This window comes from Balearica regulorum, chromosome 25 (assembly GCF_011004875.1).
Source record: "Balearica regulorum gibbericeps isolate bBalReg1 chromosome 25, bBalReg1.pri, whole genome shotgun sequence".
NCBI lineage: Eukaryota > Metazoa > Chordata > Aves > Gruiformes > Gruidae > Balearica > Balearica regulorum.
This window is the reverse complement of record NC_046208.1, coordinates 5,996,017-6,065,515: the sequence shown is the minus strand read 5'-3', so window position 1 is coordinate 6,065,515 and position 69,499 is coordinate 5,996,017. Positions and strand designations below refer to the sequence as shown.

Sequence of the window (69,499 nt, the reverse complement as noted above, 5' to 3'; positions counted from 1 at the left end):
TGATCCCATCAGATGTCCTGTGGCACCTGGTGCACATGCAAAGATGAAGCCGGTGTATTTTCCCTGGTGGGGTTTTGGTTATTTTTCAAATCCTGCTCTTTATATAACTGTCCCCCTTGTTTCAAAAAGCTGCCGGGGTTTCTCAGCCGAGCTTTCCCGCTGGCTGCTCAGTGCCATTTTGCACCGGGTTTGGGGAAACCGCCGGGTTTCGTGCGGCACAGGGGGAGCACGGGGTCGTTCATGGCAAAGCAGGTACTCGTGTTTGCATGATGAGCAACTCCATCCCCAAATTTCACTGCCAAGGTGTGAGCTCCTCTGCGAGGGAGAGGTGGATTTGTGGTGTGCTTATTGCCTACGGGCGCTTTATTCGGCACAGGGGAAGCCACAGCAGGGAGCGGGGAACGATGCGGCCCGGGAAGGGGGTGCCAGGATGGGGTCACAAAGCAGGGCAGAGCCACAGCGTCCTGCGGGATGACGGGGCTGGAACCATCTGGAAAGGTTCTTTTGCGGGAAGAGCGAGGACCAAGGGGGATGGGAGAAGGGATGCCATGACAACCTTTGGGGGTTTCCCAGGAAACCAGGGTCACCATGGCAACTGCATCACTCTGGTCCGAATTAGTGACTTCCGCTGGAAGGCGCGTTCGCCACTTTAATCTTCTTGTGATAAGCGGCTGCATCTCTCCCAAATGCATTGCAAAAAGAGAAGAAATATCCCTTTGTCTCCAGCTGGGTGGGTTTGAGGCTGCACAGCCGCGGCGAGGAGCCCGTCACGGATCCTGCATCCCCCAGTCCACGCTGGCATTGCTCCCCACGCACCGTCAGCTGCTGAAACCGTTCCATTTTGCCTTTTGCCTCCCTCCTCCCCGCACACAGACCCGCTGCATGGTCACAAACTTGACATTGGATGAAATAATGCCATAGGGTTGCAGGGGAAGGGAATTAAGAATAGAAAATGAGGGTTTCCCCCCCCCCCCCCCTTTCTATTTCAATCAGCACTGATTACACTCTATCTCTGACCAGATTAGAATTTCATAAATGATCTAACGGGGGAGAAAAATGAATCTGTGATGCGCCTGTAATGGCACACCACATGTTTCAATATTAAGCATCATTTAACAATGTGGTAACAGAGACTCTCTGCAAAATTAAATGGTTGTTTCCTCCCAACCCCCTTCCAGTACACTCTGCAACATGTTTTCCTTGCTTCCCCACCCAACCCGGGGTTGCTAATCCAACAAGTGAGCTTATGGGATGGAAGGGAAATCGGCTACACACTGCCTTTAGGGAAGGGGCGGGGGGGGGGGGGAAATTCAGGAGTAAAGCGAGATGTCCCCAAAACCAAGAAAACAAAAGCAGCCCTGCAACACATTGCAGAACAAACACCTGTTTTGGCGGTGAGTGTGTTTTGTCTTCATCTTCCTTCTCTTTACCCTTTAGCTCTCCTCTTCTTCGGAGAATTTTAAATCCTTTTTTTTTTTTTTTTTGATCTTTAGAAAGGAAGGATCTAAAAAAATAAATGTATAAAAACGAGGGCACACACAGACTGACGATGGTGCATGTTCCACACAATACCGAGTACACAGTCACTTTGCATTATTTTTGTTATTATTATTTTTTTACCGCATCCTCAGATTTTGTTGCTGTTTGTTTGGTTTTGGGTTGTTTTTTTTTTTTTAAACATCCGTAAAGATCTTTTTGATGTTCACACAGTTGGGATTGTTTGTGGTAGTGCAGTTGCCTGTCTTAAAGGCAGCCTGTTTGAATGCACTGTGGTTGATTCCCCCTTCCTCGATCACCATGTACTCGGACTTGCTGAGGGTGGAATTGCTGCGAGCCTTCCTCATCTCCTCACTGGACGAGAGATGCTGGCAGCTCCCAACGTGCATGTATTGGGCTTGCTCCTCACCTTCTGTCTCCCGGTGGTAGAAATAGTTGAAATTGGAGACTATCACAGGCACAGGGAGAGCGATGGTTAGCACCCCCGCGATGGCACAGAGAGAGCCCACAATCTTGCCCCCAATGGTGATGGGGTGCATGTCCCCGTAGCCCACTGTGGTCATGGTCACCACCGCCCACCAGAAGGCATCTGGGATGCTACTGAAACCTGAACTGGGATCATCGGCTTCTGCGAAGTAGACGGCGCTGGAGAAGAGGATGACGCCGATGAAGAGGAAGAAAATTAGCAAGCCCAGCTCCCGCATGCTGGCCTTGAGGGTCTGCCCCAGGATCTGCAGCCCCTTGGAGTGCCGGGAGAGCTTGAAGATGCGGAAGACCCTGACCAGCCGGATGACTCTGAGGATGGCTAAGGACATGGCTTGCTGGCCATTGCCTTGCCTCTCAGCCAGCTCAGTGCCCAGAGTGATGAAGTAAGGAATGATGGCCACAATGTCAATGATGTTCATGATGTTCTTGGAGAAGGTGGCCTTGCTGGGGCAGGCAAAGAAGCGGACCAGCAGCTCGAAGGAGAACCAGATGATGCACAAAGTCTCCACTACAAAGAAAGGGTCAGTGAAGGACGACACCATGGAAGCAGCCGAGGACGAGGAGTTGGTGAAGACATCAGGTGGGAGAGGGCCACCACCCGTCCCAAAGGTCCCCCCAGTTCCCTCATAGTCATGGTCATCCCTGAATTCAGGCAGGGTCTCCAGACAGAAGATGACGATAGAGATAAGGATGACCAGGACAGAGACTATGGCAATGCCTCGGGCTGGCCCAGAGCTCTCGGGGTACTCAAAGAGAAGCCACACTTGGCGCTGAAACTCCTTGTCAGGAAGCGGCCGCTGCTCCTCCCGAATGAAACCCTCATCCTCCCGAAACTTCTCCATGGCCTCCTCCCCCAGCTGGTAGAAGCGGATCTCCTCGGAGAAGATATCGATGGGGACATTGACGGGTCGCCGGATGCGCCCACCCGACTGGTAGTAGTAGAGGATGGCGTCAAAGCTGGGACGGTTACGGTCGAAAAAATACTCGTTGCGGAGGGGATCAAAGTAGCGCATCCTCTTGCGCGGGTCCCCCAGCAGCGTCTCCGGGAACTGCGCCAGCGTCTTCAGCTGGGTCTCGAACCGCAGCCCCGAGATGTTGATCACTACCCGCTCACAGCACTCGTGCTCCCCACCGCCCGCGGGCTGGCCGGCGGGGACAGCAGCCGGAGTCGGGGGGTGATCATAGCGGTCCCCCCCTAGCAAAGGATGGGGATGCTGTGGCTCTTCCAGCAAAGGGTCTCCGCCGCCCCCCACCACAGTCATGCTGCCTTCCTCCCCTTCTTCACCCTCTTCCTCCTCTTGCTCAGGGGCCGGCTGAGGGGCGGCGGGGGGCAGCTGCTCGGTGTAGCCCAGGTTGTGGTGGCTGCTGCTCGAGTCGCCCTGTGGATGCCGGCTGGTGGAGGAGGCAGCCGGAGAGTAGAGCAAGCTCCGGCGCTCGTCCATAAAGGTGTGGGGCGGAGGGGAAGGGGGGGGGGGGAAGATCGGAGAGGCGGCAGCCGAAGCCTCTTCTTCCTCTTCGTTCTTCCTCTTCTTCCTCCTCTTCCTCCTCCTCCGGGCGGAGAGGGAGAAACAGCCGCCAACTCCTCCAGCGGCCGCCGCTGCTCTGAAGAGCTGAGGCTCTTCTCAAAAAATCCGCCCCCAGCGCTGGCACCGCCTCGCTCAGTCACCGCTCCCGGAGACACCCACCAGCACCCCCGGCCCTGCCCCGCGGCCCCCAGCCAGCTGCGGGCACCCCCCGCCCCCGCCTCTGCCCCCTGCCCGGGGGGAGGCCCGATCCGTGCCCCCACCCAGCGACACAGCGAGGGGCTTCGGTCCCCTCCTCGGAAGCATCCTTTGATGCTCGGCGGGTTGCAAGCAGGGAGAGGTTTTTTCCTGGCAGAACCGTTGCCTTAGAAAGAGTTTTTCTGCCCTTCTCCCGGGAAGGAGAAATGTAATTTTTATTATTAATTTTGGGGTTTGCCAGTTTGTTTCAAGTCACCGTTTCATGCCGTGGCGGGGCTGTGGGCAATGGGAAGCAGACAGCAGCAGCCGGAGCCACCAACAGTTGTTTTGAATCAGCGTTTCGGCTGAAGTGCTGGGGATTTTTTTTTTTCTGTATAGGAGAAAGAGCGCGTGTGTGTGCACACATATGTGCATGCACATGTGTGTTTGCACATGTGTGTGTGCATGTGTTTCCCCACGGCAAAATAAACAGAGAAGAGAAGCTGAGCCAGCCCTCGACCAAGGCAGTTTCAGTCTGAAACCAAATCTGCATTTCAGATTTTCCTGCAAGAAAGCCAAAAGGCTTCAAATTAATTTTTTCTCCCTTCAATTGATCTTCTTATGCAAATAGTTCAATTTTGGTCAAAAGGGATTTTTTTTTAAGGTGAAAGCCTCCTCTGCTGGACTTCAGCGCTGGAAAACACTCCATCCCCAGGACATGTGCACCAGGGACATCTCTGATCTCTGCACCCGGCTGTGCCCATCTCCTCCCAGCCTCCCCATGGGTCCCCATTTTTCCAACCACTCCCCGACAGCAAAAGCGCTTTAATCGCCAGCCACGTGCCAAGCGCGGTTTAGGCAATTCAGGGAGTTCCCAGCTTGGGAAAAAGCCCGACCACGAGGGTCGGGGAGAGGCGAGAAGGGTGACCCTGCTGCCATTCCCATGCCAGCCGGGTGGTCCCACCACGATGGAGGTTAAAACCCCTCCCCCAGCCACACTGTAGCTCATCACTGTGGTTATTTTTAATCAGCACAGGCTCCAGAAGGTAGGGAAAAAACCAGATGAAAAGATCAAAATTATTTATATTTTAAATTAGAAAGAAGCTGTACAAAATATACAAACCTGAGGGTGGGGTGGGGGCAGAACAACAATAAATATTGGTGTAAGAGCTGACTCCAGACTGTAAATGGAAGATTACCACTGGACGAGGACTGAGCGAGCTGAGCCCCCCTTCCTCTTTGCTGACGGACAGAAAAAACCCCTCTGCCACCAGAAATCAGGGGGGTTTCCTGGGGGAATGAGCCTCAGTGGTGTCCTGTGGATGAAAAGGAGGATCTGACTGTGGTCCAAACCCAACATTAGGTGAGACATTAGGGGAGCTGCCCGCTCTGCCTCCGTCTCCCAGTGCTGGCATGGCCAACACTGGGATTTTCACACCAGCAGTAAGGCAGCAGCTCATCGTGGCCATTGGAAGACGTTCACCAGTGGTCACACACAGGGACACTCATCTCCAGGCCGTGTCACCTTGCCCCAGACCAGACAGGTGTCCTTTGTTGCCACCTCTGTCCTTGGCTTTAAGCCCCGCTTTTGAGTCCCATTTTGCTTGAGGCTGCAGATCTCCTGGGATGAGAGAGTTGGGGCAATGGGTGCCCTGTCATGTTCCCCCCATCATTCCTACAGCAATTAATAATAGTGCTAATCAGCAACATGCTCCCAACAAGAGCATCCACTCCTCCTTTCCAACACACAGCATCTCCCAAACCCCAGATAAAGCAGGTGGCAAAGCCCTGGAGCATCATTAACTCTAGAGCTGCCCATGTTGCTTGTAGGTTGAGAAAAATTCCTGGAAACAACTGTTGACACCCAAATTTGAGACTCTATTTTCCGCAGGTTTCATGAGCATGAAATAACCATCATCTGCTCACTACATACATGTGTGAGGCATTTTAAGATTTGTCTGGCTCATCTCTTTCCTCTGCTAGGATTTCTGCCAATAAATCACTGTCGTCTGGTCTAAGCCAAACAAACAAGGCTGCTTTAAACCATAAACATTTATTGATGACAAAAGGCTTGAGGCAGCGAGGGATAACTTCCATAATTGCAACAGTTTACTCTGGATCTCAGTCAGGGGCAAACTCTGCGGAAATTATTGAGAGAGCCACAGACCTTGGGGATGCTGCAAGGAAAAGTCCTTCCCTTAAAACCGGGAGAAGGATTAAGCTGTTACCCCCCATCAGCTGCAGCACAGCAGCAGACATTAACCCCTGAGCTCTGGGCAGCTTTGGTCCAGCATCACGCTGGCTCAAAGGATTTTGCTGGGGGCTACATCCCGGTGGCCCCAGGCACTGAGTGGCCTCCTGGCCCTGTTTACTCCTCCGCTGCTTCCACGTAATCCTATCAAAGCCAATTAAGCTGTGCCAGACGAGCAGCGTCGCTGCAGGCAGAGAGCGGCTGGGGGAGGGGGGGGGGCAGATCATCTCCTCCCCAGCAAAGTCCTCTCAGCTTCTTCTTTCTCGTGGGGTCCCCAGCCAAGGTTTGGTTCAGCATCGGGGATGCAGCAATAGCATCAGCTCCTGCTTGGCATCAGCCACCACCAGCCCCACGCGTGTTCCCCAGAGGGGTTTGTGTACAGGCACTGCACCAAGCCCAAAATTCGTCAAGCACCAACAGAGGTGGCCTACGTCACGTCCCAAAACGAGGAGGTCTGGGCACAAGGGCAGAGGCAGGGGAATAAAAACCCAGGGGAAGGGATATCTCTGCGATGTTCAACCCTGCCAGCGCTTTCCTGCAAGCTGGGAGCTCGCTGTGTGAGGTGCAGCATCAGATCTGCTCCTCAAGGCTGTGGCTTTTCTGTCTAATGCAAGATGTCCAAGTCCTCCCTCTGTGAGTTTCTCTCTGCTTTTTTCATCCAGCTCTTCTGCTGCATCTGGTCTCCACAAATTTAATTTTATTCCTAACAGCCATTTAAGAAATCCCCCCGTGCAATGATCTACAGGCTGACCTGTAACATCAGACACAGTTTCTACAAAGCAGCAGAGCAAGCATCACTCTTTTCCTTCTTTAATGGTCTTCTCGGGGCAGACTGCCAAGCAGAGGGGACACACAGCTTCCCCTCTCCCACAGCCAGACCCAGACTACAAGGGGAACCCCTCTAGCATCCCTCCCCAGGGTGTGCAGGGGGATGTGGGCTGCACAGAACACCTCAGGACCTTCACCCCGACCCTCAGCTATTCCCAGGCACGGGGCTGCCTTAGCTGCCTACACACACTTGGAAATTTTGCTGCCTCCTTCCTGAACCCCATCGCCTCTCAAGCAGCCTTCTGGGATTGTCCTTCCCCTATCGAAATCCTCCTCGTCCCCCGTTAGCACCAGGCAGCCGGGCAGAGCGGGACAGCATCCAGTCCTGCTGCTGCAGCGAGCGGGATATCACTGGGGTCTCACCCGCTCTCCCCTCCCTCACATTTGAATGGGAACCCTGCCTCCATTGATAAATCCGGGACAAATCTGCTATTCTTTATTTCAGAGGATCAGAAATGTTTCAGGGCAAACGCTGTTATGATAATACCTTAATGCACTGTAAATGTATTGTCTCTCCTCCCACAGTGGGGAACGTGCAAAGCCCCAACTGCTACATCAAGGCAGCGCGGCATTAACTCGCTGACGAGGTTTCTCGTGTCATCTCAGAAACGTGAGCTCTGCCTCTGCCACTCAGAGCCGTAATCTGGACAAACGTTACAGATAACGGCTCGAGGTTGTCACTTGGGTCACTAATCATCGCCTGAAACCTCTGCGGGCAGGACTGCAGAGGACCGTTAGCATCAGAAGGACAGTTCAGCATCAACCCAGCTTTTCAAGATTATCGTGGACCAATACATACATTATGCAGCTAAAACATATATTATACAGCTAAAACAGGTGAATAGATGCTCTAACCCTGCTCTGCTTGGCTTGCTTCAGCCAGGTTCGGCTGCTTGCCCTCCCTGTAACCTTCAATTCACTCTTTCCCACCAGATTATCCCTGATTTAATTGTGATTATTTGCTCGGCAATTGGGGAATAAGTCGTGCAACGCGACCTCCAGCTCCAGACTGACGAGTCCTGCCATCCTCACCTTCTCCCTTGTGGAGACATGAGGTGGGAGCATCCCCGCAGTCCCCGAGGTTCACACCCTTCCAGGAGAGCCGTGCCATTATCCCAACGTACACTGCAATGGGGTCACCGACCCCATTCCCAGAAATCAGGCATCCCAACTCATCTCCTCATCCAGCCACAAAGGCATGCGATGAGGGTTACTCCTCTGGGCTAACAGCTGGGGTAAGAGCAATTCTCTGCCGATGCCGCCCAGGGAGGCAGCAGGAGGGATGGGAACTGCATCTCCATTTCCCGGAATGAATTCAGTGCTCTGACTCTGGAGCACATGGTCCCTATTCCTGTCCCCATCTTAGTCAGACTGCAGGTGGAACTCAGTTGTAGAGTGAATCCTTCGATCTCTCTGTGCCTCAGTTTCTCATCTGTACATTAAGAGAATATTTCTCGCCTCCCACCTAGAGTCTATTTAAATCCTACACCAGAAGCTTTTTGCTGCACTCATAGTTGCAGAAAATGAGAAAGATACTGATATTTGGAAGAGGGAGAAAAATTCAATGCTGCCTGAACACGGCGGCTTGCTTAGCACTCAGCTCAGGTAAAGAGTATCACTGTGAGCTCCGTAGGGATAACCGGTGCCGCTCTTTAACAGGGTATTTAACACCAAGCACAACAGGACCCCGAACACCCCGGGATCCTCTCTGCCTGCTGTCATCCAGCAGCTACCGAAAGCAGCGTGTCTAGAGAAGTCATTTCTGTTAATAGATGGGGGGAAGTGAAAATTGAACTGCTAACCCAAAATAACTGAACACAGATGGGAGCTGTTTTTCATAGTTTTTCCCATGATGCTGTGGATTTAGCAATAGTATTACTGGGCCAGCAAAGAACAAGGTTTGGTGGCTGAAAACGATCAGCCACGTTGCTCTGCATTGCTCAGTTATTTCACACAGTGACTCTGTCAGCTTTACTGGAGGTGCCGGAGCTAAATCCCATCCAATGCTTCGGGGATCGAAGGGGTTACAACTCCGGATATAGTCAGACCTATTCTAATATTCTAAAAATGTGATTAACTGGGTGGGATTATGGTGGCCAAACAATGTTAATGCAAATTCCACCATAATGGGGATCGTGTTCCAAGGCCTTCACAATGACAGCAAAAATGATACCCAGCCACTTCTTACGCAGCTCCTGTTGCACACCAGTATTTGGTCCTTAAGATATAAGATTACATTGACAAAGCAATTTAACCACGAATCCAGGGAGACAACAGGGCAACGTTACCGTGTTTTCATTACGAAGGTAACAATGTCCGCAGGAGTGGAAGACGACCTGCATTTCAGCGCCAGGGAGGAGGAAAGCCAGGGTGCTCCTCGGGGACTCGAGGAGATGCCGGGAGAGCTTCGGTGCCGAGTCAGACGCAGCCTCCGCGTAAAGACATGGAAGCTCCAATTTCTGTCAGCAAAGAGCATCATGTGGGCAAGAGGTGACGGCTCGCCCCTTGAATAATTTGTTCCAGGGATGTCGCTTCTGTTCGGGGTTGGTGACAGTCACCCAGCGAGGCGGCACGAGGCAAGGCGCAGTCTTCGCAGCCTCCTGAAGCCGAGCGAACTGCGATGCCGTCCCACGGCAGCAAAAACTCTCGATAGCAGCCCCTACAACCAAACCCAGCAACCACGCTCTGTCTAAATGAATGTGGTCGGAGCAGATTGCCCTAAAATACAGGATCAGTCTCTTCACAAGATTATTTTAAGTTGAATTTTCAGAGGATGCTCAAGATATGCAGGGTGAATTGGTGCCTAACTCCCTTCGGCTGCACAAACAACTCTCGTTTAAAGTAATATGATTTTGCTTTGAATAAAAATACTGGAGAATCTATGTCACCACTGTCCACAAAGCATCTCTTGTATGGGCTCAAATATTTATTTTCAGAACATGCCCTCTTCAACTTTCTCCCACTCTTTAGCCAGTTACATTCAGAAAAATAAATTGCCTCACAGACATGAAGTGATTTTTCCCGTGTAGGGTAGCTGGGATGGAGCCTGCCTCAGCCCCCCTTTGTCCCAGCACCAGGCACTGGGGCAATTACATCAGCGGGAGCTGGGCGAGGAGATTTATCAAGGGCAGTGAGCTGTCTCACCCAAGCACAGGATCCCTGTGACAGTCGCTGTGCTGCCTGGAAAGCAGGCAAGGACTTTCAAACTGTGTTTTGTCTCTTGGACTTCTCCGCCTTTCCCCAATCCTCCCAATTTACCATGACTTTTCATTTGCTAGTTCAGTGAACATCGTGTTAGAGAGGAGAGAGATGAAATCTGAGCTTGCAGGAGTTTGATCGACAGAGCCCGGGAGCAAATAACGAGGGAGGATGCATTGCCATCACGTTGTGCTCAAGTGGGACACGACTGCCATCGACCACACATCTCTGGCATTGCTGGGGAAGAGCCATCATTTAGCAAATTTGGTGTCAGGAAGGAGCATGAGGAATGCAAGCATCAATACATTCAGCTCTTGGAGAACCAGGCTTGACCCCCACAGCATCCCAGTCCCCTAACGGGGAGCAGGACTGGGGGAGCCTGACCCAGCTCTGGGTGCCCACAGCCCCCATGAGACTATGGTAACCCAAAAAACCAAAGCGAGGAAGCTCTCTGGTTTCCACCGAAATCACATGACAGATTTTGCCGGAGATGAAACTGCTGGTGGTTAAAATGGGGAACACGACGGGTAGGGGAGAGCCAAGAAAGAACACAAAAACCCTTTCGCAGCTCATCGCTTTATGCCTTCTAACAAACACAGGAGCAAACTCACTTTGGTATAATTATTCTGAAGCCATCAAACTTCCATTAGAGTTTGATAAAGTTGTGGAAAGAAACAGGGCAATGGCTGCCCGGCTGCAGTGAGACCCACCTTACAAAGCTCCAGCCTGCCGATCCTCCAGCGACACAGTCCTCAGGCTTTCAGTATCAAAGGAAACAGCTAAATAGAAAATTAAAACTTACACAGATCACCAGGCAAAACACATTACTGCAGCCCTGGCTTCCTGGCTTAAGTTAATTAGTCAACGCTTGTACAGTGCTTTGAAACAAACAAAACAAAAAAAATAAAAACAAAAACCTGCATTAAGTGCTAATATTGTCATCAGTCGTTTTCCAGCTGGCAATCCAGGGGAAATTCTCTCTCGCCCCAAGGTTCTTCTGTCCGTCCTCCCCATCTTCACCGTGAGTTTAGCCCTCGATCACCAGTGCTGGGAACTGGTTTGTCACAAAAAGCCCTCCCTCAGCTGTAACTTTATCATCTGGGGGCTATTTTCTGCAGGGGAGACGCGTGCGCCCAGAGCCTGCCGTTTTCAAACACAGGCAGCAAGTTTGTTTGCATTTAGCTGTAACATCTGGATGCTCGTAGATCTGCAAAGCCTGCAGGCAAAGGCTTCATTTCTAGCTGGGAAACCCAAACCAGCAAAAATTTAGAGCAAAGGAATTTGTGCTGCATCACGGGGAGGTTGCAGGAGAGTTCAAAGACCTGAGCTCTGCAGCTCAACCCTGTGATTTATTTTTAAGCAGCTTTCTTGCTTTTTAGCTACAGCACTTCTTCTCTGGGATCCCCCTTCTTGCGCAGCCCATTTCCGAGAAACCTTGAAACCCAGCTCAGAAATCCCCTCCTATCATGGGGGAGGAAAACAGGGTGCAGGGGAGCAGATGAGTCATTTTTTTTGTTTTTTGACGCCCTCTCGTTGGAGCCAAGGGGTGGGATGCTGGGCGATGGGTGCCACAGGCCTGCCAGGACATCACCCACGGGTGCCACAGGGGGCAGGTTCCTTTTGCTGATCTACGACCTTTTTGGCAAAAGCTAGTAATAACGAACAAGATCTGCTAAAAATTAACAGTAGATTCTCCCAAATGACTTTTCTTACGCAACATCCAAAGCAAAAGTAAAAGCCACCACATCCCTCTTTTCCATTTCTCTAAGCCCAAAATGACAAGATAACCAATTTGGTGATGTTTTCTTGGGAGGGGGCTGGCTTTTTTTTGTTTTTTTCTTTGATATATTAGGAAAAACAGGTCCTCGCTCAGCTTGGGGACACCAGGAAGGCTGATCCGCTCCGTCACCTGTGACAGTAACCCCAGCAACAGCTCGGCTGCCGGCAGAGGCAGGAGAGGATGCTGACTCACTGCCTGCTTCATTTTCGCAGCTCACCCTTCATAAAAAGCATTGCTGGAAGTGGCTTGCTATTCCTTTCCTCTAATCCTCCCTCCCCTTAAAAAAAAATAATTAAGAAACCTCAATTATAAATGAAGACATGAGAAAAAGTAGCAGTGAATTATGAAGGAAAAGTTTCATTCCAGGAAGGAATTCATTTCAGTTCAAAAGGCAGTGCCCACCATTAATTCCCTGAAGTCATTACAAACAGAAATGACTCCCGAGATGGAAGGGTTTGCTGCAAATATAAATCATGGAATTATAACAGCCTGGAAACAGCAAGAAAGGGGAGAAAACTTGAGAAGACCTTCTTAAAAGAAGAATTCTTCCCAAAATGACTCTTCTCTCCTTTCCTTTGACCTTATTTCTTTGTCTGCTGCTTGCTTTCTTTTTTTAATGCAAATCTTGTGCTTTCTCTGCTGTTTTGTTCCCCTTCTTCTCTTGGGGAAGCACAAAATGAGATCCAGAACAGCCAAGAGAGAGAAAACCAGTTGACGTTGCCTTTTCTCACAGTTATTCCTCCTGGTAAAGTCATTTTGGCCAGAGAGCGATGGGAAGACAGTGCAGGCACAGCAGGGAGATGCTGGTGGGGGCTGGACCCAAGGGCGGATTCCAGCATCCCAGGGAGGGAGGGAGCAGGGAGGGAGCCGAGATGTCACGGGGGTCCTTTGCCTCCTTGGGAACAAAGCTCTCTGATACCCCCCACCCCACCCCACCCCCCAAACAGTGAATTTGGTGATGCTTTTTTAATTGCCAGGGTTTATTTCTGCTTTTGATTCATCCATTTGGTCCATCACAAGGAGTATGTCCAGGTACCCCCGACACACTGTAAAGCCACCTGGGTGGGCTTGCTGGACGTGGTAACATCTGGGCTGGGTTCTCTCTCCTGCCAACCCCAACTCCTGTCAGCCAGCAGTGATTGAAAACCCTTGCCTTTCCTCAAAGGGCGAGTTTCCAGCCCTTGTGCAGAGCAGAGCCAGCAAAACCCCAGCACAAGATGATGATGATGATGATAATAATAATAATCTTCCAAAAACCTCATGATCAAAAAGCCTGATGATTTCAGGGAGGGGGAAGAGCAGAGGATGAGATCTGACTCTTGGCTGGGAAGCACAGGAGGGTGGCAGAGCCTGTTAGAGAAAAATCAACCCAGAAGATCCCTCCTTGCTCAACAGTTATCATAAGCCAGAATTCAACAGGGAAATCCTGCTAAATCCTCTAATTTCTGCAACACATACAACCATGTTCGGCACCGCAGGAATCCAACGATGCCAGAGCACAGGGCACGTGGATCTTGCAGGTCTGGGGATACGGTAGGATATTGAAGAAGCTTTGCCAGCCATAGAGATCCTACACCACCCACCCCACCCCCCATACACCTTTCTTCCCAATTCACCCACGTGACATTCAGGTGACAACCAGCACTGATAGATAAGCCTCCCTAGGAGCCCCTATACCATAAGGCCAGGTCCCTCTGTGCCCAGCAAGCAACCTTTGTGCCGAGGAGATGCTGCAGGCAAGTCCAGCCTCCTCCTCCTGCTCCTGGCATGGGAAACGGGTGAAAAAACGTGGGTTTTACCCCATGCCCTCTGCAGCAGAGTTTCAGGCTGTACCTGCCTGTGTCTATTGTCTGCCGCCTGCCTTACATGGGAGCTTTTAATAGCTCCATTAGGGCAGCAAAGACGGTGCGAGGCATCTCTGCAAAGCTGAATTGGAAATGCTGTTTAATGAGGATGATTCACGGTAGCTCCCAGCCCCAGTGTCAGCCATGGCACTGCAGAAGGGGTGCTGCCTTGCACTGACATTTCATCACGAGGGAAGCTTGGAAGAAAAGCTTACGGCTGCCAGTATCTCCTGGCTTTTTGCAGCATGGAGAAGAGACTGGGGTTTGAACCTGAGGCCCATCTCTGCTTGTCTGAATTTCCAAAGCAAAAAGGTGAAAGGGTTTTTTGAGCTCCAAAGTTTGTAGGAATGCCCCAAAATGTGATGTGAGCAATACCACAACCACCTCCTCCACCAGCCTGACTCAAGGACAGGGATAAAGCTGCAGAGCAGGGACAGAAGGAGGTCCTGGACCTCTATTTTGGAGGCTGTTTCACCATTTAAAGATACCTGAACCACAAATTAGGGTCAGGGAAAAGCCAGGAGGCTCGACCCAGTGCCCACATCTGGGTCTGGTGTAGCCCATCATTCATTAGTCCATTAAACAGATAACTTTGGGACTATTTCCCAAGGTGATGCACAAAATTTTGGGGAAAAAGGACTAAACCCCACATCCCCTCATCCCCATCACTGAGGTTCTGCAATGCCCTCAGGTAACGGTGCCTCAGTCTCCCCATCTGTAAAATGGGTTGCAGGTATCAACCTTCCTTTGTGGAATGCCCTGAAATCTAGGGAAGACGTGATTAGGGAGGTGATTAAAATTATTTACAACACCATAATGGAATGTTAGAGCCTATCATGGTTGTGGCTGGATTTCTAACATTTGTTAGAAAGAGATAAAAGCTTTTTTTGCTGGTTGGTCTGAAGGCTTTCAGGCTGTCTTTGACGTGCTGTGGCTAATAGCCCCATCATTTGATTAATTTTCATTTCTGCCGTCGGTCTTTAAGAGCTGCCACACAGACTTTGTGAATGGATTGGAAGAGACGGAGCAGCGATCCCCCCTGAAAGCTGCTCCAATTCGCATTAATACAAATCCCTGCAGGGTGAACTCCCAGCCCCACGCTCGTGTGCAAGGAAGCTGAAAATAGCAACGTTTATAATAATAATAATAAATAAAAGGGCGGGTGCTAGAAACCATGAAGTGCCTCCAACGGAATTTGTGTGTGTGTGTATGTGTGCGGGAAGGTCCCAAAATGCAAGTGACAGCAATAATTGAGGCTTTTGTCAGAGTGTGAGTGTTAAGAATAATTGAATCGCTGCCTTGTTACATACGGACAGATTTAGACCCTCATTATGCATTTGGCAAGTACTTAGCATAACAAATCAATTTAAAACGGCACATGAGACTCAAGTTATTCATAATGAAACTCCAAATCAAGATTACAAGGCAAGACTAAGCCTCCCCAGCTCAAATTAATGGGATGGAGAGGCAGCCCATGATGAAGATGAGCTGGGGGTGCGGAACAGGCTGGAGGAAGCCTCAAAGCCTCTGCCCCCACCTCCCACGTGGCCTTGGGTCAGGCTTTTAAGTCTCCTGGGGGCTCTGGACCCTCGTACCAAAATTGCACACGTGGTATTTCTGTTTCAGAGAGTATTTCATGTCTGGCTCCGTTCACAAACAAGAGAGGCAAGGTCTGGTCTGGGGTCGCTGCGGGGTGTCCCTGGCTGTGTCACATCTTTGTCTCTCTTGCTACTCAAGAAACAGCCCCACATCTAAGTAGTTTCTGAACTTCCCCCTGCAAAAGCCCCTTGCCCCCCATAGCATATGAGCTTATTGCAGGTCTGTCGTCCCTCTCTGCTGAGCCACAATACTTCCCTGCCTCCCAAAAATCACAGAGCTTAAAACAGTGAGATGGGGGAAGGGGCATCAGACGAGTCGCGTGCGTGAGATGGGGTACCCAAGACAGGACCATGGTTGAAATGAAGCACGTAAATCCAGACAGGCTTCACGCACATCCCTACACAGGGGAACGCAACAAATCCAGCACAGGATGGCAAAACTTAGCAAAAAGGGCCCAGCTGCTGTCCGAGAGGCATGGAGCAAGGCAGAACCTGGCATAAGCTGCGCTCAAGTCCAGCTTTACGCGCCCAAGGCAGCAGAGGAATGTAACAGCACATTCTCACCGCAGCTGTCTGCTAAGGCTTTACCTCTGTGCATTTTAGGAATTATGCATCTGGGATTAAAAATGCCTCCCACCCCTTCATATTTAAATATAGGTTTTCAGGCTAACAGAAAAAAAAAAAAAAGGCAGAGACAAGGCTTTGCTCAACTAGAGCTGAATAATTAGGGATGACTAATACGACGTACTGTGGGAAAGCGCAGGAGAGACTCTTGCCAGGATGCAGACCCTGGCTGATAAAGCCTACTACATCCACAGGACAGGTCATCTGGGGTTTCTGGGATACTGCTGTTTCACGTTTACAGCCTCCCTGTCTTCCAAGTCTCCAAACAGGCTGTTTTGGTCTAACATCATGAGTAAAAAAATGAGTCTACAGGGAGTTTACAGCCGACGAAAAGCACCCAAGCACCCTGAGTCTGTGGCGCAGGGGCTGATGCTTGGCAGCAGGAGGAAGATGCTCCTGCAGAATCCCTTTGCTCCCCAGTTAACCTCTATTCCTCCTCCCAAAAAAAAAGATTAGGAGGGGATTTTTTCATGGGTAATTCTAAATCTCTGCTCTTGGGCTCAGCTTGACATCTCATCCCAGCTTCTGGCTTAACAGCGTAGGTCTGCTATAGGTATTTTCCAACCTTGCTGCTCCATGCAGTAGTTCCTGGTCATAGGGTGCCAAAAAGAAGTTACGAGGCTCCTGAAAGGCAGATGCAATCCTTAATCTATGTATTATAATGTAAATCATACTATGAAAAATATTTGGGATCCTCTGATATTCCCAATGCTGCTGAAGTTGCTAACCAGTGCCACACATATAGGTATTAGGTACATGCAGTAGCAGCCCCAATGTGGGGGTTTTTTTTGGAGATCTCAGAAAAAGCATGGAGGGGTGTGTGTGTGTATGCACATTTAATGAAAGAGATTTAAGAGAACAGCATCATATCTAGTATCACAGTGGAATAATTTTCACTGAAAGGTATCTCTGGAAGGACGCTGTGCAGATGCACAGGAATCCTTAAAGCAGTCAAGCATCGTACAAAAAATACTCATGGAGATTTGTTGTAAGTTGTGACAAATCAAGATGCTACCTGTTGCATTAAGTTTCCCTAGACTTTTTTTTTTTTAATTAATGCTTAAGTTATACAACTCAAGAGAAGATGAGAGTTCATTCCCCAAAATGTGTTCACAATAATGCTACCTAAAATACTTCATATTCTGATTTCATTCAAGTTTGCCCATCCTTATAAATTTATTTGGAAAACCACAATTCCCAGGAAATCCCCAGAAAAGGTGGGGAAGAAAAAAAATCAAAGGGGGAAATCATGGGGAACAGAAAATTTGGTTCACATCCAGTTCTAAGGGATGTACTGCTAACACAGAGTCCGTCTCCAGCGAAAACATGGGACTCAGAGCATCTCTAGAGAGATTAGAGAGTTTGGATAGAAAATGGTGAACTTGGTTACCTAAGCCAGCAAAGGAGCATGTGTGTGCATGCACGCATGTGTTCACAGGTAACTGGGACATGAGGAAGTGTGGATGGTGCATTTGATTAGAAATCAATGTGCTCCAGTGACAGTTCTTCATTAATAAATTGCAAGGCGCATCCAGGGCGGACTGCTTTCCCTGGCTGGCTCCTCCACAGCCACGCAGAGCTTCTTCCATGGTCACGATGCTGACCCTGGTTGAAAACCGAGCTCGGATAGTGCAGGATTGGTGCATCTTCTGTGGTTCCAGCGACTCACCCTATGTCACCCAGAACGAGAGCAGGTTTATAGGTTGTCACATAACCTCCTCCTGCTGTTCTGTGCCCTATGTAGGACACACAGCCCCCAGGGAGGCTCCAGCGCTGATACAGCGTTCTTGATTTACCGAGGTTTGTGCTGCAACATGTTCATTGACAGATGGATTATCTGGCCCAAATCCTGCACTCGGGGATACCCAACGCATCTCTTGATGGTTTCATTAAACCTCCTGATCCTGCTGAGCCACACAGGTGGTTTGACCCTGCGGTCTGTGTGCAGCCACTGGCACAGCCTCCCCCGTGTCCCTGGCACACAGGGCACAGCACGGGGATGGTGGGACAGGGTGGGACGCAGCCACCCACGGTGGGGATGTCCTTCTCAGTGTGACAAGGAGCATCTGCCCACCCCAGCCACTGGGAAAGGCAGAAGGAAAAGGATGGATTGGGTTTGGGTTTTTTTAAGTTAAGGGATGGGCTGGTCAAGACTGATTTCAATTCCTGCGCATTGTACTGAGCACTTACTCTAAATCCTCCCAAAATCCCAGATCTTGAGAGAAGCCAGGTCCCAGTTTCATGTATGATTATAAACCCTTTCCTAAGGAGAACCTACTCTTCCATCCTCCCATCATCCACACAAATCGATGTCCTCTTCCTTGCTGGGGAAAGGACCTGACCTCATTTCCAGCTGTGCCCCCTCCAGAGCAATGGGGGAAGATGACACAGTTTGGAGATCCAGCTGTGGCGTACAGCGTACGAGCTGGTGCCTTGGGCTTCCCTAGAGCATCCTGCAAGAGTCATACTAAACTAGGAGGGGTGAAAGTTTCAGCACCTACCACCTGCTGCAACAAGCTCTCCTAAAAAGCTGACTTGCTACTAAAGCACCCAAAAAGAGCTTCATGCTACTAAAAATTCTTGTTCCTGGTAAACGACTGCTCCGAAATTCCAATAGCTGACGTTTAGCCATTTATTGGGAAACGTCCCCCAAACTGTCCCCCCCAAAGCATGGACTACATCCATTCTTATTTGACAAAGAGTTTAAGAAAATGATCTGGGCTTCCCCACATCTGGTTTGATGTTAGTACGAAACACAGATTTAAAGGCCAGAAGGAAGGCTTTTCATTGTGTCTTTCTCCCCGTTTAAAATAAAACAACTTCTTGCCCTGTAATTCCCACATCCAGCCTGGTTTGCAGCAGAGCTGGAGGAGGTCTTTAACGTTACACCTCATCTCACTACAAAATTTCCACTACTTTTTCCATTCCCTCTTTATTCCATAGCTCAGTTTATTTAACTACATCCTACAGACACTCCCATGAAGAGCCCCTTCACTTCTGCATAAGATAGTCTTTGAACTGCAAATCTTGAGGTCTGAGCTCAACACATGATGGAAATGGAGCCACTGTTTGAAAGGAGAGAAGAGGAAGAGCGTCTCTCTGCCAAGTATTTTAGTGCTTGAGCCTACCGGATACAGACACACAGCTTAGCCCAGCTTCGTATTAATTCTTTTTGAGACTCAGTGTTTGAATGAAAAATGCAATTTTGCTTAGGAAGAAAACTTTATCTCCGCAAGACAGCCGAGGGAGAGACTGTGCCATGGCTGTCGGCACCGTCCTGGAGCAAACGCAGCAATTGATCTCGGCCATTTGAGATTGAGGAGTTTGTTTCTTATCCTGTTTTAACACCAGCTGGGTCCAGGTGGCGGAAAGACAGAACAAATGCAGTCGGCCAAAGCTGTTGATTTAATTTCTATTTGTCTCCTTCAATTTTGTTCAATGCTGAACCTATTACTTTTGATACATCCCATGAAGATGGTGCGCTGCTCTTCTCGGGAAGTGCTTCTGTGCATTATCCAAGCAAAGCAAGCTCAGCAGTGACCAAATCCTTTCTGGTTCTTGCATTAATCCCCACTCTCTCCATTTTACCTAATAATCTCTGTGTTGCTCTATTTATACTGCTCTGCTGACCTCCAGGTCTACAGACTCTCCTGCACTCCCCGTCTAGGAAAGCCAGGGATTAGGCTTGTGAATTTTTCAGGCATATACCCAGGTGATGTGTTAAAAATCCTGGCTTCAGATTCACAGTCTCATCTGTCCCTATTTTTATTTCTTTTCCTGTTTTTGGAGACTGAAAATTGTGTGAGCTGTGGGGTTTGGGGGACAAAACTGCCCCAGCAGCTCCCAGCCCCATCTGCAAAGGTGGGCTCCGAGGAGTGATGCGAGGGACAAAGAGCTGAGGATCCTCTGGGTGGACTTTTCACTCCTCACCTCAGACCGACCCAGCCATAAATACACGCAGATAAAATAAGAGGAAAAAAAGACTGTTTTTAGCCATCACTGGGTGGATGGGAAGGTTCACTTCTGAGGCTTGAAGACCGACCTTTGCAGGTCCAGAGACTGGAGCTCAACCAAGCATATGGAGTTCATCCAGAAAACCTGCTGCCCTTGGTTATTAGCGCTGCTTTAATACAGATGCTACAAGACTCGACTCTGCCTCACTAGTCGGGAAGTCTGTCCTCGGGGAGGCTGTGAAGGCATACAGACACCCAGCGCGGTCCCTTCACCTGCACATTTCTACACCTCTACACACACATGCACAATCCTTATCTCCTCCGAGGCAACATGCAGAGCCCCAACGCAATGTCAACTTCTGCTCATGTGCCTGGGGGTGTGCGTGTGTGTGACAAGCATGGAGATGTTTTCCAGAGAGCAGAAAACCTCACAGATTTCCCCGAGTCTTCCCCCAGATGCCTTCAACTCCCAACCAGCCTCTCTGACAGAGCTGTGTGCATTAAAATCAGATGCAAATCTCCCCGCTGCAGAAATATCTGACTGATATAGGAACCTTTGTTCCTTCCCAGGCATAATTGCAATTTGAGGACTGCTCTCCTCTTAGAGAAACATCTATTTAACTTCTGCATTATCTAGAGGTGGTTAAACTCCCTCTGTCCATCTGCAGCAGCTGATAGGGAAACACTGAAGGCAGCTGATACCATCTTTCACTTCTCATCGGTAACCCCACAGCTAGCCTGCTGCCAGCCGGCTTATTTTCCATTGTGCAAGGCACCAGCTGCATCCTTCCGGGTCCTAACAGCCCACTTTTATATCTATTCACAGCCTGTTGTTTCTATCATCAACATCATTAACGACAAGATTTGGGACAAAGTGTTTTGCACCTTGGTTTTTTTGTTCATTTTATAGTCGCAGCTGGGAGAAGGAGGTTTGTTTTTAGCTTTGCAAAGGAAGCTGATAGGAGAATGACAAGCCTTTGTTCTTCCTAGGGCGCTCGGAGAATTGGCACTTCCAGAATTCAAGTCCTTAGGAGGCCATTCAGACTTAAGGCTGTTAAGAAAATTGATCATAAATTCCATTAAGCAAGTCAAGACGAACTGAAGCTGGCACCAGTGATTGCCAGCCCTGCCTGCCTCGAACCAAGACTCCCAAAAGCCTGAGAAATCCAGGCACCAGCTTTGAGAAAAACCCTTTCTGCAAAGTTCAGCTGAATAGCCCAGACCCAGAAAGCCAGGGCCAGGCCTTAGATTTGGCCCCCGCATCCATGACATGTCTACGACAGTCACGCAGTCTCACGCACTCTGGCTGTGGCAGAGCCTCCACCCAAACCCATTAACAAAACATCTTGCAAACTCTCTAGCAAGAGCTGGAAAATGAAAGGCAGCAAACAAGCAAACCCACCATCACATCCTCAGTAGCGAGTCTGGCACTGGGATGAAGATGGGCCACTGAACAGCACAAACTGACCACAGCAGATGCCCCAAGCTCCTGCCATGGACCCCGCTGCAAGGAGAGGTTGTCCCTCCTTGCCACAGGTCCTGGCTGACCATGAGTTGTGCTCGTAACTCCATAACAGAGCTTGGAAAGCACTGCATCACTGCCACCATCCAACATGCATCCCTAGCACCTTAAGGAGACATCTCTGGGCCTTTCATTGGTCCTGCGTGCAATGGGACAATCTCTTCTTCCATGGGCTGGCACTGGTAACCCCCACCACAGGAGTGTATCCACCCAATAACCAAAAGGTCTCTGCCAGGCTCTGCTGCCCACAGTGTCAGGTCCTGCCTGCACAGCTACCAAAAGACCACTTTTGTGCCAAAAAGCTACAGCTGAAAGTGCTAACCTTGTGTGAGAGATAGGAAACTGAGGCACAAGGTTTCCTCCAGCAGACTCATCTCAGAAACCACGAGCAGATCTCTCACCTCAGCATCCCTGCCACTAAACCACAGGCACCTCCTGGCCCAGCAAGGCGCACCCTTACAGCTTCTGGGAAAGCTGAACAGCAGCTTATTTTTGTTTCCTTTGCATAAGGGCATCTGAATTCTCCCCATTTCCATCACAGAGGCTGCAGCAGGATCTATTCCCACCCCAAGTGCCTGGCCGACATCAGCTCACCAGGTGAGATGTGATGGGGGATGTGTGATGCACCAGCACACCTCTATTTTAAGGTGCTGCTGTGCGACTGCTGGAGAGGTGTTTTTCTTTTTCCAAATCTTCAGCGCTGTGAACATAGTGTCAGGGAGAAGGTGGAGATGGTCACCCCATCAGAGTGCAGTCACACGTTTAGCTGTGCAATGGGAACAATGCTCACATTTTCAACCTGAGTCATCACAGACACATGGAGAAAGCACCTTCCCTTCCCTTCCCTTCCGAGGAGGACAGCTTAGGATGGGAGAGAATCGATTGCCCAGTACCATGCAGACCTTCATCACCTCTTGGTGTCACCAGTGCCTGATGACAGCACCTTCAACCACTTCTCTCTGGCCACCTGGAGACCATCCCAAACCACTCGCTAGGCGAGAGCAGATGGCAGTGCCCAGCTCAGAACCGACTGCTCCATCCCTTATTCCAGCGGCTCTGTTTTTCTTTCTACCCACCCTGCCAACTCACACACCCAGGCAGGCAGCTGAACTCACGGTGGGGAGAGGTATGTGCCCCACCAGCCCTGCCGTGAGAAGACACATTGTGCTGAGCTCCCTCCTGGCCGGGAGTTATTTGTCTTCTGGTGTTTGGGAGGGTTATTAATACAGCAGCAAAACTAACCAGACAATAAACCCACAGTGTTAGAGCAGCAGCACATGTTGTTTCAAGAAACGTAAAAATCCTGTCAACAGAGACTTCAGCCCAGCGGTGGCTAACCCTGTTCTGTTAAGCATGGTTGTGTTTATTTTTAATAATAATTCTTCTATTAAATCTGCAGTGATTGGGGGTTGAGGAAACAGGAAGGTTAAAAAAGGGGACACTGAACCAGGAAACCCGGGCAGGGACTTCTGCTGTTTTCCTTATCCTGATCAAAATAATCCTAAAAACAAGAAAAGACTTGTCTTCCCGGCAGTCCGTCCTTTCATTTGCAGGGAGGGATCTACAAACCCTTTGGCAGACCCGGTACAGCAAAGGAGAAAGCCCTGCATGCTGACCTGCCTCTGGTAACTAAGTAAACCCACATTTATGGGATTAGCTCAGCTAATCCCTGGTAAATGCAGTTTTGTTGCACTGTGTTTGGATTCAGAAAACAACCGAGCATAAAAACCAGGACAAAAAACAGAGGTGCGGATATTCAGATCCTGACACAGAGAGGCTGGGAGGGCAGGTGATGGTAAACACTAAAATCCAGCAATCAACTAAAAATTGAGCCTAGGGGAGAATTTACGGTAGATGAAGGTATTTGAGGGAAGGTTCCAGGGCTGCTGCCTTTACACTTGGCTATGCATTTAATGCTCAACTCTGTGACACCCTCATAGAGCAAGAATAATGGGCCTTAGGGCTTCATTTTAGCTTGGACTGGACCCAAAACCCACCAGAAATACATTCAGACAGAGCTGTTGCACATAACGAGGTGCTTCCCCACCTCTTCCTGGCAAACTTCGATCGGGAAACCCAGCAATACTCAGCGCTGCTGCTAGTGAGAATGAATTTAATAACTTGGTTGATGGACCAGACGCCCCGGGGATGTCTCCAGTCCCCCTCTACATGTTCCAACACCTCCTGCTCTCTGCCATACTGCAACCTGTGCTTCCCCCGTAAGGAAACCCACAGCAAGGGGTGCTCCTTCCCCATCTCAACACCAAGGATCTCAAAATGGAAAGAGCGTGATGCCATCCAGCGCGTCTGTGGCCACACGAAGAATGCAAATGCAAATCCCTTCTGCAGGCACAGCTGGACACGTTTCAAACCCCACGAGACCTCACCCCAGACAGTGCTTTCCTTTCAGGCCCGCAGTAACTGATTTTCTTGCTTTAACGTGACTTGACATGAGGGTTTTTTTTCCCCAGGTACACTGTCTGTCTTTTCCTCTCTCTTTCTGGTTTCTTGATGGCTGCAAAGCTGTCAGCCTCATCCTGCTGCGTGGCAGGGGCTGGCCCAGCTGCTTGGAGAGGGCAGAGCTCTGCAATACCAGGGCAGACGGGGGATTTTCACTGGAGGGAAAGCTACAAGATGCTATTTTCTTCCCTTTAGTTGCAAAAAGGGGGTTAGCTCTTGCTCCCTTCTTTCCCACAGGGACAGCTTTTCATGAGGACTATGTATTTCCACAACACCTTGCACAAGGACACCACGAATCACAGCTAGGTCCCAAAAAAATCCAGATCCTAGAGATTTTAATGCAAAATAAGGTCCTGAATAGCTGGAGAGACCCTGTGATACTCCACTGCTGCAACTGCGGAGGTGCAGGGCTACACACAACAACCCAGGACTCATGATCTGTATAGCTTGAGATTTACTTTGAAGACAAAAATCTCTCCCAGCTCCCATCCCCTTTGCCACGTCCCTTCTCAGCAGCAACAGCCTGGCGAGCCCAGACTCAGCGTGCCAGATGGTGGACCTTCAGGCAAGCAAGCACGGTTGGATTTAATGTGCTGAACAATCCCATAGAAATCCTGGGCCCAGATCCTACATCTGCTCTGGTAGCCCAACAGCGCCTGCAGCCAACCTCCGCGGGGTTCCCTGCGTGTAGGGAATCCTGGCACGACATCAATACTCAGGGTGGCGAGAGAAAACAGGGCGTGGACAGGGAAATCAAGCTATTTCCATGAAAGCACCTTGGAGACGTACTGTCGTGGCCTAGGAGCTGATTTAAGCGACATGTGGGGCCACCAGCCAACGTCAAGACCATAAAACAGGGCTGGGTTGTTGCTCTGCTCTAGCAGAGGCTGCGTATCGGTGCTGCATATCAGATAAGGCTGAATTAGCCCTGTGCTCTGCACCCCGCTTTATGGCAGTGTGCTGCAGACCCCCTCAAACCACACCTGCAGTGCCAGCAGCCAGCAATCACCCAAGCCAGCACCACCACCTGCATTTTCATGCTCTATGTCTATGTTTTCTAGTCCACTGCAGCAGGGCAGAAAAGTCCCAGGAACTCCAGGTCTGGTGTCCTTCCAGCGTGCTGGAACACCCGTCGTGAAGGGAGGGCGATGGAGTTGCTGTGGATGCCAAGTGTGGCAGGATCCTTGGTGCAAGCTATCTTTAGAAGGAACACATGCTATGCTCAATTCCTTCTGCTCTATTTCCTACATGAAACCCTTCACAGTGCACGCTCGCAGGGGCGCAGAGGGAGGGGGGGTTCTCTGTGTCCCACAGCTAGTACTAACAAGACCAGTCAATGAGCACCACGCAGGTGGTGTTTAAGCTACGATACCGTAATGCATCTCCTCCTGCTGAGGACTTTGTTGTCACTTTACTGTGAGCCACGGGAACACGTCGCTCCAGTGGGGCATGGAACAGAGCCGCCTTCTGCAGAGCCACCCTCACCACCCATGGCCAGCTCCAGGGCAGGAAGGCTGGTGTAAGCCCTGGTGCAAGGAGTATAAGGATCCATCCTTAAACTCACAGTCCAGCATCCAGATTCATCCAAGTCCAAGAGCTGGTGACTTCCATCCTTTTATACACACACAAATGTCAACCTTTTAGTAACTGCTATACAAGCGTGCCCTATGAAAGTCTACAGGGCCAGTAGGTCTCTGCATAAAAGAACCAACCAGTACATCATATTGTCTGCTTGGAGTGGAAGCTGTTAAGTGAGGTCTTTCCCGCGAGTTTTTCTATCCTTAGTAGAGATGAATTTCAACACCCTTGGGCTGGGGTCCAACCTCTGTTTCCTGGTGGAATGTTTTCACTGCTAGACTCTGCTGTAAATGGGACAAAATTGTATTGCCTGCCTTGCAGAGTCTGCAGAAAAAGTGCTGATGGTTTTTGTGGGATTTGGGCGTGATCTCAGCCTTCCACCTCATGGTCCTCCTGAGGCTTAGTCATACCGTGCCCTGGTTTGCAAACCTGAGAGGTCAATGCCAAGGGAGAAGCTCTGAGCTCAGACCAGCTGAGGCAGCTTCACCATTTCCCCTGGATTTCAGGGGCTTCCATGCTTTATGGGAATCTGTCCCCAAAACCCATGTTAGGAGTAAATGGCAAGCATTTGCACCACCTGGGAAGGGGGTCAGGAGAAAGAAATTCCCCTCTGGGGGACAAATTAAACCCTAGTGCAGCCCTGAAGGAGAAACAAGAGTGAAGAGACACCCAGATTGTCCCTGCCTGCACTCTCCTGTCCCTGAAAGTCTTCTCAGTCTGCCCTCACCTCTGGGGGTTACAATCTAGGCAAACCACGTGAAGTAGAAAGAAAAATGTCTGGCAAGGAGTTGGAGGCTGCTCTTCTGGGCTGCCAAACATCATCAGAGCTGCCTGCGGGCAAAGCGGGGCTCTGCCATCTCCGTGCACACAGCCACCCACCGGCCCCACCGTGGCTCCAGGGCAGGAGAAAAACATCCTGCCAGCCAAGGTTAGCAGACACTGCCTGATACACTTGGCTCCTGATAGACCCAAGGTAGGATTTTTAACAAGACCATTGTCTCTATTAAAAAAACAAACAAACAAACCCAAAACAACCCAAAACCTAAATAGAGAGATGGGTCATTTATTGTCTTCAGTGAATGTAAGCACAATCAATACCACACTGGTGCGTGATTTATCAGAGGGGTGACAAGGCTGTCACCTGTAATAACCGTGCCCACTGTGTGCTGACAGTCACCCATGGCGGAGGCCGGTGTGCAGCCCCCTCTCAGGCAGGGCTGGCGGACACAAGGCTGGCTGGCAAGACAGCTCGCATGACTTCTGGGCCATTGCATCAGCAGAGGGGATGCAATCACAGGAGCTTATTGCAGGGAGAAAGCTGCTCGGTAGAGTTTAAATTCCTCTTTTGCAAGACGTTGCTCATTGCGAGATGCCAACTCCTGTTTATTTTGCAGGGGTTAAGAGAGAGGGAATGTGGGAATCTTGCAAGTGAATCCAAACTGCCCCAATCTGGGAGGGAGCAGCATCCATCCTCAGTTCTGGCAAAGGGAATTTGCCTCCTCTGCTCCCCAAAGTCATGCACATAGAAGGGATGCGAGGGGCTTAGTGGTTCTCCAGCTCTCTGGGCATCTGGAGCACAAGTCCCACACACCCCATTTCTCACTGAACCCAGGAGGGATGGGGAAAAGCACAAGGGTCCTAGCAGATATTTCTTTCTCCTTTCTAAGAGGAACAAGAACAAAAAAGCCCCAGCAGTCTCCTGCAGCAAGCAGCCCAGCAGATCGTCTGGCCAGGCAAGCAATTAACACATTGTCAAGGAAGCAGGAGAACAGCCCTAATGACTGCAACACAGAGCAGCCTCCGGCTTCTTCCCTTTTGTTTTGGAGCCAAAGGAAAACAGAGGAAGGAGTCGCTCACCTTGTTGGTCAAAGGTCCAATTTGACTTGATCACATCAACACAAAGCAGCCTGATGCACCCTGATCGCCAAGCTGAAACGGAGGTAAGCTGACTACGGCCAGGCGGGCAGGGGCTGGAGGCATGATGAGGAGCTCTCCTCTGCCTCTGCCAGGGGACGTTAGAAAAGGCCACTCTTGTCCCAAAATGTTCAGCTATGCCTCCAGCCAAGCAGGGTTGTCCTGATATTTCTCGCAGCTTCCTCCACCCACCATCAGAACTCCAAAGGGAAAAAAACAAAGTCTGGAGGTAGGAGAGGGCTCATTTCTCAAGGCATTTCTACCAAAAATGACTTAGGGAGTTCTGGTTTCAAATCTCTACTGGCACTGAGGAAACAGGACAGCAGACCTGAACCTCTGACTGAACCTCTTCTTGTAGCAGGCATCTCAACCCACTCTCTTGCTGGCTTTAATGCCACGATCCTGCTCCATCTGGTACAGAAACCCAGGCTGGGAATGAGGTTTCAAACTGTGATTTTCAATCTCTGCAGGAATATAGACATTTTGGACAACCTCACAGGGTGTGAGCACCATTCACAGGCAGCATTGTAACCGTAGGATAGGGGCCGTGAAATAGAAACTATAGAATCAGGTTGAGATAATTAGTTTGTAACCAAGGTAATAGGTAATGAAGCTAGCTAACCATGGCAAGTGGCAAGGTGACCGTGGCAAGATACAATGCTGCTATGTTCCTTGTACAGTCCCTACCCAACCGGACAATAGGCCCGGGAATATCAATCTTATGAAGTAAGGACAGGTGCAGATGTACCTGCACAACAAGGATACTGCGCATGCCTGCATGAAGGGGGTCACCCAGCGAACACGAGTGCAAGACCACTGACAACCACCAGAGACCCCTGAGGACCACCCACTCAAATCACTGAGCATGCATGATGGGGAGGAGAATATGGAAATGAATCCTAGAAATGATTATCATAGAATCACCTTTTCTCGGGAAAATAATGAATATGTATGTTTTGATCCTACATAACCTGTGTGTTGGTGATCACCTGGCATGCACGTTGGGTGGAGCTATCCCCCGTGCATCCAGCGCTGCAATAAAGAATGCCTGCCTTTTAACACTACATTGGTGTTACGAGGTTTATTCCCGGATTTCAGTGACAGCATCAGGAGCAGGATGGGGGGGAATGCTCACACCAGACTGGGTGCTCTGACCCTTTGCACATCGGCAATAAAAGCAAAAGAATTACAGAGCCACAGAGGGAAGAGTTAAGCCCCTGAGACAGGGGAGGTCACAACTCAAGGCTGGCTTTTTAGATGGCACAGCAGCAAGTTTGGCTCCTTCTGCCCAGGAACACACTTGAACTCAGCTGAAACAAGAAATTAACAGGGGGAAGGGGGGTGCTTGATTAAATATTCATATGAAAAAGCATTACTTTCCCTCATAAATAACAAAAATATGTTCCTCCTCAATTAATATGCATCACTACTAACTTCTCTAACCAAGCCAAGCTCTGTCGCAGGAACTGAACACCAATGCTTTCTGTCAGCAACACAGAGCAGCATTCTGAGAATATTTTTCGGTCATTTTTTTCCTGATTTTCCTCCCGAGGTGGTAGTTCCCTGAACAGCACAAGCTAAGGACCCATAGCCACAATATGAGAAAGAGCATCATGCTGGAAATACAGGAGCAATCAGGCTGCACCAGGTGGTGCTACCCATCCCTGGTGGGGTGGGTTTTTTCCTTAACTAGGAGTATAAGCAATCCCTCTTGCTGGCCTATATTTGGACTAGGATACTTAAAGATGTCAAAAGAGGAAGACATGGAAATCCCCCTGCAGGAAGAGGCTGTTATCAGAAAAGATAAAGGTTGCAGGGGGCCACACATACCCCATATTGTCCACTTTGCCAGCAGACACACACACACACCCCCCCCCCAACAGATGATTAGCAGATGATGATGATGATGCTAAGGTCCAAACACAGACACAGCATAAACCACCTCAAGGCAGAGCTGAGCTCCACTTTGCACCACTCGAGACCCTCACAGAGGGGGTTTGGGATGTGCCCAGGGCAGTTGTGGGCCCATATCCAAACACAGATGGATTATGTAGATTATGGTTCAGCTGAGACTCTGCTTCACGTCTCACTACAAGTCCTTCAGACAGGTCTTTGACCAGTTGCTTGTGTCTTCCACATTAGCTACACTCTCTCCCAGAGTCCTTTCTGATTGCCTGGATCTGTCCTTTCACAAAAGACCAGTACACTGCACTTGCTGTCTCGAGCAGCTCTCTGCCCCCACCACACAACGCAGCCAGCCGACACCACCGTCTCTCGCCTCCCTAGCTGCCGTATGTCACTGCCTGACTTCAATCACTGTCATCTGCAGCTTGTGCTAACAGGGCAGGCTGTGAACCGTGGCAGCAGGACGCAGACACGTGTGAGCACTAAGCTAGCCCTCCTGCAGGGACAGTCACCTCCAGGCAGCTGAAAAGGTAGCTCCTTCCAGAGCATCAGCAAAATTCAGCAGAGCTGGGCTGTCAAAGTCTTTAAGCCCTGAAGATCACAGCTGCTCCACAGAGGCACACTGATGTCTCCTGAAACCACCCTGAAACCTCCATGGGTGCACCTCACAGGGAAAGCTGCAGCATCTGTCCTGCTGGTCACAAATTCATAGAAACCCAGACTGGTTCAGGTGGGAAAGGACCTCAAAGCCCATCTAGTCCCAACCCCCTGCCATGGGCAGGGACACCCTCCACTAGCCCAGGTTGCCCAAAGCCCCATCCAACCTGGTCTTGAACACTGCCAGGGATAGGGGCATCTATGGCTTCTCTGGGCAACCTGTGCCAGGGCCTCAGCACCCTCACAGGGAAGGATTTCTTACTCAGATCTCATCTAAATCTACTCTCCTTCAGCTTCAGGCCATTCCCCTTGTCCTGTCACTAGGGGTACCCCAACTCTCAGCCTGTCTCCATAGCAGAGGTGCTCCAGCCCTTGGATCATCTCCACGGCCTCCCCTGGACTCGCTCCAACAGCTCCATGTCCTTCTTGTCCCGGGGACCCCAGAGCTGGACGCAGCACTGCAGGGGGGTCTCACCAGAGCAGAGGGGGAGAAACCCCTCCCTCAACCTGCTGCTCACGCTACTGGTGATGCAGCCCAGGACATGGTTGGCACTTTCTGGGCTGTGAGCGTGCATTGCTGGGTCATGTTGAGCTTCTCATCCACCAACACCCCAAGTCCTTCTCCTCAGGGCTTAGGATTGTCCCAACCCATGTGCAGGACCTTGTACTTGGCTTTGTTGAACTCCATGCAGTTTGCATGGTCCCTCTGGAAGGCATCCCTTCCCTCCAGCATGTTGTCGGCAACTTGCTGAGGGTGCACTGGATTCTATCATCCGTGTAACCAACAAAGACATTAAACATCACCTGTTACTTTGGACAGACATGGAGCTGGCTGGCTGTGCCCAAAAGAACATCACCATGGGTCACCACTCTCCACTTCCACAGCTGCTCTGCCCACCATCTCCAGAACCCCCAAACCAGTTGAGAAATGTGATTTTAATCCTGCCCCCCCATGTCCAATGGCAGCCAAGAGGCAGAAAGCCAAACACCCGCACTAGTAGTCCTTCCAAAGGGGAAATTTGGGGTCTTTTTAGTCAAAAAGCAGATGACAGACCCCATGCAGCCTGAAGTCTACGAGCAACTTCTGAAACTGCCATGCTGGTACCATCCTCCTCCTCTCTCAACTCCTGCCCCAGAGAGAAGAGCCACAAAGAGGGAGCAGAGAGGAGTGCAGGAGCCAGACCAGCTCACAGCAGCTTTGCAGATGAATATTTGAGTGAGTTTCCCCATTTAATCCCTCAAAATCAGGCTTGCATAGACTTCTGCCTCACTCTTTGGCTAATTCCTACTGACAGTTCACACTACACCGTGCTTACACCACCACAGTGCCAGAGATCATACAAATAAACAAAAAATAGTGCCTGGTTTAAAACTTCCTTACACAGGTCCCATTTAGGAGGGCCTGGAATTGATGGGTCCCAAATTTTCTTTCACTGGGCTGGCCAAAACCTTGTATCTGCTTGAGAGAGCATGTGATGTTACACTGTAGGAGAGCCAAGAGCAATACTTCTAATTCTGCATTAACAAACATGACTCACCCATTTATTTTCACTGGTATGTTCATGGTTATTTTAAGCCTTGTCTAAAGAATGCCAGCTACTGTATAATAACTGGAATGAAAGATGGCAGTGTTTTTATTTTGCTTTACAACTAAAGATTTATTTTTAGTACCTTTAAATAAAAAACCAAACTGAAAAGTGAAACTGGCCTGTAAATGATTTTAAACACTTGGCACTGATTTCCTAAAGCAGATCCACGTAAGCAAGTCCCACCTCCAGGCCAGAGTCACCACCAGGGAATATTGGTGGTGCAGGTGCTCCCCAGGAGTCAGCCTGGCTGCCAGAACATCCCAGGCAAATCCCACCTCACAAATGAGGGTTTAAGAGATAAGACTTGGCTTTGCAGGACCTTTAGTTCAAGCCCAGGTCCAAACAGCCCTGCTGCATTTCCCCAGCCTCTTCCCAGCACTTAAGCAGGGTAAGATTAATTCTTGGCCTGCTGGATCCATCCTTGCTCTGCTCCCCATCATGCTAGTTTGCAATTTGGAGCACTCCCCACACAGGGGTTGCCCTGCGCAGTTACACCATAAGCTCGTTTCAGACAGTCATCTGCTCCCACGGTGAGCGGGTGGGTGTTGTCTGGAGGTTACAGGCAGCGGGGAAGATGGAAGTCAGGACTCCTGGGCTCCATTCCTACAGACAAACCAATGGAGGGGAGTGAGAATACCCAGAGACTCAGGTTGTCCTCTCTGCTTCAGAAGCCGGGGAAAAGGAAAACAACATGCAACACCCAGCCCAGCCATGGAGAAATTGGTTATGAGCAGTCAGAGCCCAAGGTTCAATGAGCTTGTTAGGAAAAGAGGAGTAAAAAATCAGTACTCCCAGCTTCCTTCTCCTTGCCAAGGTTCAAAGATGCTCGTTTGACCCCCAGCACTGGGAGAAGGGCTGCCTGGGGCTCAGCTGAAGCCTGCAGAGAAAGACAAGCTGGGACTCCTGGCTGCTTCTCCCTGTGATGCCAGACCCACAGCATGTCACAAAACACCCCGGACACCCTGACAAGAGCTGGAGAAGCAGGGGTTAGGCACCTGTTCACATGGGTGATGACCTTAGTTTTGCACAAAATCCTCTAACAGCTTCCTCAATGCTGGCAGACATGGAGCTCCCAAGGGCCAAGGCTGGTTGCTTTGACCTGGCCACAGCACGGGTTTCCCTCAGCCAGATCTAAGCAAAGCAAAGAGCAGCCACCCCGAGAGCCGCTGCGCACACTCGAGGCAACGGGTGTCCCCAGACACTCCACCACGTACTTCGGTGGTGGTGGGTGGTTTGGATGCACGGGGAGGGTAACATACATCTCCCTCCATCACACCAATTTCCAGGCTACTGCATTGGTGTAAACCACAATCCCTGTTTGGGACACAGAGGGATGAGGGTAGCTGTGACTCTACTCCTACAAAATGCACAACTGTTCATACAGGGTGCTCACGGCAGCAACTCTTCTCTTGTTTTTGCTCTCTGCTCCATGTTTACCCCAGCCCTCCTGACAAATCCACAATACGCTTCTGCCTCCGAGCAGACCAGAGCATCCCTAAGAATTTTCCATCAGAAAGTCAGTCAGGCTCCCAGAGCCACATGCCTTTCTGCAGCCGTTTTCTGCCCTCTTGTGAAGCTCTGCAGAAATCCACAGCTGGAGCTCTGCAAACCCACGTTCCCAAGCCAGCTTGTTTCCCATGCAGAGACGTGAACAGATGATGACTGTCCCCAACTTGCATCACCAAAGATTTCCTGAGCGTGAATGAAGGGCTCCCCATCACCTCTCCCCAAAAAAGAGCACTGCTACAAGTTCTGGAACACCTCGCACTGGGCTCAACCCTATTTTGTCCTGCAATCGATCACTTTGTAAAGTCCTGAGCCAGGAGATTCCCCCTTGCACTGCTGGCCTTGGCTGAGACCAAGCTCTCGCTCTCTCCATCCAGCCTAGCCCCAGGATCCTGTGGGAGTAAAGGCTGATCAACCTATTGATTATAAAAAAACCTGAGCATGTCTATGTGCCCTTCCTACCACCAGCTCCCCAGGTGCACCAGCCAGCATGTTAAAGGGGTCATCCCTCCCCTTTCCAGGACCTTATTTTGGGTATTGCCTCCACGAGACACCAGGATTTGGTGGTTTATCCCGGGGTATACGGCTGGGAAAGGGCAGGGGTGCAGTGTGGAGCTTGGCATGTTCCTGCCTGCTGAAGACAAAACAGTTATTTGCCCAGAAGGAACAGGAACTTTGGCTGTAACCCAGCATGGGCCCTACCAGCACGACCCAAATTTCCACTTCAATCTCTCCCATCAGCTGCATGGAGGGACAGAAGGGACATGACTCATCCAGAAACCGAGACAGACCAGGGACAGAAGGGGAGGTGCGCTGCCTTGCTGTGCATTGCCCTCCAAGCACACCCCCCTCCCCTCCACCCGAAACCCCGCCGCCCCGCCATCTGATCAACAAGTTCAGAGAAAATTGTACATCTTGCACCAACCCAGCCCAGCCAGGTGGGTCCTTCCATAAATCCATAGCTGAACTCCCCCCTGTGCCTACAACCTGCAGCACTCCCCCTTTACAACAGGGAAACTGAGGCACAAAAAAGGGCTGTGACTTGAAAATACCGAGTCCTGTTAGAGCCCAGAGGACTCACCCACATGCCCTGGCTACAAAAGCCACCCCAAGTCAAACTCCGCACAGCAATCGGCATTCTCCTCCCTCCCAAAAGTGTCAGAAACAGATGCCACAGGCTCCCTGAGGTCCCTTTCATCTTCCAAAGTTATTTAATGTTCTCATATTGATTGTTACTGGTCCCACCAATTACTCAACTTTGGCATGATGACGCAATACAAAATACATGCTGCGTAGCCTGGCGGCTTTTAAATGCCATGGACATAAGGAGAACAAACTCCATTTGGTCTCCTCCAGTCATTTGTCACAGCCGTTGCAGGACTGTTCCTTAAAATACAGAGCTTTATTCTGGATTGTGTGATTGCATCCGACAGGATGACACCACCGCACCAAGCCTTTTCCCTTCCAAAAGCCTTTATTTTCATCACTTGGGCTCTAAACTACGCAGGTGCTGCCAGGGAGCTGCTTGTATCAACGCCGGCCCCATCCCAAAAGCTGACAATCAGCACGATACAATGCGTCCAGAGCCACAGGCCAGATGGCACGGCCACCCCGCTCTGCTCCCAGACAAACACTCAGCGACTCGCAGCCCAACCCGCTCTGACAAGTAAAACAGGAGGAAGGTCAAACCATCTGTTTGCCGAGAGCTTGGTGCCATGTTTAAGTACAAAGCACTTAAAGACTGGAAAGCTGATCTTAAACTTCTCTATAATTGCTTTAGTCTTTCTTCTACCAACTCTCTGGGAGCTTGCAATCACTTTGAATGCTAAAGCTGAACAAGAACAGAGCTGGGAAAGCTCCAAACACCTACAAGGAGCAGCAGGACAGTTCTCCTTCTCAAACTGATGCTCCCTCAGTGAAGCATCGTGCCGCCAGACCTGACTGTATGCTCAGAACAGGAAAAAGACTGTTATTTTTCATTGTTTAAGTTTCTGAAGCCCTTATTGCTAAAATATTTTTAATTCTCCCTACAGTTTCCATCTCTTCCCAGTGCAAAGCAGCTGGTGCCTTTCATCGCAAGCAGCTGCATTTCAGGAGGCTGCAACTATTGCCAAGAGTTTGGGGGAGCCCTGAGACACACAGGCCCATCTACTCAGGCTTATTAATTCCTCCTGCAAACAAAAAGACTTTTTTTTTTGTTTAAACCTAGTACTCCTACACACCTAAACCATACCTTGAGCTCCTTGGTTCAGTCTCCTGGCTGATGTTGCTTTGAATAGGAGAGCTGGACTACATGACCTTCTGAGCTCTCTCAGCCTCTATTTTTGGGCTGTTATTTCTAACTCTAAATAGGAAAAACCCTAAGAAGCTGTTTCAGGCCCATTAATCTGCTCATTTGCCTTCAAGGAAAGCAGCTATAATACACAGACAGGAGCTACATGCAGAGATGGGTCAGGGGAGGCTTCCTTCACCCCACCCCCCACTCCCCTTGGTGCCCCTGGGACCCTCCAAGACCTGGCAAACATCCCTAGCCTACAGACCTAGATTCCATCCCACCTACAATATCAATATACACAGAGCAGCCTAAGAACAAGATCTAACCTGCAAAAAAAAAAGGAGGGAGGAAGACGAGGCCCACCCACACCACAACCTAGCCCCACTCCAACTCACCACCTCAGTGAGGAGCAGCGGCTCCCGCCCGGCCTTTCATAGCCGCGCGGGGGGGCGGGGCCTCCTGCCCTCACTCTTGCCCTTCTCCAACATGGCGGGCCCCCCCAAGGCCGGCCTTGCGCATGCGCGCGTCGGGAGCCTTTAAAAATGCAAGGGGAAGGCATGTTGGCGTTTGGCTTGGTTTTGTTTTTTGCCGTGAGTGGATTTAATTCTTTTTGTGGGATGCCATGGAGCTGGAAGAGAAAGGAGAAAGGTGTAGTGGGGTGGCGGTTGTATGACGTTAGCACGGCGGGAGCGAGGCTGGGAGGAATGGAGGGCGGCCCCGGCCCAGCCGCTGCTCGCCAGGGTCGGGGGGTGCCCGGCTCTTGGGGCAGGGCCTGCCCTCGCACCGGGGCTTCTGTTAGCAGTACCGAGGCACGGTCGTCACCCCTCCATTGGGCTATGCCGCCCGGCCGTGCCCTGAGGACCCCTTCAACGGCCTCGGCCCTTCTGCGGGGTTTCACCGCTCAGTCCGCCCTGGGCTGGCGGCTCTGAGGTGCACTCAGGGTGGAAGGCCCAGGGACGCGGCTGCCTCTTTGCTGACTGTGCCTGAGGCAAGTGGCCGAGCAACAGGCTGGGCCACTTGTCACCAATGCCCGCTCCCAAATCGGGGCAGAGTTTGGTTCTCCTGATTTTTTTTGCTTTTTAAATGGCTGCCATTATTAGTAGAAAATGCTAAATGCCCCAGAAAAGCTAAGGAGGGTTTTCCACAAGTTGTGGTTTTTATCTTTAGAGCCTGAGAATCTCCTTTTTGTTAAACTGCCCATGTCAGGTGGTCAGAGGCTGCCTCAGGGCCTGTAGGTTTCTGCATCCTTGTGCTGGTGAGGGTCTTAAAATGTTTGAGTAGCAAAGTCTGCCTTTTCCTTGGGGTTTTCTCATTCCAGAATGTGTTTTGTGGCTGCTGACTTGTGTCCTGGGAGGCACCAGCAAGCCTACAGCCAAGAGCACTGAAAAACCTCAGCGGTGTGGGTATGACTGCAGGGGACGAACACACTGGAACGGTTGAGTGTCACTCTGGCAGCTCTTCCCAGCTCTTCTCCCCTGCCTAAAAAGAGGGGATGATGCCACTTTGCTCTGATATCATGTAACATCTACTGCTAAGGTAGTTTATTAGTGTAACAGGGTGATCTTACTAATTTCCTCAGACTGGAGATGATCTGCTTCAAATGTCTCCTTGTCCTTAAAGCCCCATGTGCACAGGGAAGGATCCACAGCAGAGACTCAGCCTTGCTGCAGCAGTCTGTTTGTGAGCACCCTGTGCTGCAGCCTTTGCCTGCAGCCGTAGGACACCTGTGAAGTCAGTGTTTTCATCACCCTTAGGACAGTTCCTCTGGCTGTTGTAGACAGTGATGTCGTGTCATGTGCCTGAATGAGATACTTGTCACATGAGCAGGGGAAGGGTTTTCTAATGTTAAATATAGTATAGACTGGAGGTTTGTGTGCCACATTCCTGTTATAAGGCGGGGGGGGGAATGTATGTTGGGGCACTTCTGGGAGCTGCCAAAGTCACAGAAGTACCAATGTTAAGGCAAGGTTCTAGTATGGATCATTAATACCTTTTTTTTTTCCTTTCCTACTTACAATAAAGGTTGTTAGTGAAATCGTTGGCAAAAAATATTGTTCATGTTGTCAACTCTGGTAAAATCAGTGTTTTGGAAGGAGGGCAGGCAGATGGGACCATGGTCTCTGGAACCAGCCTCAGCCTTTTCTGGTGAGGAGTGATTTGTTTCCAGGTCAATGCTATGTGCTGATATAACACTTGAGCTGCACGGGGTGAGCACAGCGTGCGTTGCCAAGCTGGGAGAAACAGCATTTCCCTCGGTGTGGGCAAGTTCAGACCCCTGTCAGAGCCACACCTTTGTTCATGCTCCTGTTTCAGTGCACTAAGCTGGGGAGGTGCCAAGGAAACTCCTTGATTAATCACTTTACAGATGGTTTAGACACAAATAAACAAAAAAAACCCCAAACCAACCAACCAAACCCATTCAGCTTCTATGAAGGTAAGAGAGACATAAATTGATTTTTGCCAGGATTAGACTCTTACATGATGAGAAGATTCGAACCCAAAATAAAACTGTTATCTTGACTTTCTACAGTGATTTCTTTCTTCCCCCCCAGTCCTTTACTTTTCTCCCACTGTAGCTGTAGGGAATGCCCAGTTTCCCTGTTTTGGATGCTGCAGCATCACAGGTTGCTTCTGATTATTCTGAGAAGCAGCAAGGCAGTGGAGGCTAGGCTTGTATGTGGGGACAGGACACAGGCTGTAGGCAAGGCTGATGAATCCTTTGGTGGTGGGACGGTAAATGTGAAGCCAAAACCAGAACTTGCACCATTTTGTTCCAGGATGTAAGAGAGGATACAGCCTGGGCTAAACCCTGTGGACCCTGAGAGAGAACAACAAGGGGTGGTCTGTCTCTATTCTGGAAATCTCGCAGGAGCTTTGCTTTTCTGTCAAGCCACGAACCCTCTCCAGCTCAACATCTTACAGTCAGTAACTTTTTTCAAGTGCCTTTTGCATCAGTAGCTTCAGGGTTCAAAATCCTTCCTGGTACTGCACAGGGTTTGTCCCTGCCAGGGATTTGCCAAGTGTCATGGCACTTTTAGATCGGTGTTGGGCACTGATACAAGTATAGCTGGATTAGGAAATTTTGGAAGGTGACTCAGCACACAGCTTGGATGAGCTCAGCCCCTCCTGCCCTCTGCCTCTTGCCCTGTACATCCTGCCTAGCTAAAAGCTTCCTCCTCCAGGGTGATGCATTTAGAGTAGCCAGACACCGCTGTCTAAGGGAAAATGATTTTGTGTTACACGTGGCTGAGTGAAAAAACATTGGAGACGTGGCTTTTCCTTTTTTTTTCTCAGTTGCACGAGATGCTATTTCTGGACATCCAGTGGTCTGCATGGGAAGCAATGCACCTACTGCTCACAGCTAGTTAAATTCCACAAATCACAGCAGTACCAGCTCATCCACCGCACATTTAATGTATTTGTTGAGGTATGTGCTAGTGCTTGAAGTCTGACAAACTGCACATCCAGTTCAAAGCGGTGAGGTGATTCATTGTCCCACAGAAATGTGCAGAAATTAATTCCTCAAAGTCTTTCTCTTGAAATGACTTGCACATGAGAAACTGTACGTGGCTTAGGAACACCACTGGATTCCCAGAACAGTGCAGCCCTGAGGTCACGGTTTTGTCATTGCAGAAGATCTGTGAAAGAAACGTTTTGGTCTGGCATCAGCTCAACGCTAAAATATGCCACCTTGGGAAGTCAAGATAACCCCTCGGCATCTGTCAGCCTGTTCCCTGCTGTGTTCTGACTAGGCTGCTGGGTTGGCTTCTGGCTCATTTTAATGCCACAGGAGGAAAATCTTGGTTTGGGTATTGCCCTGTATTGTCAGTCATTTTGTGAATGCACATGGATTCCTTTGTTTATTTGGCTACCTGAAGTGGTGCTTCAGACTGGCCCACCCTGGATGGCCAGTTTGCTCAAGGCCAAGCTTGGCTTTGTCCCCAAAGCTGCAGTGAAGAAATGAGACAAATAAGCAGGGTTCCCCTGCTAGGAGCTGTTTCTGACCCGGTGACAGAGATACGACACGTGCCAAACAGCACGAGGGTTTTTGGCCTGGTAAACCAGATCTAAACCTCAGGGCATGATGCAGGGATGCACGCGATCTGTGTCCCATCCTGGTGCAGGGCAGAGAGGGGCCAAGAAACAGCGACTGCATTTTCACAGCAGGGTTTCTCAGTTACCCTTTATGCCATCTGGGTCACTCTTCCTCAGATCACCTGGATTTCTTCTACATTACAAGCCCCATTGGTGGGGTCTGGGTACCTCTCACTGACACAAAGCCCACCCAGGGCTGTGTCAACAGGTTTGCAATTTATTTTTTTTCCACTCCTTGCTCCTTTTGAAAGACACCAGGGACAGTCTGAGGGTTAGACAGACAGGGAGAGATGGCAGTACCTGCTGGTGTGGAGTAAGCAGGTGGAGACTTGGCTTCTCTTTGTTTTCCACTATAAACACTATTTACTTCTTGGTGCTGCAAGATTGGGTAAGAAGTTAAAACAAATGGATTTAGAAACTATCTCAATAATGCAGGGATGCGATTAAGAATAAAACATAGTCTGTGTGGCCTTCTCCATGGTTTTGGTTTGCAATTTGAGTAATACAGTTATCCGGCTGTGTTTGGAAAGCAGTGTAGTAATGTACCACATTTCTTGCTCCCTGCCCACGCTGCTGTGTTAGGGGAGGAGGGCTCGAACCCAAGGCTTGAAGCAGTGGGAATGTTGTTGCTTCTGCAAGGCAGGCTTTATTTTTTTTGCCCTTGTCCTGGAGGTGGGCATCAAAGTTTTTCTTCAAGAGCTTCCTTTGCATAGCTTACCAGTGGGTCTCAAATACCACATCCTTCTTGCATCTGAAAAACAGCACAGGGCAGCTTCTGGAATTGACTCTTCTCATTGCAGTTAATCCTTAGGGGTTCCTCACACCTTTTGGGGTACATGGAAAATTATTTCCAGTGCATTTGTTCTCTTCAGTAGGCATGGAATGTATTTATTCCTCTCTTCCTGAGTCTTCAGTTTTCCTTTGCAGTTCAGCAGTGGGATCTGCAATGCTCAGGCAAGGTGTGTGCAAGGAGCTTAGTGGCTTGGCTCCTGGGTGAAGCTGGGTGGTGACATGCACTACTCCCACATGGAATTGCACCTGCATTAACACTGTGCCGATGGTGCTTGGACAGCAAGAGTTTGGGATTTAGGGGAGACTGCAGCCCTTTTAGCACCAGCATGTCCAGTACAGCTGCTATGTAATCATCAGGGTTGCTTTGCAGGCCTCTTGCATAGATCAGGGCTATATCCAGCCACAAAACTCACCCAGCACTGCCTCACCCCACAGCAAGAGGGAGAGAAACATCTCCTAGGTGGTTTTGAAAGCCTTTTTACGTGAAAGCATTGGGTAGATTTCCAGGTATCTCAGAGAAATATGTCCAAGCTCTTACTGTTTGTGTCAGACAGCTGTTTCTGCTCTTGCCCAGCTTTCAGTGCTGCTTTTCCCTATAGCAGTTTCCCAATGTCTCACCTAGCTGCAAGGCTAAGAAGGCTTTGTATTTCTAGATGCATAATCAATAGATCACTGTGTTTGGCAGACTTTCCCCCCATCTTTACTTCTTTATCGACCTGTTCCTCTACAGAAACCTCAGGAGGCAGATTAAGCCATGAGTTGTTACCTGGACTCTGTATTTTTACCCTTTTGTAAGCAAACTCAAATCCTGAAATTGTGAAACCAGGAGAACAACTTGGGTTGTGATTTCTTTAATAATCCAGTCACCTTCTCCACTCCCTGGGATGAGGTTTGGTAACCTGTTACAAATGGGGCAAGACAGTTTTGAGCAGCATCTTGCAAGACTCTTGTATACCAAGGAATATTTGCTGTTTCTTACCTCCCAAGAGGCTGGAAACTTGGGCTGGAACCTCAGGGTGCCACTAAAGCAATCCACCAGCTTGGGAAAGCAGCTTTTCTCTCTGGAGGGCTCTGCTGACCACCCCTGGGCTGCTTCCCCAACACATCAGCATCACATGTAGCCCTCCACATCGCCTGGAGCTTCAGCAGCTAAGTGCACACCTTAGGAACATATTGCAGTGTAGTCATTTTATTTTAATAAGTGGCCTTAGGTATTAAGACATCATGTCATCCACTTCTGCCCACTGCTGTTGTTTCATTGGATGTTTGGCTTAGAGATTTATGTCAAACAGATAAAAGACAGCAAGAGCATGGACAGAAACAGAAGCAAGCTGGGAACAGCTACAGCTAAGTATTGGCTGGCTGTAGAAAAAACCTCTGAACCTGTCCTGGGCAGCTGCTTTCTTGTGGCTTGAGTGCTTGGTGTTAGCAGAGGTGATGAAGATAAATGGAAATGAGGGAAGACCTTTCTCTATACTGTTCAGAGGGTGCAGTTTCTTGCTATCATATGAAGCTGGAGTGCTAGCTGCTTTGCGGGAATTGTCGCCTGACATACTGAAATCTGCATCCAAGATCTATGGGGCATCTTCAGGATCAGTTGTAGCTACAGTTGCACTGTGTGAGTGTGATATAGGTAAGGGCTATGCTCTTTCATTTATTCTGTGTCTAAGAGATCAAATGTCTGGAAGTTTTGGTGTTGCAAAAGATCACTTTTTTAGCAGTTATCCTTAATCAGAGATTGATTCCTCAGAATTTTACTTCGTTGACTTCTTTAACAGTGGAAAACACTGGTAAATTAACCAGCACAGAGAAAATAGGCTATATATAGTTATTAAATAAGTCATTGCATCTTATTAATTTGAATAATGGTAAGCATATCTTTCATAAGAAATGGAAGTGCCCTCCCTAAGAAGGCATTTGGGGTTGTTGGTAGATTCCCAAAACACAGAGGGGAAAGAAAATACTGAATATGGAGAAGATCAGCATTGCTGTTGCATGAAGTAAAGAGAGAGTTGTAGTCACAGAGCTGAGAAATACATTAGGGAGCAGATGCAGAACCAACAGCAGGAAATGGTATGCAAAGGCTTCCTGTCAATTTTCTCCCACATCTCAAAGACTTTTAAAGATGTCTTATGGAGGAAATGGGAAAATAAATCAAAATACTTCTGCTTCCTGCAGTATTGAAGGTCCTTGGAAAAACTGGATACATGCATGAGAGCTTCAGCTCTAATGAAAATAATGGTTCTTTATGAGCGTTTACGAGGTGGAAGTGCAGCCTAGAAAGTACGTAAATAATAATATAAGGGATGTGGAATGATTGTTTTGCTTTGCTTTAGATGACATGAAGCTGTCCTTCTTCAATGCTCTGAAAACCTCTTTCTGGGGGCATCTTCCTGGAGGAAAAGTCCTTAGAATCTTAAAGAATGTATTAAACAAACACCTGCCTGAGAACGCCCATCAGCTGGTATCTGGAAAGCTGCACGTTATCCTCACCCGTCTGCATGACTGGAGAAGCGTGGTGGTTTCAGAGTTTGCCTCGAGGGAGGACCTCATTCAGGTGAGAGCAGCCACTGCCACCCTGTGAGGGAAGGAGCTGCGTGAGCTTTACTGCCTCTCCGTGCAGCCACGCAGCAGTCCGTGCCGTGATTTCTATCCTTGCTACCCTCTGAACCCAGACAGGGTCACAAGCTAAAAATAATAAAAAACCCAGCCCTTTTGGTTGCTGGCTGAGTTATCTACAGGGCCTGAGTATGCAGGGAGAAAAATGAGGCATTTCACAGATTACTACTACTCCAACGCTGGCCACGGATATCAGACACGGTCTGGTCCACAGTAGCGAGTGGTGCCCAATAAACCAGCTGTGGGTCCCCATTTTGGCATTTTCCTTTGCTGGAGATATTCAAAACCCACCTGGATGCAGTCATGTGCAACCTGCTCTAAGTGATCCTGCTCTAGCAGGGGGGTTGGACTCAATGATCTCCAGAGGTCCCTTCCAACCCCGACCAGTCTGGGATTCTGTGATTCACAGATGAGCCACCATTCCCAAAGGCAACAGGTTTTTGTGGTTCTCTGCTCACCTCCGTGCTTTACATCTCATCCACAGGCCTTGGTCTGCAGCTGCTTTATCCCTCTGTATTTTGGACTTTTACCTCCTATGTACTGTGGGGTGGTGAGTAACCTTGTGGTCTGGAAACCCTGTCCCAGGTCAGGTCAAGGGTCCATCTAGCCTTTGTCCTTTCTCCAGTGGTGGCACTAAACATGTTTATACCTGTGTTTGCCACCAAATTTGCTTGGTGCTGTGATCACACAGTGTCTGCAGAGGGAAGAACTGAACCTGGGTGCCCCACAATCTGACCTCACTGCAGACAGAACTGACCTTCTCACCAAAGCATCCACCCTCAGCCTGTCCATGGGGTTAGCTCAACTCCTTTCTGCTGCACTTTCCCCTGGTTTCATTAAAGAATAATTTTTTAGCTGGAAGGGAAGGGGTGGTGGGTGTAGACCTGGAGCAAATGGGGCTGTGGTCAGGGCTGTTCCCTGGAAGGGAACCTCTGTAGCCCCAGTACCTCAGTCTGGTTTGGGGCTGGATGGGGAAGAAACCCCAAATAAATGCACGTGTGACATAGCATTCTTCTCTCTGAAAAGAGGAAGACTCAGGGTTCCTTGTTTTCTCTCCTAGCGTTACATTGATGGGGAACTCAGCATGTGGCAGGCCAACTTCGTGTCCCGGACCACGATCACCGTGTCTGCTTTCGCTGGCGAATATGACATCTGTCCCAAAGATGGCCCTGCTGCCTTCTTCACTTTCCAACTCTCTGATTGTATTCTACAGATATCAAAAAGAAACATCCATCGCTTGCAGTATATTTTTCAGCTTCCCACACATCAAGTGAGCTGCTTCTACAGGTACCCAGAGCCATGAGGCCCCTATAGCTGGCCCATCTGCCCTGACTGCCACCTCCCCCCTGCAGGTTCTGGACCAGTTTTATACCCATGGCTACCAGGACACAGTCTCCTTCTTAAAAAGACTGAGTAAGTGATTGGGAGTAAGGAGCAGGTAGGTCAGGTGCTTCCTCCTACGATGTTGGTTTGCTGACAGAAGGTAAGAGATGCTGTGAGTGCGTCTAGAATGACCAGGGTAGAGAGATCCCTACAGCCTTGGAACTGCCAGGATTACTTGAGTCCCATCCTCTCTATGGCCTCTCCTGAAGCTCCCTGTTCACCCCTTCCCCTCTGATGGTGTTAGGTCCCTTCTTCTCTGCCACACTGGGCATGGTAGAGCTTTCCAGAGAATGCAGGTCCCCAGGACCTAGACGGTGGTGTTAGGCTGATAACACACTGATGCGCAAAGCGGCAATGTTTGGTGATCCCTGCCCCAGAAACCCAGATTAGCCATGGACTGTGGTCATCAGTCCCCCTGTTTTCCAGTCAACCCTGGTCATGCCTCACATTGCTGGAGACCTGGTAGCTGAGCAACAAGCAGAGAGAGCTGGATTCTCTTCCCACCAGGTGAATTTGGTATAAATTACCTTGATGAGGACTTTATGCTTCCATTGACCAATGAATCATGTCAGAAGGGTGAAGGGACCCTGCACTGGAAGCTAGAAACAAGAGTATTTCGCTTCAGAGCCACAGACCCTGAGGATGTCACCAAAGAGAATCCAGAGAGCAGCTGGGCAGCTGATGAAGTGGAAGAGGAAGCCTCACACCACCTTCTCCACCATCAGAAAGGTAGAGGCACTTCCTTTACTCCAACAGTTTTCATTAGCTAAGTGACACTTGCCCAGGGCTCTCACTATCAAAAGAGGCTGGCTGGGTTTTTGCAGTCTCGAATAGGTGAGAACATCAGGGACGGGAGAGAGTTCCCTCTTGGGTCAGTGGTTATGAGCGAAGCCTCACGCTGAACTTGTTTTGGGTGAGGTTTGAGGACTTAGGCTGTGGCTTCTCTTTGGAGAAACAGCTCTTTCTATGAAGAAAGCCATTTACTCACCTTGCAAGGTGGTAACAGGTTCTGCCCACACATCATTTCATTAAGGGTGAGGGAAGGAGCAGTGTCTTGCTGTTACAGCTGGGTTTGCTGAGCCCATCAAATCAAAATTTCTACTTAATTACTCTGGTGTGCAGCCATGTGTAAATACTTAAGTGCAAGAAAAGCTTATTAGAGCTGCAGGTAAACCTCTACCTGTATAGTTTTTAAGCAACATAAGGCAGGTTAAATCCAAACTTCTAGTTTTCTGCAATCCTATGCAAAATAATGTCCTCTCCAATTTCAGTTTTGACATGGAAAACCAGGGAACCTGCAGCATTTCAGATTCTAGTTTGTCTTATTGTTACTAGTGGAATACGAAGAAGTATGTGCTGCAGTGCAACATTTCTTTCAATTTTATTATTTATTTTCTTTTTCTTTCTGAGTCTTTCAACATTTCAGAATTTGTCAGCTTAGGAAAAATTACACCGCTTTTCCAACATGATGATGGTTTAAAATGTTGCCACATAAATAAATGGTGAAAAAAAGACCCGAACATTGTTCTGCTGTATCTACGAGGATACACCAAATGAGGAATATAAAGGGAAAGGAACAGGACTGTTACCATTCCAGATCTAAAAATAAAAGCTTGGAAAACATAAAATAAAAACAAAGAAAACATTTCCATTGAAAATAAAACAATGCTACCTATGGGAAGAGGCCCACTGTAGAAATGCAGGACACAAAGTTAGGCTGTACAGTTTGTTTTCATGCTTGTTTTTTTTAAAGGCTCGATCAGTCTGAACTATGTGGAGCTTTTGAAAGCAACATAGTAGGAACCAGGTTTCTTTGGAGATTGGGCAGGCTCTGGGCTATCAGGAGTCTCGTGGTCTCTGGTTTGCAGCTGGGCTGCAACATTTTTCACCAACCTAAGGTCACCTGTGGAAGGACTCAATACCCATTTGTTAGGCCAGAGAGCAACCAAGAGGTAAGTCAGGGCTCTCAGTCTCTAGGGGAGAAGTACGTCAGAATTTTCAGGTGTGGGAAGGAAAAGCCCTGATGATCTAGGCCAGGAAAAGGCTATTTTAATGTTTATCTGCACAATACTGTAATATGATTGGTTTTACCAAATAAGCAAGGGTATAAACCTGCACACAGCTTGCACCCATTTTCCCAAATAAGTCAGAGTATCTCCAAAGAACACACCAGCAAGGCTCAGGCTGGATTACCAGATTAACCACAAGCGTTTGCATTTTTATCCATGTGCCCACCAGGACAACTGAACAATGAGTTGCACCCTCCTTAATATCTAGACTAGAAGCAGAACCTGGCATAAAGCATCTGCAGCCAACAGGCCAGAGGCACAGGCAGGACTGGATACACTTGGTTTTGTTTGACTCGGTTGCGTGGCTCAGGCCCCAGGACTCCCCTTCTCACTAAATCTGCAGTGGGAGAGAAAGCTCTTGCTGACTTGGGTTGTCTCCAGACTCTCATCCCATCCACCTCAAGCTTCATGTCTCTGAGTTCGATGCAGACCAGGACAAGCAACAAGACAGTGGTATGGGGCCAGTATTTAAGGATATCAAAACCTGCTTATCCCATTACGCTGCAGAAAACAGCAGGGAGGGAAGCAGCCCTGGTCAGGTATTTGGATGCAGTTTGTCTCACAAGAACTGCCAGAAGTGTCTGTCAGATTGACCAATGTGGTTTTACTCCCTTTAGGATAATGCCAGCCACAGAAGAACATTTTTGACCCCGCTGTTCCCTTTGGCCTCAGTTCATCTTTTAAAGAGAGAAAGAGCCACTTGCAACCCAGGCTGCAGACAGGCACTGAGCTGCACTGAAGAGCACGCTGTGGCAGCAATGTCACCAGCACAGGCAGGGCCACAGCACTCCCTCTATCCCCCCAAAGACCCTAGGTGGTTCCTGTGACCCACCTTTAAAGCAGGCATTTCAGCTGAAGACAGTTTCTGTTGCAGCTGGTCTGAACTGGGTGCAGCCAGGTTTCCCAGCTTGCTTCCCTAGAGGTGAAACAAGCTCAAAGGGGTAATTCAAAGAGATGCCAAATTTTGCCTCTGGCAAAGCCTCCTTTTGCCATTAGCTCCCAGCTCATGCAGAGGAGACAGCATCACATGTGCTTGCTTGAAAAGGTGGGGAATTAATAGAGCAAAAGACAGCTGATTTGAATGATGAGTCATTAAATACTTCTATCTTGCACATCTCTGCAGGTTTGGAGCAGGAGGGCTCTATGCTGTGACAGTTTTGGTTTGGGTGTTCTTGTAGGCTGTTTTTTTCTAAAGTTCTCAAAGTTTTACTAACTTTTTATGATCAAGCACTATGCCATGTAGTGCTCCTGTTTGTGGCTGAGATTTGCAGACAAATTTAGTGGATTTGGATGTCCAATTCCTATATGAGAATTTTCTTTTGGGGATTTTAATTGCCATTTGAATAAGGATAGTGAAACTGCCTGAGACTGACTCAAATGGCTCTATCCTGCCTGGAGGTGGTGGTGCTTGCTAGGAGGACCAGGACCCTGGTAGAAGAGCTGTTGCAGAGCCTGGGAGGGAAAGCAGAAGTGCACTATGAGCAAAAGCAAATGACGAGTGGACTGTCCCCGCTCCTGCCCAGGGAGCGGTGGGTGTCTCTGTGCCCTCTCTACTTTGATCTGTGGCAGGAACATAGTCACAGTTCACGAGCAGGTTTTGAGCAGCCCAGCTTTGGCTGCAGGGGTTGAGATGTAAATCCATCCAGGATGGAAGGAAGACAGGAGGAAGTTTTGATGGATCCGATGCAAATAAGCATCCAGGTTTCTTTTAGGTAGCTCATTGCAGAGAAAATATTTCCAGGTCATTGATTTCAACCAGAGATAGAACATAAATATTTGTCTTTCACTGAGCATTCATAGTTAACTTTGAATCTGTTTACATCACTGCAGCCTTCAGCTGTTCCTCACATTCATGCCTGCAATCTCCAGGGCACTTGGGATGTAACTTCCCACTGTATCATTTCCCTTTGTGCAATTAAACAAGCTGTTTATTCAAATAAACAGCCTGTGCCGTTGTGATCTGTTTGTTGCCCATTGGGAACCAACAAACAGGGGAGACTCAGTTGGGGTAGAGCCAATCCATCAGCCTCTGATGTGCAAAATGTATTTGGGATGATTAAGAGCGCTGCCAATTCTACATACAGACCAGCAACGTGAGGTGTGTTTGCCCGGACCGTACACTGTTTGTAGCAGCGAGTTACAGAAAATTGCATGAAAAGAACTAATATATTTGTGAAATGTCAGCTCTCTCAGTGCAATAGGAGATGCAGTCTGCAAGACTGTGGTTCTTTGAAGTAGGAGGAGGTTAATCTTTAAGTTTTTCTATCCTTCTCCACAGCTGCAAATTCTGAGGGTTCCAAATGTGTGCCTACCTCCATGGGCAGGAGAAGCAAGCCTCCGAGGGTGTATGAAGCTGAAGAATAGGTAATTGGTAAAATAACTTCAGGAAACTGGATAAAATCAGTTCCTGCCCAGCGTGATGCTCCCTAAGGCTTTTCCCTCTCCCTGTTTTCTGTTTGATGAATCTCTCTGAAAGTTTTTGAGTGGGAGGCAAACACTCAAAATGTGACATTTCCTGGCAAATGCCTGCCCTTTAATCTGCATTAAATCAGGGGGAGGGATGCTGCTGGTGATCAGCAAGTGCAGTGGCTGGGGAAACTGGCGGCTGGGCTGTACATGCATGCGAGTAAACATGGTCCATCTCCCCTGTGCATATTCGGCCATCATGTTAAAGCAGGTCAGGCCTGGGCAGGGAGGCTGAGGCAGCAGCACTGGAAACAAAATCAGCCGGTTTCCCCAAGTGAAAAAAAAACCAAAAAAACCAAAAAAACACTCCCAAAAAACTCCATAAAATACCAGCAGCCATGCCGCTGTGTGAATTGAGCTACGGTGACACCCACCACTTCCTGGGGCAGCAGAACCGTGTGGCATCAGAGACCCCCAGGGCACATCCAGGATGGTTACCTAAGGGAACAAGCTGGCAGTTAGTTGAGTCAGGGTGATGAACAGGGACAAGTAGCCCCAGGGACGTTTGATGATACTGATGGGCTTTTTCATGGCTCGGGGGTTGTGTAGCTGCCTGCAGTATGACATCATTCTGTGCGAGTCTCTTCGCCAGCTGCACACGAAATAACTTGCAAGCAGGTTTTAGGGAGGTATGGCTTAAAAACTATCTGTGTGACAAGTTAAATGCCTTGAATCCTTGAGAGTTTAGTGCCAAAACACCTCTCAGGATCTTGGTGAACATGCCTGATGTCCTGCTGGGACAGAGCCCAGCACGTAAGTGCTCTGGAAGAAGAGTATGTTGCCATAGAGAAGTGGCACTAACCTAGTTCATAGCTTCTTTCAGGTGTCACTAAATAAATAATATAATGGGGACAAAAATTAGCTACTCTTAATGTGAGGTATCCCAGATTTGGAATTTTTAGCCGTGGTCAGCGTCAGTGAGGTCCCCCGGGGTTTCCCTGCTCTGCACCCTGCCCTCCCTCTGCCGAGGGTTTGCATCCCCTGAGCACCTCACCTGCTCACCACAGCTCTCTTAGGCAAACCAGGCACCATGGTTTGGAGGAGCTTCTGGAACCATTTTGTCACGGTGCTCATACCTTCCAGCAGCCCCCACAGCTTCTTCAGCCTGCAAAACCAAAATAAACAGGCAGATTTTAATGACCGGTAAATGCAACAATAGGCAGAAGGTGCTAATGGTAAATGCACACTGTAATACTCTTTTCCATAACCAGTAGATGTGCATCAGCTTGCCCTGGTCCATGGAAAAGGAGAGACTTGCCACTAGCCCGCACTGCCCAGTGTGTTCCCTGTGGAGCTGCCGTTGGAAGGATGCGACAGCCCATTGCACACCCCACACTGGGCTTGAAGGGATGCCTGCATGCCTTGCGCTAATCTTGCACCGTGTCCCTTCAGCTGTCTTGCCACTGCTGAAGGCACAGCCCCTGGTTTCTGTATCACTCTCAGCTTCGATGCCTCTGTTGAGATGTTCTTACCCCTTTCTGACAAAAGCTGGCAGCCTGTACGGCTGCAACAGGACCTTTGACAGTGGATCCTGCAGTCCAGTCATCTGCTCCTTCCTCCAGAGAGCCAAGCCTGTGCCCATGAATGACAACACAGAAGTAAATAAAGACTAGTAACCAGAAATAACCCAATAAATGCAATAATTCCTCTTGTCCAGCAACTTTTGCTGCAGCTCAGCCTGTAGGTACTGAAGCCCAGGCCAGAATCCAGCTTGAGCCGCTCTTACAAAGCCTCTTTGTGAATGGCTACTGCAGAGCTAGAAATATTTGCTATAATAACTAACTCAATAATGCCTTAAATATAATACTGCAATATAATACTTAAATATAAGACTGCAGCAGCCACCCCCAAAACCCAAGATCAGTCCCCCAATCCTCTACCTGGCAGGAAGCAAGGAGCCAGACCCTGTGGTACTCTTTTGAATAGGCCGGTGAATGTCCTCTTGGGTTGTGCAAAGTCGTTCTTCCCGCACATGCTGGCGAAGCGGAAATTGCCGTCGAAGTAGTTAAAGCCAAAAGCATCTGTGAGGCACAAAAAGAAAGGGCTGATATTGGGCCCATTGCATTGGCCATGCAATGCCGATGGGCAGTGGGTCACACTGCTGGGCTGCCCTTCAGGTCTTGGGGTAACACTTACTGTTCCTGTACAAGAAAAGGGCAGTGTCCTGGTACCCTTGGGAGAAAATGTCATTCAAGACCTGCAAGGAGAAATGCTTGAGGTCACTAAAGAGCTCTCCATCCAGGCACCAACAAGATCTGTCCAAGGCTGTTTGACTGTGGAGGGTTGGGATGGCCCATTTGGGAAGGCAGCAAGCACAGTCTGTTTTCCAACCACCCTTTGGTGGTCCTTTGCAGGTTGTCAAACCAGGGTGGACGCCATCCCCAGCTGTCCACCCATCAGCAGTGTCCACCAAAAAAATGCACTGCCCTTGAAATCTGATTCATTAACGATGGAGATTGAGCTGAACCTTAAAGCTTGGGATGGCAGGTCCAGCATTAATTTGTTTTAACCAAAACAAAGCTGGGAAGAAGACCTGGTGGGCTTACCAAGGTGCTAGGTGGAAAGAGAGCATAACTAATCCTGCAGAGGTTTTCTATTGAGATCTGGATGCTGCCATTGAAGATCTGGAAACAGAAGAAGATAGCAGGACAATCCCGTGGACAGATATCGAGCTCTCCAGTGAATGGGGACACAGTGATCACGGCTTCCTCCAAGCTGGAAACGGGCTGCAGGCCAGTGAATCCTCCATCAATGTATCGCTGAGAGGGAAGAGCAGAGGGAGGGTTTGCTTTGAGAATTGCTACGGCGTGCAAGGGCAGGGTCACCAAGAGGAAAGCAAGCAGCTGCAAAGGCAGTACCTCCTGCCTTGAGCCAGTCCCAGATAGTCCTCCCTTCCCACTTTCTCTTTATCCTTTGCCAGCTCCTTCTGCTGCCCTGCCCGTGGCACCCAGCCAGCTCCTCAACCATGTTCTGTAATCCACAGCAGTTATTAAAATAGAATTATTTTAATTCACAAAGCTTTGTAAAATTGTTTTGGCAGTCCTTAGCCAAACATCACTGAATTTACAGAGTCGTATGGATTTCAAGTCCTGAGCTCAAGCAGTAGGGCTCCTGCATTTAATAATTGCCTGCAAATCCCTGGAGGATTACTCACTGGGCAAGGAAAATGTTGTTCACTGTATTCCAAAAGGAATCTGAATTTACCACCCACCTTAGTGGGATTTGAGGTTGCAAGAACTGCAGCTCATCAAATTAAATGCTCGTGAAATAACAGTGCAGAGGAGCCTCATGCAGCAACGGCGCCAAGCTCTGCGTCCTGCAAACTTTGTGGGCAAGCCCTGCAGTCCTGGGTAAGCTGGAGATCTGACCTGACAGCCAGGTGCAGACATCTGAGGACTAAATAGGCTCAATCAGTGCAGACCAACAAGAGTCAAGGCAGGATCCTAGCTCTGTTCCAGCTGCAAATCTGGTATCGTGGCTTTGTGAGCTTTGACACACAAGCAGGTCATGATGCATGAGCTCTGTGGTCCGTCTGCCCATGCTTCACCACCACACTGCCCTGCTCCTCCTTCACTGAGGGTTAGCAACAAGCCAGCCCAAATTTCTTGACTTCACTGCAGTGTTTCACAGAGTATGAATATGCACACGGTTGGGGGAGGATCCTCCCACAAACTTGATGTTTCAGCCATGCAAGTCTGCACCTGAGCTCATGGAGACATCTGCACTGCAGACAGATACTGCCCAGGATAACTGGATTGTGTGTCAAAGTCCCGAGTGTGGGCGTCCTCTCATCTTACTTTGGAGATCTGCAAGGCAAGATCTAGTCATCCAGGCTCTGTCCATAGGAGAGGGCTCTCCAGATGGCAATTCCACCCAGCTATCATCTTAGGATGTGATGAAGAACAAGCTAAAAGGCTTTATCATCCTCCATTAACTAAAGAAGAGCCTAACATATATATCACTCTCTACTCAAGGGAATGTGAATTTCAAACCCAAGAACATACTGCTGGGAGCATATGTTTTATTGGAAATAACACTCACCACACCTCGGTAGGATGGAGGGATGAATCCACAGTAGATAGGAAGAAAGCAGCTGCAGAGCAGAGCCTGGGGGAGGAGATGGATTGCAGAAGTAAATGTTCCTGTCAAAGTTCTCCTGGACAAAAGCTGTTGACTGGGTGCCTGTGAATTCAGGCTTGACAAATTGTATGGAGCCAGGATGTCGGTACCACCTGGACTTTGCACTTGACTGTGTCGAGAAGAAAGGTTTCAAGAAGGGCAAAACATCTCATTTCATTAAAGTTGAAACACTTCTCTTGAGAAGGACATAGCACTTCATTTTTTATTTTTATAGCTGCCAGCAATATAAGTGTTGTATATCTATATATCACTGTCCAAACATTGCCCTTTGATGGTGGCAAGGTGAAGCTTTGGGGTCATTTTTTGTATTTGCAGGTTTTTGGACAAAACCAAGACATCCTCGCAATGCATTTTCATTCTGTTGAGATTTATCAATGGTAAAGCCATTGCTGAATTGCTTGCAACTATTTTCCACCAATCTCATCAGCTGGGAATGAGCATCCTGGGCTCCTGGGTTGACCTGGGGCAGGCACCGCGGGGTGAACTCCTACATCTCCATGGACTTGCCATCCTCTACTGTCTCCCTGCGACAAGCAAACCCACAACCTGATGGTCAGCTTTGTTAGGGTTTTACCCTGCGATTCTTTCCCCAGCAGCTAATTTACTGGTTAATCAGCTGCTTGTTGTTTGGCAGCACAGACGCTTTGTCCAGCTCCCAGGAAAGTGCTGAGGCAACGAGGAAAATTACTGCCAATGGGACTTGGCCGAGGAGAGACCTGTCCAGAAAGCTGAGGTCATGTTAGCATTAACACAGCTCTTTGCAAAGAGTCATTAGCACTTATTAGAGCTGGCCAACATGCCAGCATCAGCTTTTTGAGGCTGAAAACAAAACCTCTGCTTTTTTAGCATGATTTATTCCCAGCTGGCTCTGGACCTAACAACATCTTCCTGCTTCCATCCAAGCCTGATGGAGCTCACTGTGGTGGGACCACAACTCTGGCAGGGCTTCCTGACACTGTCCCCATCTTGGGTAGAAAACAGTGCTGTTGAAGTGATCAACACTTAGGTACCTCCACCCCAAGCAGTAGGCAGAGATCTTCCTACGGCATCAGAGGAAGGTGCCTTTACCTGGATGAGCTCCTCCTTTGAGTTGAACTCAGAGGCCATGACGTTCTGGCCATCCATCACCCGTGTCAGCGAGATGTGCAGCCGCCCTGAAGCCAGCTGGTAGGAGTCCTCTGGTAGCATCCGCTGCAAAACAGTCTTGATATTGGCCAGCAAGCTGCACTTGGGAGAGAGAGGGCCCAGGATGGTTTTCCTGACTTCTTTTGCCATGGCAAAGAAAAATTCCTTTAGGTCATCTGACAGAGCAGTGAGGAGGAAAGATAGAAAGTCAATATCCTTGCTTCCCTAACCATTATATTTTTAATCCTATTTTAACACTCCTCACAAATAAAGCGTCTTGCAGCCCCTGTGCATGACCCCAGGATGATACTGCTGCTACAATGGGGGACATTGTGGCAGGACAGAAAGGGGGAGATCACCCCCATGATGTCCTCAAAGGACAACGTATTGCTGAGCGCAACCCCACTAGTAAAATCGTCGTCTGCACCGGAGATGGGTGCTGAAGAAGTGCCTGGCCAGGGATTCGGGAAAGGCTCCAAAGAGCCCCAGGAAGGGGATGCAGGTGCAGACACGGAGTTGTCGGTGCCAATGTGACTTGCACAACACGTTCCTGCCTTCCACCTCCGATTTTGCACATGGGCAGCCCCAGGCTTCATGGAGGGGCTGGGACTGCTTAGGGCTTTCCTGCAAGCCAGGCACCCTGGCTCCATTGTGCTGGGACTCCCGGTTCATCTGGGCTCCCCTGGTGACCTCCCAGCCGGTGTTAATAGTCATTACATGCATCTGCACGTCTCAGAAGCTGGATCAAAGGAGCCGAGCTGCAGAGCCCCGGCCAAGGGCTCATGAGACACCGGATTTTAAAGGTTGCGCGGTGATGGGGGAGAAAAGGGATGCAGCAAACCCCACGGTTACCCTGATCTCAGGGAGGGAGCTTGGTCCCTTTGCTGAAATGAGCTCGCTTGGGAGAATAATGCGCCTTGGGAGGTTAAACTCTTGTAGCAAAAAGCTTGTTCTGCTCCCCAATGCTGCAAAGAGCTGTCCTCATGCCCAGGTGGGCTCCCAGCGACCCTACAGCAGCACGAAGCCACAGGCTTGCATTAGCACCATGGTCTTTTAGGGAAAAAGGTTTTGGGGCTGTCCCGTGAGATTGCTTTAAATGCACGGACACACAGATGGATTAGATGGAGTGTCTCAAAGGCAAATGGAGCAACACAGGTATTAAGAGGGGTTATAAATGTTTGAGCGGATATTCAGGCCATGTGGCGTGATGATTAGTGCTTGGCGGGTTCACGCAGGGTCCTTGAGGATGCCAAAAGAGATGGAGACACCCCAGGCAGGTGATGCACCCGCGGGCAGCTGTCAGGTTGCTGTGTGTCCTGGAAGTGGGGGAAAACTGGGAAAACTGCCCACGAGCTTCTGGGTAGAAGGGAGAGCTGACCCCAGCTTTGGGGCTTTGGCTCTGGACGGGGCTTTGACTCTGGGCAAGCAAGGGATGACCCTGGCATGCAATGCTGTGGCTGTCCCTGCCTGCACCAGCGTGGTGGTGACAAGCCTATGCCCAGGAGGTGACCTGTGGGGTAGCAGAGGACAGCCTGGCTCAGAGAGCCAGGTCAGGGCAGGGGCTGGGTACACGACTGCAGCCACCCCATGGGACACCCCACCAGGAGCCAAACACACTTCTATCCCTCTTTTTGCCCCAGTCCTCCCTAATGGGAGTTTGACAGAGTTTGTACCACATTCATTTTCCTTATTAGAAATCCAACCAGAATCATTACTGCCCAAAAGGTCTTTTCTTCCCCCGGGGAAGATGTTTTGGGCGCAAGATCATCTCAGCACCTCTAAGTGGATGGTGCCTAAGCACCCCTGGTGAAGCAGACCCACATTTCAGTGCTGATGCCCACAGCAAGAACAGTTACCAAACTGATTTATATCTGCTGGACAGCCCCAGCTCCATCCAGCATGAGGAATCAGAGAGGAAAGTTTTGGGGCCCTTGCTGATTTGTAGAGGAGTTCATCCCCATGTGGGCAGAAAGATTCCATTCTGCTTTGTCTAAACATATTTGCCAAAGTTTTGAATTATTTTTAGCTCCAGCAGAGTGGCTCTAGCATCCACCAGAGGTTTGGACCCTAAAACCCCCGCTCCTCCTAAATGTCCCCAGTGCTTGAAGTGGGGTTGGATCAGCCTTCAAAGACTTAAGTCTTGTGTACACTTGTTTACACATGGACACTAATTGGAAATATGGGAGGATGTGATTATTAAAAGTGGATTAACTGCTCTGAATTAATTCTACACATAGATGATCTTATTGCTAGTGGGGCCCATTTCCACATTGTCTAAAGAGGTTCAGAGGTGTTCCGCTACCTGGAAATGGGAATCGCATCACATCTTCCCTTATGCTGGGAAAGTTGAGTGGGATAACCCAAAGCAACATGCAGACAGGGCTGTCAGTGCTATAGATACCTATGTGACTGCCACTCATGTCCCTTGGTAGCTACAGATGCCAAGGGACCGGATCCATAGGGGACAAGGGGGTTTACTTGGGCATATCCGCCCACCATGGCCGCATTGACTTGCTTTGGGATGCATCTCAGCATCAGACCTTGTAGCAGAAGAGAAGGAGATCTGCTCCTTCAGCAGGAGCAGGGAAATGAGCCAATAAAATACAGGTACGCCCAGATTTACCCATGCAGTATCTACCTTACCATCTGAGATGATAACATTCAGACAGCTATAACCAGCTTTTTCAGCTTACACTATCCAAAATTGTTCCCGGGTGGCTGCCGAAAGTGGCAACATCTGCAGATTTCTTCTGTGCCTTGTGAGTGATACGAGTTACACCAGTATCACATCCCCACTGGTGCTTTAAGGCATCAGCTCCTCTATTTCTATTTTGAAATTAAAAAAAAAAAAATCTGTGGTAAGGAAATCTAGACAATAATTGTCTTACCAAGGCTGATGCCACACACCACGGCAGCGGCGATGATCGAACCAGCAGATGACCCGTAGACCTTACATGCAGACTTGAGGAGTTCAGGAGCCAGCTCCAGGAGGGACTGCACTACCCCAACCTGGTACAGGGCGAGAAAGCCACTGCCCGAAAAGGAGAGTGAGAAAGGGGTGCTCGAACCCCGGAGATCCTCCTCAGCCATCTCGAGATCAAATGGGCGTATCTGGCACGGTGTCTCAGGTTGTCCTTTTTCACCAAGTGAACCTCAAGCTCTTGTCTCCTCTGCTTTCTCCAGGCTCATCTCTGGCAGCAGTGGAGTCCAGAAGATGGATTTTCTGCCTTCTTTTATGACAGCTCCCCGAGGTGTTTAGATTCACAAGCTATTTTAATTGCTGCCCATGCTAAAAACAGATTTTTTCCCCTGATCAAAACAGCTCTTGTAATCCTCAACCACAGCCAGCTCAGATGCTCAGGGCTGAATCAAGGCTCCTCTTTTATACCAAGCGAAGTGCCCCGGAAGCCCTCACAGTGATGGTCCCTGCTTTACCATGCCGTCACTCTTGGAAACGTCCATGCAAAATTTCCTCTTTGCTTCATGCTTTCTTCATCAAGGGTGTTTTCCTAAATAGGATTCTCCGTCAATCCTGTCTTAGGAACAGCTCAGTACTGAGTGAGTAAAGCCTTGTATAAGACACTTAAAGCCAGAGGGTGTTACACAAGGGGTGGATGCAGTGCATTACACTGAGTTAGATTTGGAAATACTGCTTATATTTGCTCCCTACTGGAAGGGGTTTGTCCTTGCCTGATTCTTGGATATCCTTTGGAAGGAAAAAACAAGGAGCCGGATTCGCTTTTCACTTCCCTTCCAGCACTGTGCTTTATAAGGCCCCAGAAGGTTGCCTGTACCGGCACTGTGTTCCCCAAATCTGGGGTTACTGAACCAAAATCAAACTGCCCTCCAGCTGTCTTCATTGGCTGGGTGATAGTTAAAAAAATTGGGAGAAATTCAGTACATTTCTTGTGTCTTTTCAGCCTTAATAACCTAATGCTGCTGCCAAGATACTGAATAAATGTCACTTTAAACAGATGTATTTATTAAATATTACTAAATACTGTGTCACTTATGTTGTCCAAATACATATTTGGACATATTTGTCCATGTCGGAAGGTCATGAGTGTTTGCACACTGGAAGAAATTGCTTGTGTTCTCTGTGCATTAACTCTGCCAATTATGTGTGTCAGGCCCCCAGGGAATTCAACAGGCACTACATGGAAGAGGCGTAGCATGCTCCTGCTTTGCTCAGCACTTCCACCTCTTCGGTCGAGCCCAGCCCCAGCTGCCAAACTTCAGGAAAGGTGTAAACAATCCCATGGGACCTGCGGGAACATGCTCCTCCACCCGGTGCATGGCACGAGGACGGTTTCCCCAATAGGAGCTTGAGTTGCTACAAAATGGGGAGCTCCAGGAGCACCTTGTGACTGCGAACACTGCTGAGCTGGGAAATGTTCCCTGCCCCCAGGCTCTCTTTTGGGCATGTTGTAATAGTTTCTTCCCTTGCAGCTGCCACAAAGTAACATATTAAATGGAATTTTCCGTTCCCAGAGCCAGATGATGAAGGACCGTGCAGTTGCCATGAAGAAGCTGTTATCTCTGCAAGAAGACAAGTGAGTAGCTCCCCGGGGAGGTGCACAGTGAATGCAAGAAGGTCCCTAAGAAGGAGAAAGCCCGGCAGAGGGCACAGCCCCACGCCGAGGCAGGGCCAGCCCCAGGAGAGGGGCAGGGGAAGCAAGGCAGGACGGACAAGAGGACGAGCGTCCATGCGCAGGGAAGGACAGGAGACATCTGACCCGGCAAGGGGAGGGCAGCATCCTAAAAGCCAGCGGCTCAGACCTGCGAGGACTTCACAGCATGCTCAGAGTACCCCCTGGAGTCCCCTTGGGATCCTCAAGCCCAGGAAGAGCTGGGCTTTGGGGACACTCCTGGGGGGTCTGCTGGCCAAGGGGGTGCACAACCACATCACAGCATTTCCCACCAATTCCCTGCCCTGCAATGAGTTACAGGGGGCTTCTCAAGGCAGGGGGGGCATGCAAAACCTGCCCTGCACCCTGTCCCACGGCAAACACCGAGGCCTCGGGACAGCATCCCTGGGGACAGCATCCTCCCTGGCCCAGCGCCATGCTCCCGTGAGATGAAACCTTGTCATCATCCTCTTAGTGACAGCGAATTTTGCATTAATTGGCTCATTAAGTGCCAGGCTGATTTTCTAAGCTGCCCTCCCCCACCTGGCGCTCGACAAAGCAGGATTAGCAGGGGACTAATGGCTTTGGAGACGCAGGATCCCAGAAGCAGCCTGAGATGCTGTCAGGAGAAGGCTCCCCGGCTCGCATTGAGCTCCAGGTGGGCAGGGGCCTGTGGGGGGCACGGGGCTGCTTTCTGCCCGGGCAGGTCAGTGCCCAGATGGTTGGTGTCCACGATCCCAGGGATTTTTGGATGAGGAGATTGCTTGAAGCCACGGCAGAGCGTTTAGGGAAGGATGAAGTTAATACCAAGAGTTGGAACCTGATCAAAACCCTTAGGCTAATAGCTTGCCCTTCTTTAATACCTTCTTAATGTCTTCAGTGGCCACAGGCAATCAGGGTCTCAATTTTATAACTAAGAGTTTAAGTCAAGATGTCAGAGTCGCTCACGAGAAGGGACCTGGACTCCAAGAGCCACCAGCCCTGGGGTGCTGCACTAAAGGCAGCTGTGGCTGCTCCCAACCTCATCCCACCACGCCGGGCTGGAGCAGCATCCTGCTTTGGGTTGGGTTATTTGGGACCAGGAGCCCCTCGTGCAAGGGGCTGTGCAGGTTTTGCTCCTTGTTTCTCTGGCACCGCTGCCCCGATGAGTGGGAAAAGGTCCAGCAACCCCAGAAGGAGGATATTTGGTTCAGCCGTCATGTCAGGAAATGTACAGGAGGGGGGAATAGGAGACATGAGTTGTTTTTCTCACAGGTGTTTTGCCTGGCAGGTGCGTCCCACATGCCCAGGGAAGATGATGTCCTCCAGGAAGTCAGCAAGGAGACAAAACCCTTTTCTGCTCCATGCAAATCCCAACCCACACCTGGCACTGCATGAGCTCAGATGTAAAACAAATAGGGGCATTGCGTGATCCTCCCACCAGGTCCCCACCATGTCCGCAACCCCAGCTCACCCTGCTCTGGTCACAGCCCCAGCACGGTCCCCTGGGCAGGGGACAGGAACATCATGACAGTCACAAACAGGTGAGAGCAGTTCAGTTTCTCCTGCAGTAAAAGTCTCCCAGCTTGGTTCCCGGCCAAGAGGAAACATGATGCTGGCACCGTGCTTGTTGCTGGCATCACCAGGCAGGATCTAGGAGGGGGATTTGGTATTTTTCACAGTCCTAGTTACCCTGGGCTAAATTAGACCGAGCCCCTGCATTTCATCCCCCATCCTTGGGGCTCTTTGGCAGCCAGTGATTCAACACTCTGCATCTCTAGCAAACATTTCCTTAAAGGCTTCACAAATGGGATGATTGTGTGCGGAAGCGCTGCTTCCTTCCTACAAGGGGTCCTCTTCCCCACTTTGTTTTACTTTGGGTTTTAAAAGGACTGAAAAGATCAGATCCTGGAGGTCCTGAGCAGACACGGGCTGTCACCGGTGGGCCCTGAGGGGCTGTCACCCCACCGTGGCACTGACCCAGACCCACAGGTTTGTTTGCCACCATCATTACCTTCAATCCTCCAGATCATTCCACCTCTTGCATGCTGTAAGCCCCAAAATTTTGTCCCCTTCACCCCAGACTAGGTCCAGCCCTGGCAAGGGAGATGGTCCTGCTGGTGCTACCACACTGAGCACTGGCAATCCCCCCTGGCCCCAAGCTGCCTTAATCTACAGCCCTACTTAGGGGTCTGGGCAAAGATTGGCTGGGAACATTCCCAGGGATTAGGGTTTAATCGCTTTGACATTTCACAGCTTCTTAGGCCTCCTAGGTGAGACCCCAGCAGCCGTAAATCCCCTCTGTCCTCGAGGGAGCGACAGCAAGGGCAGCTCCTGCACCGCTCGGGAACAAGCTTTACCCAGTTCTTGGTGTCAGATCAAGCTGCTTTGGCTAATAAATCTCCTTCTGCTGGAAAGGAAGGCTATAAATAGTAAAAAAATAGCAGGACCGCACTGTGTAGCTGCTGTAAGACTCCCTTTGTGCCATTTTGCATCTGGCTTGAAAGGGGCAGCCCACAACAGCTGTAGCAAAGCAAATCCATGTGTAACGGCCATACGCATCACCCATTAGACAAGTCTGGCCTATTTATTTGAGTTTTAATTTTTTTTTCCTGAACTGGATGCTTGGCCGACAGCAGAAGCTACAAAAATTATGTTGTACATTTACAGATATGTATAGAAAAGCAGGTAAATAAATACACATACACAAACACAAAGAAACCATGAGGTTCAACATATGCACTTGGTGGGAGCTAAAACACAAATACAGAGCAATCTCCAAAATTTAGGCTTTGTTTGATTTAGACTCTTTGTCCCCAGCCAGGTGGGTTTTGAGCATTTCATGTTGCTCTGGCTATTGCTGTAGTTTTCCTTAGAAGATTTTAAATCCACAGCTCAGAAAATCACCCTACATCCAGGTCACCAACAGGGACTGTCCCCCCCATCAGTAAATCCGCATCCTTGGGTTCCTGAGCACCACAGGCCCTTTGGAGAAGCCGATGTCAGTCTGGGCTCTCACAGATGTCTGTGCTGAACTTTTCTTTGTTCTGCTGAGACAAGAAAACATTTGTGAGCCCCCTTCCCAAACTGAGCTGGTGCTATTGGTTTTCTAGATGGCTTCAGGAGGAAGTTCTCCCTGAGGAAAGCTGTGGTTACACCAGGTTGCAGCAATGACGTGCACTACGGGGTGTCTCCCAGCTGCAGAGATGCAGCGGGCAGGGAGCAAAGCAAGTCCTTCTTGCGCAGGCCACGCTTACGTTGGAGAAAGACAAAGGCAGCTCCAACAGCACGGGGCAAGATCCAGCACCCAGTCGTGCCCCCCCAGCACAAGCCAGCATGACTGCTACCCAGGTCTGTCGATCACCCTAAAATTACACCGGTTGCCCTAATTGCTGCTGGAAGCTCAGCCCCAGACTCAGTCCTCCTCCTCACCTGCAGAATTTTGCTGTAGGACAAGGGTGCAAATGAATCTTCCAGGTAGCGGGTGCCGAAGCCCATGATCCTGTTCACTGCCTGGTTGCAGATGCCCGCCACCTTAGCCGTGAGGTGCACCGTGAAGGCAAACTGGATCTCTTGGGGGTTGATGTCGGGTCTGCTGGCCGTCATTTCCTTGTGGACATAGGCATCAGCCAAGTTCTTGAAGGAGCTGTAGGACATGTCTTTGAAGAACATCCGTAGCCGTGCGTCTTCTTTCACCTGGTTAAGAAGCAAGTGAATACACACATTATGAGTGAATAACTCTGTGTGTTGTTGCGTTGATGCTTTCACTCCACACTGGGATTGTGGTTGAGGGAGGTCAGCCAGCCAGCCATGATCACACCCAGTCGGGGAATTCAAAGGTGCCATTTCCTTGATTTTACTGAGCATTTCCTCGCACTGGGGAAATCGATGGAGTTGCTGTATTTTACAGCAGTACAGAGCTTAGCCCAAATTCCCTCGACCCCACCGCCACTCTCCTCTCACCTGCCTGTCCAGCTCATCTCCTGCACTCTGGAGAAGGGCGACAATTCTCCTGATGGCTTCGTCTGCAGAGAGAGATCCCACGTTATCCCCAGCCCTTTCTGCAAGCCCCACACCCAGATGCTCCAAGGGGGCGGTGTTGCCTGTTTAGCCCCCCCTGAAAAATTCCCTGAGCAACGTGCATCCACCTCCATCCCTCTAAAACCCATTTCAGCTGATTGCCAAGTGCATTGGTATCCTCAGCCAGCAAAAACCCCCTCCTGCCTTTGAATTTCTCTCTCCCCAGATCAAGCCCTGATGATAAAAATCTCCCCCAAAGTTTTCACGTGACTGTTCAAGTCACATGAGCCCCTGAGAGTCAGGATTGAAGCAGAGTACAGGTCCCATGCAGGCTCCGCATGGAGACAAGTATCATGCACGTGTGTTTTCTATATGTGCCAGCAGCAAAGTGCTCGCAATGGCAACACTCACCAACCCCATCAGCACTGGTCGGCTGTGGCGGCTCCCTGCAGCCACACGCTCTGCTCCCCTGGCTCTCGCTGCCCTGCACAATCAGCCCAATCTCTTCCGAGACTTGTGCATAGTAACCATGCTCCACATCTGCTGGAAGAAAAACATATAACCAAAAATTAGGATTTTTTTTTTCTTGGCCATTCAGTGAAAAGAAAAGCAGCTGCAGTAGTGACTGCATCCACGTGATGCTTGTGCCCACCCTGTGTTAGTGTGTACCGCTGGTGAACGATGGGGCTGCGCTCTCTCAACTATAACCAAGTGGCTGTGACTTGCCCCAAATCCACTGAAGCTTCACAGAAATCCCCTTGCTGGCTTTTTGCCAGAGGGAGGGCTGGGGCAGGGATGGAGGTGTCCCGCAGGCTCTGCTGCCGTGCTACCCGCACCCTTCCCTGCAGCAAATCAAAAGCAGCTTAACATTGGCCCTAGAGTGGCTTAAGATTTAATCTCAGGTCTTGAATGCAGATTTAAATGAAACCACCATATCCATCCTTTGCTAGAGGGGGAAAACCTGTGCCTGGATGGTGCTTGGGGTAACTTGCTGTCCTCACGAGTCAGAGCAATGACGTGTGCTCAGAGAACGGGCAGACTGACCCTTTTCTAGGGCAGCAGGTTGAGATCAGAGTCCCCCAAAACCTATCCCAGACCCCAGAAAGCAACAGGAGGGTGATACTTAGGGTTAGGAACCAGCACTAAGCACTCTTGCTTTCCCAAATGATGCCCGATGGAGGTCCCGTTGGCCGTAGGGTTGTGTTAAGGTTGGGATAGGTGTGGTGGGGGTCCCACCTGGCGTGGCCGGTGCCTGGATGTGCCGCAGTGGAAGGCAGCCAGGTCGCTTGGTCCTCACCCCAGCTGCTGCCTCTCCCCACTCCTCCTCCGCATGCTTCTTGAAGGAGAAAACCTTCTTGAGGCTGGGTCTCTTCTTCAGGGCTCTGCCCAGCGGTGGGGATGTGCTCAAGTCCCCTCTGGGTCTTTTACTCCCTTCTGGTTTGGAGCTATGAAGAGCTTTGGCATCTTTTTCCTTTGCTTTTTGCTCTGCATTTTCCTTCTGCTCCTCAGGGCTCTTCTTGATGAGGAAATTTAAGAAACTTTTGAACCAGGTGCGTTGGGTTTTGCCCTGGGAAGAGTTTTTTGTGCTTTTCCTCTTGGGCTCCGGCTCCTCTTTAGGGACCTCCCCGGGAGCTTTGCTCTCATCATCCAGAGCCTCATCCAGGTCCGGTACTTTGGGTCCCTCCTCCTGGTCCTTCTTGGGGCCAGGTTTGCCACACAAATACTCGCAGAAGTCACTTTTCGACCGTTGCAGCCCATCTGCCTTCCTCCCTCGGCGTCCGGCTCTCTTCTGAAGCGTTTTTTTGGCCATTAGCGAGTTTTCGCAGCAGCTCAGCGAGCGGCTGACGTAGATCTCCAGCACTTTCTTGGCCCCTTGCCTGTCCAGCGAGAGGATCTTGCCTGACGGCTGCCTCCCCACATCCCACGGAGGCTTCTCCGCAGCCAGAGCCTGCACGTTGCTGGAGAAGAAACCAACATTTTCAGCCTGGTTTTTGCCTTCCCCAGGATGCTGTGCAGCCATGTGGGGCACGATGGAAATCACCCCCATTTTGGCTAACAATTGAGCCCAAAGGTGCTTTGGGAGTCCAAGGCTGTTTATGTTTCCAGTAAATGATCAACCCCTTTTATGGTGATCACCCGAGTGCTCCTTACACAGACTGCACACGCAGGGTTTTATGATAAAGTTTTGCTGATAAAGGAAGTGAAACTGCAGGGAAGGGGGGAGACAAGATGGGCATGTCTGCAAGGGGGATCCTAGTTATCATCCAGAGGGTTTGATCCAGCTAGGGTATCACCCAGACACCATGGTGCTGTAGCTTTCCATACTACGATGAAAAACTACACCCCAGGAGTGCCATCCCCTCGATGAATCGCACAACCCAGATTTTTTTAGTATCTACCCTTGAAGCATTGGCTGCTAAAAAACCAAAACAAAACAAAAAAAACCCCAATTCTCCAGCAAGGCTGGGTGCTTCCAGCCCTTGGAGAAGTCAGTGTGGGCTCTTGCAAATATACTTAATCACTGCCAATATTGGCTAAGCACCTTGCGATGATGCAGCCCCTCCACAAGCTCTCACCAGCGTAGGGCTCAGAACACTCAGTCCCTGCCCTTCCCGTCACCCTTTTCCTCCATGTTTTCAAGCAAAATTAAACAGGAGATGCTACTATTGAAAAAACCAAAGAGCTGTGCCTCATGCTGGCTCTGCTTCCGAAACCAAATTCGCCCTTCAGAGAAGCAGACCAAAACCAGACTTTCTCCACTACTGAACAGGGAGTGGGAAGCCAGCACCAAAATCCGGTGCGCTCGAGTGTACAAACCACCCTGGAGTCAGGCATAAGCCTCCACTCAGTCTAGATAAGCTTCATCACAACACACAAGCACACCCACCCGCCCCACCGTGGCCTTTTTTGGGATCAAGGAAGCAAATTTTCTTCATCCAAGCCAACAGCAAAGCCACCCGACCACCCAATAATAAATTGTTCGATTAGATGTAATCACAGCAAAGCAATAACCCCCATCCTACTTCAATTGATTCCAGTACATTGGCCGCATTGTTCTTTATTCGCTCTTTTGGTATTTACCTTTCCATCAGTATTTCTGCGCTTCTGGACATATGTCAAGACAAACTCCTGGGCCACGGGCACTAAGGGTTGTCAGACTCTCCTGGGAGGTGCCTTTTTTATACCCAGGACTGAGTTAAGTCCTATTTTTAGCAGCCATTCAGGTAGGAGAACGGCCAGTGCTTCCGCCTGGGATCCCTGCTATCACCTCCCTCGTGGCAGAAAACCTGCAGGCGTGAGTTTCGCTGGAGGAGAAAACCATTTCCTTATAGCAAACAAGCATAAAACTCACCTGTCACCTGGTGTAAGCGCTGGCCTTTGAAACCAGCCAAGTCAGCTCTTTGGCACTTGTTTGTTGGTGTGTTGGGTTTTTTTAATGGGTGTGATGTCATGTATGGGCTTTTCTGGGTTGATTTTGTAAGGAGCAGTCATAACTTTCTCAGATAAATGGGGTTTCAATGCAGCAAGCAGATCACCCCACTCACATCCCAGAAGCTTCCAGGAAAGTGGACGTTGGCGGCTGTTGCAGGACCACAGATGCTCTGGGCAAGGTGCTATCAGATTGTTGCCTAACCCTGAGCATGGCTGAGCTGCAATTTCTTTGAAACCCACCCTGGGGTCCTTCAGATAGCCTGTGCACCCACCCTAAAACACGGAACAGGACCCACTTTGCCACCCGAATCCTTTGCACCCACATGACTCCCACTCAGCCTTGCCCAGGGGCAGAGCATCTCCCAGAGCTGAACGTACACAACGCAAATCCGTGCATCCCAACATCTGCAATCTGCCCCTGGGCCAAACAAATCTTCTTACACCTTTCTTACATCAGCAATCCATTTGGCCCCACAGCTATCCCCTTGCACCCCCGTGCCTCTTGCACCCTCCTGCAGGCTGCTGCCTGCCTTCCTCATTGCTATTTTGCCATCTGATGGCAATATTTTGCACTGCACCTTGCGGGGATGTGCTGGATGCAGATGCATTTGCTGTGTGGCGGCTTTGGAAAACCCCTCGGCAAGATTTCCACCCACGCAGTGCTGCATTTTCTCTAGTTTTCAGCTAGGATGATGTGCTGCCCAGGTGCCTCCCGTGTAAAAATGGGTCTTTTCCTGATAACGGGTTCAACGTGCAATTGAACCAGTCCAGGATTATTTTCTTTCTGTTTCTACAAACTGTCTGTGCCATAATTTCCTGTAATTGGGAGAGATCAAATCCATTTCCCTCCATTTCTCCTGAGCCCACATCAATAAATCAGAGTCTGCTATTGATTAGGAATTACCTGGCTTTGTTTTCCAGCATCCCCAGCTACTTCCGATAAATAATTAAACCATCCATCAGGAGCTCCAAGCTGCTAACTAGCACGTAACCATGTCCTTTCATAAGCAGGTCGATTCCAGTGGGTGAGAAGGAGTTTCACAATCAATTTTGTTTGGGTTTGTTTTTTCTTTGCAACATCCATATAACAAAAAGCCCCACATCCACTATGGTCGTGGGGCACAGTTTGACCATCTCCAGTTTGGAGATCTTGCTACTGGAGATCATCCAAACACTGTTGCTGCTCATGGAGGACTTCTCATGATTAAACTGGGAATAAGCATTGACTTCTAGCCTCTTCCAGGCTTTTCCTCTTCGTAGTAACATTTCTGGACACAGCCTGAAGATGGGACATCCAAAGCGACACCAGGAAAAATCTTGATCTGAATTGTGAATCTGGATCCAGACCTTTATCCAAGTTCAGATCCCTTCTGGGATTTGGGACATGCTCAAACCTGATGGGAGAGAGGCAGAGGAAAAAGATGTTTGCAAAAGACCTGAGACAAAGCAAAACCCCCGTTACCAGAGTTGGGGGGAAGAGATCTGGATCCAAACAGATCCGCTTTTCTCATCCATACTGGGAGAGAATGAGGAATCTGGTTGGAAACGCAGTCGTGTGGAGAGAGAGCACACCATGCCAAGGTTAGTATCTTCAGGCCAGCAACGCTGGAGGGAAAAGCGGAACTAAAAGCATGGGGACAACTCACTTATTTACAGGAACTTGCTCCAGGAGATGGAAGAAACCCAAGGGAGAGGTATTCCCCACATGGAGCTGTGAGGTGAGGAGCACCGTCCTTAGAGGTCTTCAAGATTTGGCTAGCCAAAGCCACAGCCAGCCTCACTGGGTATTGGAGGTGACTGTGTTTTAAGTGGACCACAAAGGTCCCTTTGAGCCAACACCAGCCACCTGGGCACAAAAATATCTGCAGTTTCAGATCTGAACCACAACGGGGATGGTGAGGGCAGCCACTGCTCCCTGCGCCAGCCATAGTTTGGCCAGACAGCACAACCAACACGTGGCCTTGGTGGAAACCTCTCACCCCTGTTGTGCGGTGCCTCTGATCCAAGAGGGTGGCGGGCACAAGCCCCCAAAGCAAATCCTCTTTTCTTCTAGCCCTGGGACTGATTTTAGCTGCTTCGCTCAGCGGATGAGCCCCATGAGACAGCCACGGGCACGCACGGGCATTTGCTGCCATGCAACACCCTCCCCAAACACCAGACATGGGGCTGCTGACACGTGGACGATGACCTCCAGAGAATGAGGCACCTGCAAACCTTTGGGAAGCTATCTGCATGCCACCACCCCTGGACTTCTGCCATGGCAACATTCACCGGCTGCTGCGTGCTCTCCCTCCCCACACCCCCACGCCAAACTCCCTGGCGCAAGCGGCGGTTACTCGGCTGTTTACTGAGAGGGATGGGTCCTCGTCCCAGAGGAGCAGCAGGTTTACAGCCCTCCCGACTCCATTTACTGCGGGGAACAGAGACACATCGCCCCAGGAAGGACACAAGGGCTTCCTGGGACCATGGAAAGAGCTCGTCATTGCAGCCCATCATAGCAAAGGTGGCCTTTGGTTTTCACCCTCCAAGTTCCCTCCAGAGCTGTGGCAGCACAGCACAGCCTGAGGAGGGTTGAGCACTTTTGGCTGCTTCCCAGCCAGGAGAGGAAATCCCCGTCCAAGTCCAACAGGATCCTTAGTCATTGCAGGAAAAGCAGGTGAAGAGAGGGCATCTCGCACGCTCCCTGCAAGTGCGGCACAAGCACGGGGGTCGCCGACTGTCACCTGCTCCAACAAAACAAACCACACAGGCTGGAGAAGTGATGGGATGCTCAGGAGTCACCAGGACTGTTCCTCAGCAAGAAAGCCGTGGGGATGAGTTGTTAGGAAGAAGGTCAGGAAAAATGCACCCATAGGTGCATATCCCAAAAGTGACACAGGGGCAGGCCAGGCACTGAGAAAGGTCTGCTTTCCCACCAAAGCTGTTCCTTGAGGCTGGGCAGGACTGACACTGACCCTCTGCTGGATTTCACCCCAAGAAAGATCTGGCTTTATTCTTCTCTGGGACAAAAAGCACCCTTTGTGGAAAGAAAGATGAGGTCTGGGTGCTTCACTGCACCTTCCTGGTATGGTGCATCCCCAGGCTGCAGCTTGGCCAGGTGCTGGCCAACCTCCAGCCCCCTCTCCTAGCAGAAATTGTGGCCTCCTTTCCTAGCTAGTATAGCGTCACAGCCTTTGGGAGGTCCTCATTTACCCCACTAGAGCTTATTGTTTCCTTCTCCTCCATCACTTGTCAAGTACTTCTGTTTTGCCAAACAGCTGGTGATTTCTTCTGGAAGTGAAACTTCTCAGCCAGCGTTTCCGGAGATGTCATACTGTTGACGTTTTGCCAACCAGCCACCACATGTCCCACCACCATTTCTTGCTGGCTACAGCCTACCAGCATCTCCAGGTTCCAGTTAATGGGTATAAAGTAGTTTTGGAGGAGCAACACCAGTTACAGCAAGAGGGGCTGTGGTTTCAGGTTGGCAACAATCAGTTTTTGTGGAAACCTTAGTCACCAACCCTTGCCAAAGTTTCTCTCAAGACCAACAGTTCCCAGACCCGTTCACAGCATTGGTGCCCCAAAAGCGGTGCCAATGCAGCTC

The 69,499-nt window shown here is 49.7% G+C and overlaps 4 protein-coding genes across 6 annotated transcripts in view; 1 reads left to right on the top strand and 3 right to left on the bottom strand.

Annotated features, from left to right (window-relative positions):
• KCNA3 (potassium voltage-gated channel subfamily A member 3) overlaps nucleotides 1-3,592 on the bottom strand; it is an 18,092-nt gene extending 14,500 nt beyond the window's left edge. The window contains exon 1 of the mRNA XM_075775769.1: nucleotides 1,384-3,592. Within this exon, the coding sequence (XP_075631884.1) occupies nucleotides 1,674-3,425 (1,752 nt within the window). The 5' untranslated portion in view covers nucleotides 3,426-3,592 and the 3' untranslated portion in view covers nucleotides 1,384-1,673. The remainder of the gene's footprint in view (nucleotides 1-1,383) is intronic.
• Nucleotides 3,593-41,355: 37,763 nt separating this feature from the next.
• LOC104640222 (omega-hydroxyceramide transacylase-like) lies at nucleotides 41,356-51,606 on the top strand. Of its 3 annotated transcripts, none has more exons than XM_075775952.1 (8): nucleotides 41,356-41,670; nucleotides 42,389-42,609; nucleotides 43,156-43,221; nucleotides 43,732-43,941; nucleotides 44,024-44,084; nucleotides 44,562-44,783; nucleotides 48,402-48,487; nucleotides 49,804-51,606. In XM_075775952.1, exons 1-7 carry the CDS (start codon nucleotides 41,490-41,492, stop codon nucleotides 48,485-48,487), a joined length of 1,047 nt encoding a protein of 348 aa, XP_075632067.1. In that variant the 5' UTR covers nucleotides 41,356-41,489; the 3' UTR covers nucleotides 49,804-51,606. The 3 variants fall into 3 exon arrangements, with proteins under 3 accessions (XP_075632067.1, XP_075632065.1, XP_075632066.1); XM_075775950.1 differs by having other exon boundaries at nucleotides 41,356-41,685; XM_075775951.1 differs by having other exon boundaries at nucleotides 41,356-41,685; nucleotides 49,801-49,922.
• PNPLA1 (patatin like domain 1, omega-hydroxyceramide transacylase) lies at nucleotides 45,434-57,209 on the bottom strand. Its single transcript, XM_075775949.1, has 9 exons — nucleotides 56,743-57,209; nucleotides 53,798-54,030; nucleotides 52,631-52,696; nucleotides 51,136-51,348; nucleotides 50,726-50,786; nucleotides 50,470-50,610; nucleotides 50,062-50,161; nucleotides 49,584-49,694; nucleotides 45,434-49,027 (listed from the first exon to the last, which is right to left on the bottom strand). The coding sequence occupies exons 1-9, from the start codon at nucleotides 56,942-56,944 to the stop codon at nucleotides 49,024-49,026; spliced, it is 1,131 nt and encodes a 376-aa protein (XP_075632064.1). The 5' UTR covers nucleotides 56,945-57,209; the 3' UTR covers nucleotides 45,434-49,023.
• Nucleotides 57,210-61,052: 3,843 nt separating this feature from the next.
• LOC104640225 (uncharacterized) lies at nucleotides 61,053-64,528 on the bottom strand. The gene is made up of 5 exons (XM_075775574.1): nucleotides 63,718-64,528; nucleotides 62,893-63,024; nucleotides 62,425-62,486; nucleotides 61,894-62,157; nucleotides 61,053-61,508 (listed from the first exon to the last, which is right to left on the bottom strand). The coding sequence occupies exons 1-5, from the start codon at nucleotides 64,526-64,528 to the stop codon at nucleotides 61,464-61,466; spliced, it is 1,314 nt and encodes a 437-aa protein (XP_075631689.1). The 3' UTR covers nucleotides 61,053-61,463.
• Nucleotides 64,529-69,499: the final 4,971 nt, after the last annotated feature.

Coding starts and splice junctions, on each gene's coding strand:
- LOC104640222 (XM_075775950.1), top strand. CDS start 41,490: ATGAAGATAAATGGAAATGAGGGAAGACCTTTCTCTATACTGTTCAGA. Junction 41,686..42,388: donor ACTGTGTGAGTGTGATATAG/GTAAGGGCTATG, acceptor GCTTTGCTTTAG/ATGACATGAAGCTGTCCTTC. Junction 44,784..48,401: donor CCTTCTCCACCATCAGAAAG/GTAGAGGCACTT, acceptor CCTTCTCCACAG/CTGCAAATTCTGAGGGTTCC.
- PNPLA1 (XM_075775949.1), bottom strand. CDS start 56,944: ATGGCTGAGGAGGATCTCCGGGGTTCGAGCACCCCTTTCTCACTCTCC. Junction 51,349..52,630: donor CTCCATCCTACCGAGGTGTG/GTGAGTGTTATT, acceptor CTTCCCTCTCAG/CGATACATTGATGGAGGATT. Junction 50,787..51,135: donor TCTTTCCACCTAGCACCTTG/GTAAGCCCACCA, acceptor TTCTCCTTGCAG/GTCTTGAATGACATTTTCTC.
- LOC104640225 (XM_075775574.1), bottom strand. CDS start 64,528: ATGGGGGTGATTTCCATCGTGCCCCACATGGCTGCACAGCATCCTGGG. Junction 63,025..63,717: donor CCAGGCACCGGCCACGCCAG/GTGGGACCCCCA, acceptor TTTTTCTTCCAG/CAGATGTGGAGCATGGTTAC. Junction 62,158..62,424: donor GAGATGAGCTGGACAGGCAG/GTGAGAGGAGAG, acceptor CTTCTTAACCAG/GTGAAAGAAGACGCACGGCT.